The following is a 69,553-nucleotide window of genomic DNA, read 5'->3' as shown; positions in this document are numbered from 1 at the left end:
TGTAGGCATTCTCTGCCTGCATGAAAAGAGGTCTTTAAGATACAAGGCCTTTCATGTGACAGATCTATAAGAAAAAACTTGGCCCATAAAAGTGGAAGCAAGAGCCTTGGGAAAGGAGACCAGCCTAAGGGGTTCAAGACATGTTGGGTATGGTGGTTTTAGTGTCCTAAAGTTATGTAATATGTGGGATAATTCTATAGATCTCTCCTTATGTACTATTTACATTACCCACTTTAGTAAAGGGTATAAAAGTATCTCATAGCACTTTGAAATAGAAAATCCTTATCTGTTTAGCTTCTTAGCAAACAAAGGACTATTTACTTGACATTTCTCTGCCTTGGGTATTAAGTGCCTTTCACGGAAGTTTCTTCTCTAGTTAAAGAAAAACATTTCCCCAACTAAGAGATGGTGAAAACAAAGCAAGGGAGCACAGTTCTCACAACAGCAAGAGGAAGAACCTGTTCACCAAATAAGTCCACCATGTACTCTCATCTGGCAGTCAGTGTGTTTTAAATAAACATTTATTAAGTACCTACTATGTGCCAGATACTGAGCTAAGTGCAGGGGTTACAAAGAAATACAAGAGACAATCCCTGCCCTCAAGTAGCTCACAATCTAATAGGGAAAGACAACACATTAAAAAAAACAAAAACCCTGAAAGTTGGGGAGGAGTGAAGATAGAGGGAGAGAGGGTACTCAGATAAAGCCCTTCAGCTGGGTGAGAAATGATGCGATAGCTGCCTTGGGTGGGCAGCTCCTTTTCTACTCACATAGTTTACTGTTTGTCCTTCGTTCTTGAAAAGGACCAAAAGGACCAAGACATCAGGGAGGTATCACACCCTTACTGCAGATGCTCTGCCCAAATCTCTGAAACTTTTTTTTAACCCCAAATCACTCTTACTCCCATTGATTGGCCAACAATAGGTCCCAGTTCAAGCCCTACTTGGTCACTGTTTGGGCCCTGATTGGTTCAGAATAAATGGAAATAGCAATTGTTTCTGTTTTGGCCAGAAACCCTGAGGGTCTTCCCCTCCCTGAGGAACTAGGTTTCATGTATCTTTAAAGGTAGAAAAAGAAGGAAGAGCAGGTTCTGGGAAGAGAAAAATGGCACAGACTGAAAAACCCAAGAGAAGGGATAAAGGCTGTTGATGCCAACATGTACTCTGTCTTAACCTCTCTGCAACCTTTCACACTATTAATTACTCTCTTCTCTCTGAAAATCTCTGCTTTCTAGATTTTTACGACCCTGCTCTCTCATGGTTCTACTCCTATCCATCTGACTATTCCTTCTCAGTCTCCTTTGCTGCATCTTCGTCAAAGTCATTCCCATGAACCATGCGTGTCCCCCAAAGCTCTGTCCTCCACCCTCTTCTCTTCTCCTATATACCATTGATGATCTCTTCAGCTCCCATGGTTTCAGTTTTCATGATCACGAAAATAAGTCTCAGATTTACCTAGCCCTAACCTTATTCCTGCCTTCCAGTTTCTCTTTTCCAACTGCCAATTGAACATCTTGCCAAATCCAGTCAATTCCTCCTTCCACAACATCCCTCATATATGGCGCCTTTCTTCTCTGAAACTGCTACTGCCCTAGTGTAGGCCCTCGTCCCCTCATGTCTGGACAATTGCAATAATCTGCTGATTTGATCTCCCTGACTCAAGTCTCTATTCCAGTCAAATGGATCTTCCTAAATTAAAAGTCTGACCATGTTGCCCCCCAATTCAATAAACTCCAGTAATTCCCTAACATCTCCAGGATCAAATATAAAATCCTCTGGCATTCAAAGCATTTCATAACCTGTCACCTTTCCAGTCTTTTTATACTTTACTTACCTCCAGGTACTCTGTAAAGCCAATGACTCTGGCCTCCTCGCTGTTCTCTTCATACAAGACATTCTCTCTCTGGAAACTAGGCATTTTCACTGGTCGTCCCCCATTCCTGGAATTCTCTTCTTCTTCATCTCCTGCCTTCCCTGGCCTCCTTCAGGTCCCAGCTAAATCCTACCGTCTGCAAAGAAGCCTTTCTCAATCCCCTTAGTGTACATCCTTTCCCTCTATTAATTTTCCTTAAATTTATCCTGTCTGTATCTCGTTTGCACGTGTTAGTTGATCTATCAGATTATGAGCTCCTTGAGAACAGAGACTGTTCTGGGCAGGTTTTTTTGTTCATTTGTTTCAGTTTTAGTTTTGCCTTTCTTTGTATCATCAATGCTTAGCACAGCCTGACACATAGTAGGCACTTAATAATTGTGGACTTGACTTGTCTTTAATTCCCTCCCTGCTGCTATAATAAATACATGTAAGTCCAAGTTCCCCTTCTCTTCTAGCCAGAGATTTGTCCCTAGTTTTGCTCCAGTAACCACAGTCTGATGAATTCTCCAAATGCTTTGTCAACTCTCCTGGTGCAGCCTGAATCACTTGCGTTGGACCAAGCAACTATCTCTGGTTTTCTCTTTGTTTTGCTGTTCAACTGTGCTGAATTAGTTCAGCTTCCCTTTTCACTCTCCAATTTCGTTCTCCAATCTTCCTCTGATCTGCAAAAGGCTGATAGGTGAGGATCTATCATCCTCAAAAAAGGAAAAAGAGGCATAGAGATTTTTTTTTCTCAGCACTGGACAGGATTTCTCTTTTTTTTTTTAGGGGGGAAGGCAGGGCATTTGGGGTTAAGTGACTTGCCCAAGGTCACACAGCTAGGAAATGTGTCAAGTGTCTGAGGCTGGGAACTCAGGTCCTCCTGATTCCAGGGCCAGTGTTCTATTCACTGCGCCACCTAGTTGCCCCACAAAACAGGATTTCAATAGACTTCTGGCTACTACAGCTGTGAAGGTGAACGCAAAGACCTTGGAGAAAAGGTAAAAACTTCAGGAAAGTTAAAGGACCAGGAACTGGAGAAGAGAAAGCTAGAGGACTCTACAAAAGTTCTCGTATAGACTATGGTAAGCAGTTGCTCTCCATCTTCACTGAACACAAACATCAGGAGAAGACCAATGGTAACAAACCGTATTTGAAAAACATTAGCTACTATATTGGGCATTGTGAACTTAATAAATGCTCGCTGATAAATACATGAGAAATCATTTCCTTGCCTTAAGTAGTGTAAGACACTAGAAAGCAAGCCCAAGTAGAGATGTGGAATGCCCTTCCCTGAAGATATCTCGAGACAAAATGATGTCTTTAGCCTAGAGACAGGCCCATCTTACTCAGAGGAACAGGGATAGATGAGAAATCATTTAGGGACCCAGGAGCCTTATTCCTAGTGGGATGGTCTCATTTCCTACTTTCCACAAGAGCTCAGTTCTCTTCAATTGGCAGAGCTCTGGAGCAACTAGGAATTTTCCTGATGCAGCCAAGTCTGCAAATGAGCTAAGGAGAGAAAGAATCATCCCTCTCTGGAATCATAATGAGTACCCTCACATGCAAAGGAAACTTGGAGCTCATCTACTCCAACACCTCCTTGAAACATGAATTTCCTCTAAAATATCCCTGATAAGTATTCACCCAGGCTGCTCTTTAACACCTCCAGTGGCAGGAAATTCGCTACCTTAGGAGACAGCTCATTCCATTTTCAAACAAGTAGTGCGGTGGATAGAGAACCGGGCCTGGAATCAAGCAGAACTGAGTTCAAATCTAGACTAACACTTACTAGCAGTGTGACCCTAGGGAAGTCACTTAATCAACTCGGTTTCCTCATCTGTGAAACAGGACTAATATTACCACCTAACCTCCCAGAGGTGTTGTGAGAAACAAATAAGGTAAAATTTACAAAGTGCTGAGCAGTGCCTGTTACAAAGTAGGTGCTTAATAAATGTTAGGTATTATTATTATATACTCCCTCCCAGTAACTTCCACCCACTGTTTCTAGTTCTTCTCTCCATAGATAAGCAGATAATCTAATCTTTCTTTCCTTCACTGCAGTGAGCTGGTAAATGTTTAACAACTGGCTCTCCGGCCCACTATACTTTTCAGTTTAATCTACATTATTAACATTTGCTTCATTACTTTCTTAAGTCTAGACAGCCAACAAAACAACGAATCAAGTCTTGATCGATAGCATTTGATAAGGTGTAAATGCCTGTACACGTAATGAAGCCCCATGTGTATGTAGAGAGAGGCCCTATATGTTGCAAGGGTTCGCCTTCCACCTGTAGCGTGGGAAGTGGCGTTGTGTGGCTCAAAGGGAGCCAGAATAGACATCGGTAGCCTCTTCTCTATCTACTCTTTAAGGCAGACTTTCAGTCCTGCCAGAAGGAGAAGCAGAAAGTTGGGGCTGGAGGCCACTCTGCTCTCTTCACAGAGAGGAGTTATCATGCAAAAATGACATCTATCTGATCCTTTTAATATTGTTAGTTTCTAGGGGATATGATTGAGTTCAATTTGAATTCCAATTACTGTGTCATTATTGGAAGGGGAGGAATAGGACCCAAAGTTCTATGTCTAGGACTTAAAACCCTGTTCCCACTAAATAAACACATACAGCAAATAGCAGTTATCAAACAAAACCCACTTATCCAAATCGGTAGAAAAAAAAAGAATCATGGAAGTTATACTTAGAACAATACTTAGAACCAGAAAATACAGAATGAGAGAGTATTCCTCATGGTCCCATTGGGGACTCAACCAAAAGAGAAACCTAAATCTCATCCAATGGAAAACTCACTGAAATCTCTGGTGTAACAAGCTGAGGATAGAGACATGATGGAAACTGCCAGCTCCTCTCATGTCTTCCCAGAGTCTTTTCTTCCCCAGCTTGAAGTGGGGTTAGCTCCCTCCATTACCTCCTTTCTCAAAACTAGAGTCCAGAAGTGTCCAAAGCAACTGACTGAAACCGAAACTCTCTTGTTCTCACCCAGTTCTCCTCACTCCTCACACAGGGCCAGGCATTCATCTGCACTAATAAGGGGAGAGCGCCATACCAACGGGTTTTGAGACAGGAGTTACACCCAGAAAATTTAGCAATCTCTCATGAGCCTTCAGTTCCAGCATGCCCATGTCTTTCCCTCGAGGTGCAAACAGCATGTCCAATCTTTCTTTCATACTATAAGCCCTTCAAATATTTCAACACAGTAATCGTGTCCCAACTTGGTCTTTTCTTCAGACTAAAAATCCCCACTTCTTTCAAGTAATCTTCACATGATATGGTCCCAAGGTCTCTCAAAAGTTGTGTTTTTTCAGCTCCCATCTACCCATCTGCCACTAACACCAACACCAGGCAACCCCAGAAACTCCTGACAGGGTGCTGTAGGAAAGAGAAAGTGCTATTGGTAACCCTCTAAGAAGTCTCCTTCCTTTGCTCCACCCCCTGCCATGACCATGAGCTTCCCTACCCCAACCCCCCATCTTTCTCCTGATAGGAGAGGCAGTCTTGCATAGCAAAAAGGGCACTAGACCTGGAGTGAAGCAATCAACCAATCAGTTAAAAAGCATTAAGGGATTATCATGTACAAACCACTCCTCAGTACTGAGGAGACATAGAAAAACATAATCATTGCTCTCAAGGAGCTCACATTCTAATATCAGAGAGACAGTATATCCAGGACATTTCAACTGCAAGTCTGTTGGAAAGGCTCAATGGTCTTTAGGGTACAGTGGAAAAGCAGATGGAAATGCATCCCTGTTAACATTATTTTTACTGACAAAATTACATCTATTTCTGATGTCATACCATCTGAAAGTACCAAAGATGTGACAGCAAAAATGTTCTTTTATAGGTTTTCAGTAGCTGTGGCTATTGAAGAGTCAAGGGCTACCAGCCCCTACTTGCAGAAACAATTGACAGCTCAAATCTCCACAAGAGTTCATCCCCTGAATGAGACCTGTGGGGAGTTGGCTGCAAGCAGTACTAGTGGCTGGGGGTGGGAGTACAAGTGGTAGTGGAAGCTGCAATTTCTTGGGTTCAGTGGTTCAGTCTTGGGCTGTTTCCATTCAAGTCTAAGGGGAGGCAGTGGTCAAGGTGGTGGCAGTGGTTTGGTTTTCCCATCACCTCCCATCCCTCCCTCAGGGTGCCTTATTACTTCAGCCAGGCTAGCTGGCCTATCCTAAGAGAGGCAGTCAGTGAAGATGGTTGATCCCATCTCCATAGCTGTTGCTCCTCAGGACAACAGGTCCAGGCGCTTGTTGCAAGCAGGACTCTGGTCTGTAGCACATAGAAGTTCCCAAGGCTTTTGGGCTTACCTGCCTAAAAATGGTAATTAGTCAGTGATTGGTGATGGTACTGGCAAGGATTGCCCACCCATTCTCCACAGGGACCCTGGGAGCCAAGCTGAAAGCAGGGCCATTGATCCAGGAATCACTACCAATTCCAGAGCTCTTGGACTCAGGGGTCCTGGACTGTCGTCATATGAGTATGAGAGGAGGTAATGGTTGCAGTGATGGTAGTTTGCTCACCTGACACATACTACCTTTTGTCTCTCCCTCATGGTTCTTTGCTGCCTCAGCTAGGCTGGCTTGCCTGCCCTATATTCAAATCTTGCTATAAGTCAACTAGCATTTATAAACACATACTATATGCCAGGGACTCTGTTAAGTACTGAGAATAAAAACAAAGAATGAAACATTCCTTATTCTCCTTATATTCCATTCAGGGAGATAACATGTACATTCTATTTAGAAGTCTCCATATCCTCTCCAAGTTCTAAGGCTCCAAAGCAACTTTCATCCCCAACCCCACCTATGATTCCCCATTGTTGCTCCAGTAGAGTTCAGGTAGTTTGGTGGATAAAGTGGCAGATTTGGAGTTAGGAAGACCTGAGTTCAAATCCTGCCTTAGACACTTACAAGCTATGTGACCCTAGGCAAATCACTTAAGCTCTCTGCCTAGGTTTCCTCTTCTGTAAAATGAGAGAGCTGGACTCACTGGCCTCTAAGATGTCTTAAGCTTGAAATCTAAATTCCTTATGAAGAATTTGTATGTGACAAGGGACAATTCTAAAAGGTTAGGGCAGAATAGAATCAGAGGCTTACTTCTGAGACTGGCAGAACCTCCAGAGGTCTTTGGATTTTAGGCAGAGCAATTCTGTCTCAAAGGAAGAAGATATGTCCTCTTCAAGAATTCCCTTACAAATTTGTTCCAATTCAACTACTGAAAAATTATTTATGTCTAACAACAATGTTCAACATTTCTTCTCACATTTTCAGCAAAGAATAGTTCCTCTGAACACTATACACAGTTGGTCAGTGACTATTCATTGTAAAATGGCCTTTGATTCACCTAATCATACATACACACACACACACACACACACACACACGCACGCACGCACGCACACGCACACTCCTTTGTCAAAAACTTGTTTTTTCTCTTCTCTGGATATTCTCCAGTTTCTTCACATTCCTCTTAAATCATGGATCCTTAGAATATTATAGTATAGAATATGAGTGCGTGAATATAGAATTACTAGAGCATGAATTGTTTCTGCAGAGAAGATGTTACGAGGGCTTGGCTGTCCCTTCCAGGGGAGTGTGGATCTGATCAGTCCCTACCTGGACTTTTCCATGCATAGAGAAATAGAGGCCATCCCCTGAGACTTGGAGTCCTCATTTTATCACCATCATCAACAAATATTTATTGAATATTTACTATGTACTATGTACTGTGTACAGTGCTTAGTGTTAAAGACTCTCTTGGTATGTCTTTGATCCATGACCAAGTAAGAAGGGTATTTTTCCCAGAGCAGTGAAATAGACAGTGTCCTAGGCTGGGAGCCAGGAGAACACGGATTTAGGTCTAAAATTTCCCATGGAGATATTGCATTATTCTAGATAAAGTCTCTTCTCCCTTTGTTGCTCAGTTGTTTCAGTCCTGTCCGACTCTTCGTGACCCCATTTGAAGTTTTCTTGGCAAAGAGACTGGAATGGTTTGCCATTTCCTTCTCCAGCTCATTTTATAGATGAGGAAACTGAGGCAAACAGGGTGAAGTGACTTGCCTACAGTCACACAGCTAGTAAGGGTCTGAGGATGGATTTGAATTCAGACCTTCCTGACTCCAGGCCCAGCACTCTATTCACCGCACCCCCTAGCTGCCCATCTTATCTCTCTACCCACTCTCAACGCTTTTTCTTTGCTTCAATTGCCCCAGTTATGATGTTGGTGGAGAAAAGATACCATATCCCTCTTCTTAGTCAGGGTGAGAAGTAGGGTGGCAGCTTTTTCTCAATCTTCATCCTTCTTTAGTCCTCTGCAACTTTTGACACTGTCCACTCCCTTTTTCTCCTTTATACTCTTTGCTCGCTAATTTTGCTTGACACTGCTAATTTGGCGACCTCATGGTTCTCCTACTTATCTGACCACTTTTCAGTCTCCTTTGCTGGATGTTCATTCGATGTCATATACACTAACCGGGAGTATCCCCTAAGGCTCTATCCTGGGCTCTCTTCTGTTCTCCCTCTATACATATACACTTTCGTTTGGTGATCTCTTCAGCTTCCAAGCATTCAATGATCACCTCTGCATTGATGATTCCCAGATCTAATTATCCAGCCCTAATCTCTCTCCTGATCTCCAATCTTGCACCTCCAAGGATAATACCATCCTTCCAGTCATTCACGTTCACAATCCTAGAGGTCATCCTTGACTCCTCACTCTCTCTCACCACCACCCCCATACTTAATCTGTTTGCCAAATAATTGTCAACCCTACCTTCATAACACCTCTCATATATGCCCCTTTGTGTCCTCCAACAGGCATTTAACACTTCTACTGATACAGCCTACTGAATGATCTCCCTGCTTAAAACTCTCCCCACTCCAGTCCATTCTCCACTCAGCTGTCAAACTGATCTTCCTAAAACAGGTATGACCATGCCATTTTCTCTCTCTCTCTCTCTCTCTCTCTCTCTCTCTCTCTCTCTCTCTCTGCCTCTCTCCCTCTCTCTCTCCCTCAATAAACTGACTCACTATCGCCTGCCAGATCAAATATAACATCATCAACTTGGTTTTCAAAACCCTTAATAAAGTCCAGAGTCCTCTAGTGAACTTTTCATTGCAAGAAAGTAGGTTAGTACCTTTCATTAAAATCAATAGTTACAATGGTGATGCTTTGGTTCAGTGCACTCCTCTATCACTCTATCACTCCCTCAATCACACGCCATTTTTTTTCTAACCCTCCCCTGCACTGCATTGTCCCTCCTTCACAATTTGAAAAATGAGGAAGGCAAGGATCTGAAATCACTGCATGCTTATTAACTATGAAGCAATACACCTGCCTCAGAGAGGAAAGACTTGAGCAAGTTACTTAACTTCACCTATACTACAGACTCCTCATTTTCAAAATAAGTATGACTCACTCTATCTCACAACTCCTGTAACACTTAAAGGTGATAAGTGCATATGACAAGACTTTACAAATCCCATTATTTATTATTACTCTTTTTTTCCAATTAACAACTAGAGGATGATTTCATAACCTCTCCTCTAAGAAACAGCTGTAGCTACACGGAGGGCCTCACAAAGCCCATTTTGTTGTCACCTTGAATGCTTCTAAGTAAATACACTTTTTAAATTAGTATTGTTCTTTTCATAGGTGGCCTTGAAAATTGTATATTTTCTTTTTGAGGGGAAACGTCTTTGCTTTTGCACATCCACTTGGAATCAGATAAATGGTCAGTTTTCATCTTTTCATATAGTTAGCCAATAAAAAGCATGATGATCTATACACTCTGCATAATCACAAGAGGGTAATAAAAGTTGTATAGAAACAATTTTTGTCCCAACTGGAAAACAAAAGTTACCAGTTAATAAACTCAAATTTTACATGGTACAGTATTCTAACCAATTACAACATTGGCCAAGTGGAAAATATAGAAATAAATTTGCAGCATGGAATTATTTGAGTGAAATATACTAAAATTCCATCCTTGAAAGACCAATAAAAGGGTATATTCTAATCTTTATGTGGGGATTATACATTTATAACTTTATTACTATGTAACTGAAATTACATTTATAATTCTCATGTTTCAAAAGAGCTAAGAATGTGCCCCAAAAATATGAATTGAAAAATAAGACTAACACATTTATCTTTGGCAGATGTACTGAAAGCTAAGTAGAGTTAAGTAGTGTATGAAGAGCTGGGAGTGAACAGTCTTTGGGAAACATGAGATTTCTACATGGGACCATTTATAATTATGCAGATCCAGATTTCCAGATTTTGTCAGTTCTAAACAAAATTATATGCAGTCTTATTTAAATAAAAATGTTTTTCCTATCAGGGTTTATATTTCAATTGTGATATTTGACCATCCACAAATAAAGCTTGATGAAAAATGTGCTCAAAATTTAGCCTTAAAAGTAAAATGTTTATAAGACCACTTAATTTTACCAAATTATTTTTTTCCCTTCCAAAACCAAAGCTAACTGTATTAATTAAAACTAACCATTTGTTTACTTGCTTACCAGTTGGGGGTGGGGGTGCTAATTTGGCAATAATTTATGGTTTTTAGCATTATGACTCAAGTGCTACTGTCTTAAAACAGCGTTCCTGTTACTTTACACGTATTTGTGATGAAGTACTGTCTTGTTATACAATTTTGACTTTCGGATTCGTTTATGTAAAATTACAAAAGAAATCTGAATTACATTATCCTGAATGATACTAATAAACTAATAGTGTAATTGCAGAGGTTTTTAAAATAACAAAAAATAAAACAACAGCCATACAGACAACCACACACCCCGCCAAGCTGCAACACACGCAACAACTGCCTCCTAGTGTCTCGCCGAGAAACAGCCGCACCTACGAGACTGAGAACACTGTGCATTCTTTCCATTGGTTAAATCTGACACGTGTCCATCACCAGGGAAAACATTCTTACGTCACTGTACGATTTACATAGAGGCCGCCGATTGGCGTCTAGAAATCATCTTCCTCTCTCGATTGGTTGATGACGTGTCCTTCTTCTTGAGGATGAGCTTGCGGTGGAAGAGCTAGCGGCTCCGGAGGGTCACGGACGTTTCGATTTCCGCTTCCGGTTCGGCCCAGAAGTCATGGCAGCCACCAGGAGATCCAGGCCGCTGTTGTGGCTGAGAAGATGGAGCCGCCAGCCGGCAGGAACCCCGTTGTCCCGGGTGAGAACTTTTGTGCTCCCCGCGCGTTTCCCTGTTTCTGGAAACAACCCTGCCTGGTCATATCGGGAAAGCCTTAGAGGGGGAGCCCACCCGCCCCAACCCAGCAAATCACGTGTGTATTTGATCACATGAAAAACTGTCATCCCACAAGACAAAGAACGGGATTGTAGACAGTCCTAGAGGGACAGGCATACGAAGAGCGTTGCAGAGTAAAAAGCGCGAGACAGGATGTGTGTCAGAAAAGAAAAAAAGTCACTTAACCCCAATTGCCCTGCCTTCCCCCCTCCAAAAATAAAAAGAAAAAAGATGAGAGAGAGGAAAGGGAAAAGAAAAAAAAAAAGAGAATGAGAGGCAGGGAATCAAATAGGCAAATACGTGTAGACATAAAGGAAGTCAGGAATGGATGGGAGTGGAGGAGGCTTCCAAACCAAATGTAGAGCGGGGTGAGTAATCCCAGGATCTGTGCCTATGCCCAAGTCAGATGCTGGATTGATTTACTTGCAAGGTTGTTATGGCTTCCTGGCTAGGATCAGCCTCTAAACCTACCTATACCTTACATAACACGAAACCCTGTGGAGGAGAAGTAGTCCCCAAATCGGAATTCATCAGCTCTGCTCATTAAATCCACTTTCGCTGACAGTTATGCCTTTGACCCAGGGTAGTTACTTGTTGAGTATGTAGTAGTAGACTGAATTCTTGTTCAACTGTGCATCAGATTTGAAGTACCTTCCAGCTGGTGAAAGCCTTTAGTCTTTGAACCCAACCTTTGGGGAGAGAACCCCACTCCCCAGGGCAAGAGAAACCTCTGTCCGTGGGGGAGATTCCTATCCTAAAATAGTTTTAGAAGTAGAAGTGATCTTAGAGGATATCTAGTTCAAACCACTGGCCTTACAAATGAAGAAACCTCATGAAGCTGAGTTTACAGGACTGTATCTGTCACAGATGTGGGATTCAAACTCTGATGCTGCTGATCATAAACCAGCAAACCTTCTACTGCACTGTGCTGCTATCCCTGTTCTGCTGTCATCCACAACAGTCTCTCTTGACTAGCAGCTTAATAAATTACATGTTAATTGAATTCATTCTCAATCTATGCCACCCCAAGTTACCATTGTCAAATGAGATAATTTACATAAAGCATTCTGCGAAACCTTAAAATATTATAGAAAGATGAGCTATTATTACCCAGCTTTCTTCATACACTAAATTAACTCATTCAGTTTTCCTCTTCTTGGAACTCAGGCATTTGCTGACCTTATTCCCAGAGTGTCCCAGGAGAATGATATATTAGATTTCCTGGGGAAGAGACCACATCGTAAGCACCCAGGGGTCTTACATTTGTCCCAAGTGCAGCTGCCACAAGCCTTGGTCACCGCAGCCCAACAACTCGTGCAGGGTGAGTAACTCTCTTGATGGAGGAAATAAATAGAGAAAAGAAGGGAATCTTAATTTAACTGATTAACCCCTTTTCATCTCTGGCCCACAGAAAGCTCCATACCCAACATAGAGAAGCAGGTTCAGACACTCACCAACTATCTCTGGAGTCGAAAGCTTCCTACAGAACCTGAGGAGCTACGCAAAAAAGCAATACAGCTGGAAAATAAACTCCAGGATACAGGTAAAGGCTAAGATGGGCCAAAGAAAGAAGCTAAGTTAGACTAATTAAGAGGAGAGCAAAGATTAATTTTTAAATCAATTTTGCATACCAACTTGTCAATTTTCTAATATGTGTTTGGTCAAATCAGTCATAAGTGGCACTTGACCACTAGCAGCTGAATGTCTCTGTGAAATGGGAGTAATAATACTATATTACTTATCACAAGTATTAGGTCTGAGACCTAATGAGAAAATGTATGTACAAAACGCTTTGGAAATGATAAACATATGTAAGTGTCAGCTGTTATTATTTGTCTTTGATTCTGTTGTCTGTCACATACCAGGGTATTCCTGGATACCCAGTGCATATCCAGATCTTTCTTGTTTCCTCTAGAATCATCTGGGTCAGGAATGAGCAGGAAATGTGTTGGACCTTCTCAGGTTATACTGTGGAATGAAATCCCACCCACACACATTTCCTTGATCACACCCATGATCTAACCTAGATTTGAACTAGCTTCCTGTAGTGTTTTCACACAGTAATGACATTGTTGATTTCCCGGCACACTTTTCTTCAGGACAGATGCAGAAAGGCATATCAGTGACTTCAGACTTGAATTATGTTCTACCATACATTGTTACTTTCTTCGATGTTGGATGAGCAGCTGTTTCTTTTAATTAATTAATTTTGTGAGCATGAGCTCTCCCGTTCCTCATACTCCATTTTTGAACATTTTTTTTAAATCCTCACGATGACTGTGCTGAGCCCAACAAAACAAATCCCCACATTGGCCAAAGCCAAAAATGGATATGTCATTTACGTTTTAAACCCATCAACTCTGGCAAGAGGTGGGTGATATGTTTCATCTTTTCTCCTGTACACTCACAGTTTATCACTGCATTAGAGTTCTAAAGTCTTTAAAGTTATTTTTCTGTACGGTGTTCTTGTCGTATAAATTGTTCTAGTTTTGCCCATATTATTCGGCACCAATTCATAAAGCTTTTCCCAGTTTCCTCTAAAACTGTCCATTTTGTTATTTCTTGTGGCCCAGTAATACTCCATTACATTCATACTTTGTTTTTTGTTGTTGTTCAATCGTGTCTGACTGTTTGTGACCCCACTTGGGATTTTCTTGGCAAAGATACTAGATCGGTTTATCATTTCTTTCTCCAGCTTATTTTACAGATGAAGAACTGAGGCAAACAGGGTTAAGTGACTTGCCCAGGGGTCACACAATTAGTGAAGTATCTGAAGCCAGATTTGAACTCAGGAAGATGAGTCTTCCTGATTTCAGGCCTGGCACTCTATCCACTGCACCACCTAGCAGCCCATTATTTTGTTTAGCTGTTCTCTAATAGGTGGTCACCCCTTTAGTTTGTTTGAGACTATGAGTAGCTATTTCTGAGGCTACTTGTAAGTAACATTGCAGATTGCACTGGACTCCACAGACCCAAGGCTGGAAAGAAGTGCTGCAGAAGAGTGAAGAAGTTCTGATCAAAGCAGTTTCCATCATGCTGTCATCCAGGCTTCCAGTACTTAACCACACTTACACAGAAGCAAAACTGAATTACTGATAGATGTCATAAGGGGCAGCTAGGGAAAATGAACTATCAGAGAAAAAATAATGCTTTGGTTGAACCATTGTTCTGATGACACAGAACATGTCTTTCATTACTATGTAATATTTTTCTATAGAGGTTTATACTAGAAGCCTCCTGGGTTTTAAGTCCCTGCTGGGAAAAACAAGGGATAAGGGTATTCCTGTACTAGGTACTGGGTTTCATCTTGCTTGGTCTTCAGCTCTAGCCTTTGCTTTGCTTTCTCCTCTCAGGGTCATTACAGTCAGAGAAACAGCTTCGTGGAGCTGTGTTGAATGCCCTACGCAAAACTATTTACCATTGGCAAAAACTGAGGTAAAGAAATTGCCCTAAGGCAATAGGAGTTGGGGGGGAAGGAGTTTGTCATAAAAATCGGAAAGGAAGGAAGCTTTACCCCAGGAAAAGAGATGCGTGTATTAGGGCTCAGGGACATCCCCTGATAAACTGAAAAAAGAAAGGATGGATATCATATTGCTTGCCTTCTCAGAGAGTAAGGGAGGGAGAGAATTTGGAACTCAAAAAATTTTTTTAGTATTTAAAAAAATTTTTAAATGAATAAATAATTTTTAAATGTTAAAAAAATGATGAAATTGATCAATTCAGAGGGAACTGAGAAGACGTTTATGTTTTGTTGCAGAGTAATCAGAACCAGCAGAATAATTTATACAATAATAGCAAAAATATGGAGAAAAAACTTTGAAAGATTTTAGCTCTCTTGTCAGTGAAAAGTCAGTTCAAAAGGATGAGAAAACACACCTCTTAACCTCTTGACAGAGGTGACAAACTAAAAATGAAGAGATATATACATATTTGGACATGGTTAGTTTAGGAATCTGTTTTGCTGGACTATGCAGCTGTATATTCAGAGATATGTTATTTTGTTGTATTTTGCTTAGTTGGGGGTAGTGGGAGAGACAAATTAATTTTGAAAGATTGTTAATTGAAAAACTAAAAAATAAACTTAACAGGAAAAAAAGGATCCTTCAGGACTTGGAGGGGAGAGAGGAAAGGAAATGAATGAAAAGTCCTCTTAGTAGCTGTATCAAGTTGGTTAAATGTAAATTTTAAATTATCCTTGTTTAATACTGTTTAGAACTAAAAATTATTTTCTCAGAAATATTTCATATTTCACTCTAATTTTGAAAAGACAGAGGTATGAAGGGCCTTTTTCTGTGGCCTGCCCCATTTCCCATCTTAACAGAAGTGGTTTTAGGTTGTGGAGGCCCATTCCTTCACTCATGCAATAAGCAGTTATTAAAACCATTATATGCAGTGCACTGTGCTAAGTGGGGAGGTTCAAAGGTAAATTAAATTCAACTACTAGAGATATTTATAGGAATTATGATATTTGTGCATAAGTAGCTATAATAAAAATGTGAACATGCGGAAAACACAAGAAAAGTACAAATAGACTATGAATTCAGACAAAGTGGACAGATCAACAAAAGCTTGGTAGAACAGTTAGCATTTGAGCTGGGCCTTGAAGGGGCAGGATTTCAACATTCAGCAATGAGAGGGAAACTCTTCTAAGTGTAAGAAATAGAAGAGCCGTGGCATAGAGATAAGAAATCAAGGAAGTCCTATCCAACTAGAGTACCTGAGGGGTAAAATGTGATGTTATCTTGGATACAGAGGTTGGAAGGAGATTCTAGAAGGCTTTAAATGACAACCTAAAGAGAGTAATAACAGTAACAATGAGATTGATATTTCTTAAAGATTTGCAGATCAATCCATCTGTGCGGTCTCATTCATTCTGCACAAGAACCTTGTGAAGTAGGTGTTGTTATTATCCCCATTTTGTGGCCAAGGAGAATAAAAGAGCTTAAGTGAGTGTCTGAGAGAGAATTTGAATTAAGGTCTTCTTTACACCAAATCTAGTGCACTCTCGCACTATACCTGGGTGCTTCCCATAGATATCAATGTGTAATTGTTGAAGGTTTTTGAGCATAAGGTGCCATAATGTAAGTTCTACTTTAGAAAGATGAATCTAGAAGCACTAAGATGAACTGAAATAGAATGGGGGTTAAAAGGTAAGTTGGGGGCTTTGGCAGTAATCCAGGTGAGACATAGTAAAGTTATGACCTAGGAATAGAGGCTATAAGGAATTATAATCAGATAGATGCAAGAGATATTGTGAGGCTAGAAATCTGTAGGATTTAACAGATGATTATATGTGCCTGGTTTCTTTGGCAGCTATGATGAAAGGTTGAGCCTAGTATACATGGCAGCACGACTAGATGGTGGCTTTGCAGCTGTTTCCAGAGCTTTCCACGAGGTAAAGCCCCTTAGTTTCTATTACAAAAGGATTCCTGAGGTATCCACAAACTTTCAAAGACCTCACATCTAATCTCTCTCCTAGTCCTATATTCTGAGTAATCTCTAGCAAGCCTCAAGTCATTCCTGGCATCCCACCTTGGGTGTTGCCTTCTGTTTCTTCAGATCCGAGCTCGTGTTCCAGACTTTAAGCCACAAACTTTGATGGATTTTGGCTCAGGCACTGGTTCTGTTACTTGGTGAGTGACTCGAGCTGGCATGAGCCCCACTGTTTCCAGCCTAAGAAAACTCTGTCTGTACGATTCCAAAGCCAAGAAACTAGTAGATTCTAAAGAATAGTGAAGTTAAGGATTAGGCACTGGTGTCATCCATATTTTGTTTTAATTAATCTCCAGATAGGAGTTTAGGGAAAGAAATATGGATAGGAGCGTGGAAAGGAGTCTTAGAAGCATGGGGAATGGGTCAGAGTTTGGGAAGTAAATAAGGGCTACACTTAGAAAAGGGAGGGTAGGCTGTAACATCAAGGGTAGGGTCCTGTATGTCAGTTCTAGTGTACAAACATTTTTCTGAGTCCATTGCCCTCCATCTTCCATCCAGAAGATTGAGCGAAATTAATAGAAATGACACTAAAAACTAATGTTTTTAACCTTTATCTGACATAGCTCACTAGTATACTTAGGAGACTATCTATTAGCAGTGCTCTGTTTAAGAACTCTGTCTCTTAGATCTTTTAGGTTGTCCTATCTTCACAGGGCTGCTTATGATACCTGGGGCCAGAGCCTTCATGAATATTTGTGCGTGGATAGCTCAACTTCCATGTTGGCCTTGGCAGAAAGGCTTCTGAAAGGTGAGAGTAAGGCAATGGTTGTTGAAATGATCTACAAATGAAAAAAGCAAAGGATTAGGTAGAGGAGGTTGTAATAGAGTGGAGAATGAGAATTAGATTTCACATTCCTTAAAAAAAAAAAGTTCTCCCAAAAGATCAGACAGGTCCAGTTCCCCTTTTGTATTTTCCTTAGATGTAGGCAAAGGGTAGAATCCTTTGCTGAGCAGAGAATGGGCTGGTTGGAGTCAAAACAAGAGAAGGAACCCTTTTCTGTTTCTACTCTTCCAATGCCTTTCCTTCTTCATCCCATCTCATATTTAGTAGCTTTTTTTCTCTATTCTTGGGGCTTTTACTTTCTGTTTAGATGTCCCTTCCCTCCTCTGCCCCCCAGTGCATAGACACACTTTAACCAATTCTCTTCTTTGTTCCCCAGGTGGCTTAGATTCTGGGAAACCCCATATTCCAGGAGTCTTTTTTAGACAGTTTCTCCCAGTCTCACCAAAGGCAAGTGCCAGATTTCCTCACTGTGCTGGAAGAGGGATAGGCACATGGAGAATTTCAGCATTGACTTTATAGCACAGCCTGAGTATTTGACAGTGGGTGGAAACAAAGCCCAAAGGAAGAAGTTGGGGGTGTTTGGGGATGGAGAAAATTCTGTCTAAAATGTCCCTTGCCTTGATTCCCAGATACAATTTGATGTGGTGGTGTCTGCTTTCTCTCTAAGTGAATTACCCAGCACGGCTGATCGAACCGAAGTCATCCAAACTTTATGGCGTAAGACAGGCCAGTTCTTGGTAAGCTGAGATATCCCTTCACCTCTCAGTAAACCCCGTAGGGATCCAACTCTCTTGTGTAAAATATCCCCCATTCTTAAAAGACCTTCATCAGGCACTACCATACCCACAAGCTTCTACCTCTCTTTCTTTTCTCGGCCAAACTCCTTGAAAACTGTCTATATTCGTTGCCTTCATTTTCTGTCCTTCCATTCTCTTCTAAATCCTCTGCAGTCTGACTTCCAACCTCATCACTCATTGCTTTTTTGTTTGTGTTTTCTTTCACAATTTAGCTAATATAGAAATGTGTTTTGCATGACTGCATATAGATAATCTATATCAAATTGCTTGCCTTCTCAAGGAGAGGAAAGGGTAATGAGGGAAGAAAAGAATTTAGAATGCAAACTTTTAAAAAACAAATGTTAAAATTGTTATGTAATTGGAATAAAATATAAGTAAATTAAAAAGCCATAGGCCCACTGTTCATAAACATGTAAGTGGGCTTATAGTATCATAGTTTAGGAATGTCCCATTACTTTCAATTTGAATCATTTTCAATGTGAATAATTTTAACTTTTGTTTTCAGTTCCAATAGCCAGTTAGTTACTGGGCCAGAATTTTAAAAAGCAGTTGTGAGAAGGCCCGGATTTTCTGCACTTACTATAATCAGTATTTTTTAATTAGTGGAGTATTTTAAAAAGTGACATGTATGCATGCCATTTTTTATTTGTTAAAAAACACACACATACATACACATATCCCAGAAACCAAGAACCCATGCAAATAAAGAATGAAACATGATAAAGTTAGATTTCATCTTGTGCAGAAGAAAATAATCATTGAAAACCAAGAGCTGCCTAGTAGTCTAAAAAATAAACAAAATGGTTAACACAGATCAAACCCTTTCTTGTTTATTTTAAGATCCTTTTACCCATTGTACACATGAACTCACAGAAGTCTGATTACCCATACTGTCATGCCAAATAAGTTGAGTTAGAGCTCACAGATGATAACCGTGATACTTATGAACAATACGTGGAAATGGATAATAAATTTATTGAGTCACAAGATGATTCTAGTACCAGTCCTTTTTTTTTTAATCTAATTCAGTTTCCTATAATGCTCAGTAGACATCAGTCACAGAGAAACATCTGGCCCAAGCTATCAAGCCCAGCGTCCACTTGAGGCAAAACTTGTCCTGAACGAGAAGCTCCCAAAATCTTGTCCATTCTGCAGCATCTCTCATCTCTCCTGTTTCCTCCACTCTCACAGCCACCACCACTGGTTGCCACACGCCTGAAATGACCACCTTTACCTATTTCATCATCCCTAGTTGTTGCTGTTGTATCAGAGATCACTTCAGGAATCATTTCCTGTGTGAGGTGCCACCTTTCCTCATCTCTCACCTGCTGGTGCCTTCTTCCCAGTATCAACTTATGTCTCTTTTATATATTTTGTATATACTTAAATGGCTACACATTGCTTTTCCCTGCTAAGCTACTTGAGAGCAAGGACTTTTTTCATTTTTGTCTTTGTATCCCCATATCTGATTCACAGTTGACTCTTCATAAAGGCTTGTTGATTAATGCTCCCTTTTTCTTCTTCACAGTTCTTAATGCTTTTAAGGGTCCTGAACACCCTGCCCTCTCTTTTTGTGGTCTCCATTCTCCTCCTTTCCTTTCAGAAGCGGGATAACTGTAGTGTGGTTCTTTGCCTCTTCCTACAGAACTTCTTTCATGGATACCTCCAATACTTTGGGCCTTCTACTCATCTTCCAGTTTCTTCCACAGGTTTTGGTGGAGAATGGAACAAAAACTGGACATCATATCCTCATGGATGCCAGGGACCTAGTCCTTAGGGTGAGGTTCTTCTCTACCCTACCATGCTTCTACAGAGCTGACATTCTCTTGAAAACTGGGAATGCTCAACATGTTGAAGATGACTCCCAGTTGACTAAGCATATTGTTCTGGGTCAGAATGACTTTCCATCTGAGAAGCGAGTGAATCAAGGACTGTAGGTTTCCGAAGCATTGGGGATGTAGGAGATAGTATATCTCTGTTGTAAAATTAAGGGGTACTGAGTAACTAACCCAAAGTCACCACTGTAGTCTGAGCCTCTCTGGGCTGCACACCAGCAGAGTTTGAAAAGGTAGAATTTGCCAGTAAGTGTATGAGGGTGATTTGATCATGCCGTCCTGCACACTGAGTTATACTGTCTTCCCCATGCATCAGGTGTGCCTTAAGGTACTGGTAGTGGTCACCTAGATTGACATAGATTGCATGTTTAATGACTGAGGGAGGACTGGTAAAGAATGCTTTAGATGGGGAAACACAGTAACAACTGTGGGAGATGGGAAGGGTGAGAGGGTCTCTCAACCACTGACATATATATATTTTGGGGCTTCAGGGACCAGAGAAATCTCCCATAGACCATCGACCTGGACATGTCTTCGCGCCAGTGAGTATTCTTCCTTGATCGAACCAATAGAAATCGTTCTAGGCTCAGCTATGGCCAAGAAAGGTGAAAGAAGAGAGATTAACCTGTTCTTTTATCCTGCCTTCCATATGTTTACCTTATCTACTCTCATAGTTCCACTGTCTTTACCGCTTTCTCCAGCTCTGTCTTACTTCACTATCTTTTGGTTTCTCTCACCTTTATCACTTCTTTTTTTCCACAGTGTCCCCATGAACTTCCCTGCCCCAAGCTAGCTGCTTCCCCACCCCAGGCCTGCAGCTTCTCCCAAGCATACAGCACCATCCCTTTTGGTTGGGTAAGCATGCTGATAGAGGGTGGGGTAAGGGAGTACATGAAGGAGAGTTAAAATGAGGAGCCAAATGATCTGGTCTGTAGAAGGAGAAAGAACTTCAGGGGTCAGGCCTGAAACTAAATAAAGTTTTCTTTATTTTTAACTTTTCGCCCCAGTCTCCTTCCTTTCTGTCCTTACTTTAGAACCATAGTCATAAGGAGGAGAAGTTCTCTCTGGTTATCCTAAGCCGGGACCTTCAAGGGGAGGATCATCGATGGGCCCGTCTCACCCAGCCTGTCCTTAAACGGACACGCCACGTACATTGTCACTTGTGCTGCCCTGATGGGCATCTCCAACATGTTGTGGTTACTGCCCGACAACATGGCAGGTACAGGGGACAGGAACTGGGAGGAGGAAGGGGCATACAACTTACATAGGTGTTTAAGGGGACAGGGAGGCTATACTGAAGCATCTCTCCTTTCTTCTTCATAGACACTTATATCGCTGTGCTCGTGCTAGTACCTGGGGAGATTGCTTGCCTTTGACCACTTCACCTGAATTTCCTCCATCCCCTGTTCAAGATCCTTCTGATGACTGACAAGAGATCTTAGGAATGGTTGGCTGACACCTCCCGGGTTTTGCCTTCCTTGCCAAAAACAATGCATCCCAAGGATTCATGATAGGGGTGCCAAGTACCCTCTGACTTTTTAATTGAATTGTTTTATTTTTTTTAAAATAGAAAAAAAGAATTAGTGTTATGCTTAGCAGGAAAGGATTCAGGTTTCCTTCCTTCCTACCATTGTAATAAAATTTAATTCCAGGGTTCTTTGTATTCCCACCTAGTCCTTAGTCCATCCTAATATTGCTCCTTATGTAAGAATCACTGCTCACCAAGGGAATCTTGTTTGGGAGTAGTGGGAAAACTACATGACAAGGGCCACCCCCAGGTCTTCTGAAAACTGGCTCAACAGGTCTTAACATGGCTATGCAGGTAGCCTGCCTAGGGAAACCAAGCAACCACCTCTCCTGACCTTTCTCCCATTGCCCCGCTTAAGGTTCTTCAACCAGATCAGTGCTTTCCTTAGCTGTCTCACTTAGACTTGAAGCCAGGCTATGAGTCAGGACTCAGTCCTTTCCCAAGCTCCACTCCAGCATACTCCAAGCTAGTACATTTTACTCTAGTTGGTTAATATCTCCATTATCCTCTGGCTTCATTAAATCTCAGGATCAACTATTCCCTTTATCTTGAGGTTTATAGGCACTAAGGTTACCCTAGGTCATCCCCCCCGCCCCGGCCAAAGCGCTAGTCAGGTACAGGAAGAGGCAGGGACAGTGTTAATAGAGTGGCCCCATAAATCTTAATGTTGCTCCCCCCCTAAAAAAAAAAAAGTTCATTATCTGGAGTTGCAGGTAAGGGGACTGGACCTCTCAGTTCCCACAACATGGCAAAATGGATAGCCCTAGCCCTACCTTCTTTTGCCCCAGCTGGCCCCAAATCCCCTCTGAAAGGGTGCAGTTCAGGTGTCAGAAACGGCAGCCTACAAAGCAGGGGGATTGAGTAAAGAAACATGGTTGGTTTGGATTGAGTGTCCTGAGCAAGGAAAAGCTAGGCTTTTGTCTTCAGTGAGAAGGGGGTAGGGGCTACTCCGCCATCATAGAGCATACCATCTCCCATCAGGCTAACCCTAGAGGTGAGCTCATACTGTTCTTTGTCAACCTAAGGATTAGTCAGCCACGAGGAGGAGGAGAGAGACAGCTCTGGGCAGTGTCTGGCAGGGAGTCTGGAGTTTCTGGTTACTGAGCTGAAGAGGGTGTGAGGCTGGGGAGGGGCCCTGATTGGGGGGGTAGGGGAAAACCAGAGGCAGAGCCCCAGTCAAAGTCAGATGTCTACATAAGCAGAGGCAGCACACATCAGCCACTACCACTGCCCACTGGGGCCAGGTGAACCAACACAACAGCTTTTACCTGCTCTGAAGACCTACTCTATATCACCCTGGGGCCTCCACTCAACCTCCACCCCAGTGATGGAGCCACTTGTGGGTGTAAAAATTGGCTGCCTGCTAGCCTTGCTGGCTCTCACTCTGTTCTGTGGCATTATTCCTATCTGCTTCAAATGGTTCCGGATCCATGCAGCCACAGGTACAGTTCTGACCCTATCTTTGTCCATATATCATGATCTGTTCTCACCTCAACCCCTCCTGTCACCTTGGCCCCTGACTTGCCTCTACTATTAATCCTGAACCTGGGTTCAGATTCTCTGTTCTCAGGCCCATATTCTATAGCCATCTCTGTCTGCCTTCCTTGAATTGCCAACTAAGAAATGACCTATTGTCATGTGCCCCTTTGCCTTGGCAGGGAAGCACCGCCGGGTCCTCAGCCTCCTAGGTTGTGTATCAGCAGGAGTGTTTTTGGGAGCAGGGCTCATGCACATGACAGCTGAGGCCCTGGAGGGCATTGATTCAGAGATCCAGAACTACATCCTACAGGTGAGGGGCTGGGATGCTGAGTTTAAGGATTTGTGGGGACCTGAGGGAGGAACAAAAGTATGTTACAGGAAGAAGCCAGAAAGGGCCTAGGGTATAGAATAAAGTTGTATGAAGGGCAGCTCCTGTGAGCAGGTAGAGTAGGGGGAGCTGGGCCGGGGATTACATTTTTGAATGAAGGTGGGACTATAGCAACATAGCAGAAGCCTGACCCCTTTCCTTTCTAATTCATACTCTCTCCTTCCCAGAACAGGACAGGGAAGGAGGCAAATTCTTCTGACATCACTGATTCAACTGATGTGAGTTTCCCCCAGCCAGGCCCCTACCTGAGAAGTCAGGAGAGCTGGAGATACCTTCCCTATTCAGGCCCCTCTTGGGGGTATGCAAGGAATGCTAAACATTTCTTCTCCCTCCCCCCCCCCACCCCCCCAGCTTTCCCAGCCTCAGACTTGGAAACTAAAAAGAATTAATTCCATACATGGGGCTTAGGGGACCTCTGTTCTTTCCCTCTTTGTAACCCTGTTCTCTGGATCTTATTCTTCTATATATGATCTTTCCCCACATCCCCATCCCTGTTCTCATGATTGATTGGCATTCTTCCCTTCAGGCCCTCTATCTCTCTCATTATCCCCCATCTCTAACACCATTCCCAGGCCCACTGCTTCTCGTCCTACCACACTTTCTTCATCTTGTTCCCTTTTCTTTTTGCCCTCTTTTTTTCTCTTCTTGCCTCATTATTTCTTCTCTCTGTCTCTAGGTGGATTACCCGTTTGGGGAGCTCATCATCTCCCTAGGCTTCTTCTTGGTCTTCCTTTTGGAGTCACTGGCACTGCAGTGGTGCCCTAGTGGTACCAGGGGGTCAAAAACACATGAGGAGGAATGGGGTGGGGCCCATGATGCCCATTCCTTGAGTCTCCACAGTCATGGACACCTGCCATCACCCTCTCAGGGGTCCTTTAGGGCTCTGGTTCTCTTGCTTTCACTCTCCTTTCACTCGGTGTTTGAGGGGCTGGCTGTGGGGCTTCAGTCTTCAGTACCAGCTGTGCTGCAGCTTTGCCTGGCTGTCCTGGCACACAAGGGATTAGTGGTATTTGGAGTGGGACTTCGACTGGTGCAGACAGGCACGGGGCCACGATGGGCTCTGATCTCTATCCTGGCATTGGCCCTCATGTCCCCCCTTGGCCTAGCTGTAGGGATGGCTGTGGTTGGGGGAGATCCTGAGGGGGGAAGGGCCTTAGCCCAGGCTGTATTAGAAGGTGTGGCAGCTGGCACTTTCCTCTATGTAACCTTCTTAGAAATTCTTCCCCGGGAACTGGCTGCCCCTGAATCCCCTCTAGCCAAATGGGCTTGTGTGGCAGCTGGTTTTACCTTCATGGCCATAATTGCCATCTGGGCATGAATTATCCCCTACTCTAAGAGATCATCCTTATCCAGGTAACTAGCCCAAGTGAATATCCCCCTTTCTGAACTGGCCCTAATCCTGGGACATTTTTATTGAGCCTAAGTGGCATGCATCCAGCACCATCCTCATAACTGGATTCTAAACTTCCTTTGCAGGGTCTTTGCTTGGGTCCCCCAGCTCTTGAAATAAGAGCTTGGGGTGGGGTGGGGGTTAGAGAGTGGGGAGCAACAGAGAAAGGGAGGACAGGAGAATGAAGATGAACCTTTCTGCCTATTGCCCTAGACTCAGATACCAGCACTGCCTGTGGTACGATGTGTAAATAAATGTCAGTGGTCCTTCCACTTTGTTTTAGCCATTGTGTTTCTGACTTCCCTGCCCCGAATTAGGGCAGGCTGATGTAGCAGGTAAGGGGCGGGGGTGAAGGGAAGGAGAACAGCAGGGCCAGAACTGCATGACAGCCTCCTCCCAGGTTGGGCCCTAGGCTTTTCACCACACTTTGGCAGATGAAGCTGGTTGAGGAGGGATCAATTGCTGAGATTCCAGAGATCCCCTTTATCCTCTCTTCGCTCCGAATTGGTTCTGGCAACAAGCAACCAGATGGCCAAGCAGAAAGAGGCTGAACAGAACCCAAGGGCCCCCTCCCCACCCACAACTGCCAGTCTTCCTTGCACATCAGGACACATTAATCCTGTTTCTCACACTGAGCGCAGTGTTCTCTAAACCCAGGCCCTTTTACTGCTCCCTAGTGCTGAAGAATTAAGATATAGTGTGTTTAGGAAGGAAGGAAGGCGCCAGATAAGTGCCTGGATCAACCACAGCTCAGCCCTAGCCTCCACACCGATGCTGTCACATCACCCTTCCCCAGACTGTTTGCTTTTCATCTTGAATCTCCCTTGCTGTTCCCATCTCCTCCTGAAATGCCAGCAAACTAACTTCTCTAAGATTAGGAAGGGGAAAGGTTGCAATGCTCTTTGGCAGGGGTGCTATGGAGATGTTCTGGGAGTTTAGGTGAAAAATCTAGGGAAATGAGTATGTGCAGTCCCCCCACCCCAGATTTGCATTACTGGAGAATAAGGGAGGGGAGGAGGGAGTTGGAGACTGCTAGATCACACTCTCAGATCTGCTCTTATCTGGTTTCTCTAACTCCTGCTCATCCTGTTTCCCTTAATACCACATAAATCATCCAGACCTGTGAATAAACCTAATCCTAATACCAGAGGTCAGGCTTTAGAAAAGTATCTTAAAGGAAATTAACTGCTACAGTCTTAATTCTAACTTCTTCCTGTGCCCCCCTCCCTTTAACCTCAATGACCTTATTCTTTATGCCTGGGGAAATGGGAGTAGGCTAGGGAGCTGGTTTGTTCTAGAGGCATGAGAAGAAGGTGTCTCCAGATGTTGGAGCAATGAGATGACTTTCCAGCAGAAGTAGAACACCATATTTCTGGGTCACTGATGAATATGACGCAGTGGGAAGTGGAGGCAGGGTTCTTCAGGCATGATTGAATAGAGTACCTTTCTCTTTTCCAGAATCTTTGCTAACCCAGCATACCACCATTCGCTTCCTCATTATTATCTCTTCATCCTTAGGATTCTCCCCACTCTGAGGAATTTAGGAGTCACCTTGATACTGAAATTTGCTTTCTCTAGAGCCAGAATAACACTAGAGAACAAACTTTCTGGAAATGAACAAAACACTAGGGGTAGGGTAATGGGGATGGGATTGTAGGGAGGCAACCTACTTTTCATCATCCCCAGCAATAATGGGAAAAGAGACCTGGAGTACTGGCAAAGATATTAAAGATGTAGAGAAGAAACTTATTTTCTTTTTTTTGTGAGGGGAGGGGGGGGAGGCAGGGCAATTGGGGTTAAGTGACTTGCCCAAGATCATATTTTCTTATTTTTTAATGAGTTGGAAATGTCGAATACAAGCTAACCTGAGGAGAACATAGGCCTAAGGAATAACCCAGTAATGGAGGTTGAAATAGAAGACTCTAAACTCACTGATAGGCCTTATCCTAGAAAGAAGAAAGAATGCAAGGTCCAGATCCCATCTAAAATGGGTATGGGAAAGGAAAGATCAATTTTCATCCAAAGCTACTGAAGATTAATAGCCAAGGATTGAGTTGCAAAGTGATTCACTAAGTGGGGAAAAGGAAAGTCTTAAGTTGCTCAAGGAGGGTTTTTAAAGGCACCAAATAGTCAACTAGGGTGACAGTGAACAGATCCAAAAGAGGAAATTAAAATGGGGAGGGAGGGCAACAATATGCACACTTTAGGGCTATGTAAAGCCAATTTCTTACACTTCCCATTCCCCTTTTTTAGAAAAGCCAACATTTTGTCCTAAAGATATAACCACTGTCTGAATTCTAATTATAACTTTAGTGCTGGTACAGACTTCAGTTGTAATCTAATACAGTTTGCTCATTACCAAGACCCTCTACAACACACCCAATAAGTGGTCATCTAACTTCCACTTAACGTCTTCCAGTTGGTAAAGGGGTGGAGGGAGGGGCGGTGGGAACCATTACCTCCTAAGTCAGCCTCTTCCTTTTTCAGCATTAGGAAGTTTTTCTTTATCCCAGTCCTAAATATCTCATTCTGCAATTTTCTAAAACTACAATTCCAAGCTCCTTATTATCCCTATGAAGATTGAAGGTATTTTAAAACAACATCCAGGAGATGGAATCTAAGTTCACCTTTTTACTATTACCCAAAGTTCACCACTCCTAACAATTTACGTAATTGTTAGGAACTCTGAAGCCTGTCACCGTAGGAACCCCTCGCCTGTCAGGAGCAAAGGGTTTGAGTTGGGATATAACAAGAAATGTAGGCAGCTAAGAATAGAAGGGTAATTAGTGAAGGAGTAATAAAAGACCACTCTTGGAGGATAAAGCAATGGGAAGAGGAACATTTTTGGGCAGACATGGTCAAAAAGCATAAGCAAGAGTTGAGAAAACACACAAGGGAAAAGTCAGGAAGTGGAATTTAGATGCTATGTAGTTATTCATACCCCTACCCTACTTTATAGGGCAAAATTTTGAATCCCTGTTGCTGATACAAGAAACTATTGACTAGAAATAGTCACACTGCATCTCTGCTTGATTTTGGTATGTCTGTATGTGATAGAATAGGAATACTGACACTGAACATCCAGGACAGCTATTGGTAGACACCTAGGATGGAACACCCCCGCCACAACTGAAATCTTGTGCCAAGAAGACGGGGCAGAAGGAATTCCAGGCCCCTGGGGGCTAAGGCCCTCTTGGGGTCATGACATCTATTCCATGGTCTCACACAGCTCCTAGCCAGCTAGAGATTCCATGACTTCCTGTCTTGAGAATTGCCATTCCTGGCCAGCATTTCCACACTGCTAACCCTTGGGGGCGGGGAGGGGTTTCTAGTGTCTGATCTCTCTTTTACTGCAAATCTATTCTTTTTCTCTCTGGGAAAATGTTCTCCAGAGAATCACCTTCAGAAGCTTCCAACTTTATGAGCTCTGGGCCTCATCCAGTCTTTCTTCTGGCTGAGTCTAATTTTTCATTCCCTTTCCCCCTCCCCATTCATCCTTTAAAAGACTTTCTCTTTTCCCATTTCTCCCATTCTTGATCTATCTGCTCTCTTGGAACTTCTCTCTGCAGTTTGAGGAGCCTGAAGATTCTCTGAGGGAGTGAAGAAAGGGATCAATCAGTACCTAAGTGTGGACTCAATTGCATTGCAATAGATGAGGGACAAGGGAACTAGAACTGTTAACTACCTTACGGTGCCTGCCATGGCTTTTTGAATCTACAGTAACCCTTGCTGTCCACCATGAGCCACTCTACGTCCATCCTCCTCTCAAGCTTTGAACTTGAGAGTAAACAGTTTACTTGCAGATCACAGCAAAAAAAAAGTTAGGACAGGAGGGAAAAGGATGTGATGAGCTGGGAGGGGGGGGAGAGCTGGGAACCAAAGTTAAATCGTCACGTTGACCACGAGAGGGCAATGTGATTCCATAGCCTGAAACTAGCAGAGCAGAAATCAGTCCCGGAGGACCGTCCCCATAGACAAATGGCCTAACTAGCCTATGCTGAGGTCATCCTGTTCCTACACCTGGCTCCAGGCCAGACCAGACAGATGTGGATCCTTTGTGCTAAGAGATCGTTAATGGAGGTACACTCCCCTCCATCACATCTCCCTGGGCCACTAACAGGGAAAAAAGGCCCACAGATAGACACTGTCATCCTCATTGATGAAGACTAGAAATAATAATAGATGTCTCTCCCAAATTGCACAGAGGTGAAGGCCCTCCATTGCTTTGCAGAGCTAGCTAACTGCTTCTATAAGCTGATACCGTTTACAACTCTCTGCTTTGCCTCAGGTTCCCACCAAAGCACTTGTAGGGAAAGAGCCACCCTCATGTCTCATTTCTCTATTTGAGGATGCTTTTATTTTTCTCACATAGCTCTACTTAATTATTGGACAAAGCTCTGCTGTGCCTTTTAAGGAATTTTGCCAGCCCTGCTTATAATCTTCCCAGATCGCCCTCCATTTAACAATGGCCCACTGTCCAGGTATCCGTTCTCCCTACCTGCTAGTGTGACCAGCAGCACCATAACTAGGACACCAAAATCGAGGGCACAAATATTTAACATATGCATGCCGGCCTCTGCAGTAACAAATTCCTTCTCCCACTTGTCTAAGTTTGTTATTTCCTGTATTATGTTCACATCATGAAATAATAAAGTTGATTTTGAGGAGGCCCTCCTTGCTGCTTGCCCAAGTGCCAAACTTGCTAGTTGAAACTCTAGAAGAAAACAAATATTGATTTAATGGCATGCTTCTTTCTGTTGTTCATTGTACAGTATATTATTCTTTGTTTTATGCTGTGAGAAATGATAGCACACTCAAAGTCTAAGTTGGCAACACTAAAGGAGAGTCAAGAGACTCCCCCTTGCAGCTGAAATCTTAACAATTCTGATTTACACATGCAGAGTTACATATGAGTTGTGTAGCACTTGTGGCACACCTAGGAAACTAGGCATGCTGATGACATGCCTTTTGAGAACCACTGATTTAGTGTTGATATTGGCCCACTGTTACTACCGTCTTTCCATTGACGTTAAGCATGCCTTGTAAAGTTTTGGTGAAACTGCTCAAGAATCAAGGCCAATATGGTCTTTCAGAGTCTGGGTTGCATTCAACTTTCCCCTCTCATGAGTGAGTGCATCACTTGACAGCATACCTTTCAGAGAACCAAATTCAATAAACACTTCTCATTTCAGTATTGCTGGAGAAAATGCCTGCCTGCCCCTGGTTTCCCTGATGCAGGCATGACCCTGGTCCTTTTTGGTCAGGATTACTCTGCCAGTATAAAGTATATATAGTGGGTAAAGTATAAAGTGGGTAATATTCTTACCCATCTTGTCCTTCAAGAACGCAGTGGCCTTGCATATAGCAGATTCTTTATGATTCTTTAAAGAAATTTTCTCAAAGAATCAGTTAACTCCAGTGGCCCTCTCAATTCTAAATTTTCAAAAGCCCACTTAAAATAGTCTAACACTAGTGTCTAAATTAAATAATTGGGCTCAGCTTCCGTGGGTCAGGATGCTATATGTTCTTTAACTTGCTGTAACCATCATGAGGCAAATCTTGGTCTTTGAGAACTCAAGTCTCCAAACCTGCTCAGAGGCCACTATAGGCTAGGCCCAGAGATAACTTCGAATCCCCAATGGGTGGGGGACTCCAAAGTAGAGAGATCAGTGACTGATAGTTCAAGCGTACCTTTCTTCTTAGAGATGGCAATGATAGCATCCCTGGATTCCTATGGCATTTTCTCAAGTGGCTTCTCCCTTTCCCTGCCTGAAAATCTGGATGAGTGGTCGATAGAGGGCTTTTACCATTCACCATGATTTGTTGTGAAGCTCATCATCTCTTAAGTGGTGAAGGCCATGCCATACTTTGACAAGTTATCTGTTTTATGTGTTTTACCCATGTGTAAGGAGTTTTTAAAAAAAATCTCAATCTCCCCAGTGCTTTCTTTTATACACACACAGTTAACACTGGTCCTCAGTCTTGTCTACACAATTTATTGTTACAAGGGGAATTGTGGGGGACAGGAGGCTCACAAGGGAGTAACTTCCCCTTTACTATAATGTGGTCAGAGCCCCCAAGACACTTATCCTGCTCCCTGGGCAATCCTGCCCATCCCTCATGCCAAGTCTCAAACAGTAGAGCCCTGATCTGGCCCCCCAACTCACTTCATAAAAACTGACAACTATAGAGTTAGTTCAGCCAAGCAGCCCCGGCCCCCTCCCTACTCCTGCTCCCGGCTCCAGCCTACACATTCACTCACACTCACCACCTCCCACATCTATTTCTTCTCTATCCTCTGGACCTCTCCATTGCAATCATAGGGCCTTCAACTGACCCTGAATACCTAATTAGCTTCCTAAACACTCATACTGTCACTCACACACCCAACCCCATTAAGGGAATAAGGATTAACCAGAATCAGCATTAGCAACTCCATCCCCAGTGTGTTCCCCAGATGCCCTCATTACAGTGCATCCTGGGATAGAAAAAAAGAGTCTGAGCTGGGATGCAGCAACCCCTCTTCCCTCATTTGAAGGTTCCTGGCTCAAGGAATAGCATGTCCCCTTCAAGTCTTCCTCCAAAATAAGGAGACAATCCAGGAATGAAAAGTCAAGGGTCTGGGTCCCTAAGAGACATTGGGATCTCTCTCCCAGGGTTTTGGGGGGGCAAGTTAGAGGTCAAGGTTAGGGTAGAAATCAAAAAGTCAAAGTCATCTCCCTGCAGAATCTGTCCCACCTCTCTTGTTCTCTCTCCAGCCTATCACCCTTATATACCCTCCCCCGCCCCGGGTTAGAGCTGGGGGGCTGGGGAGTGGTGAGGGCCAGGTCCTTCAAAAGGGGAGGGAGGGATGCTCAAGAAGAGACCTCCATAGTATGTCCTGGAGACCCTGAAGGAACAATCCCAGACTCGCTGCTCTGAGAGGCGGTTCGAGAACGGCCGCTATCAATCGAAGCTCTACTGGTCAGGGAGGCAGTTCGGGATCGGGATAAACGGGTCATACAGGAAGATGCCACTGTGGAGACGGGAGGCAGATGGTATAAACAATTGGTTAAATGATAAAGGAAAAATATAAGCCAAAAGTAGGACTATCAGGAGAAAGGAGTTAGCATTGATAAGGAAGGCAAAGGCAAGAACTGGGGAATACTAGGAAGAAGGATGAAGGGCTAATGACAGTAAAATAGGTCAAGGAGACTTGGGGCAGGAAACAGGACAAGGAAAAGAGACATATGGTCAAACTTACTCCAGCTCCAGGCCCAACCCTCCCCTCTCCCCCCATTCTTCTCTTCTTAAGAGGACCCTCAACCAGAGTTCTTAACACAAGAGAAAGAAACCTTGATCTCCCTTTCCTACCCCTATGACCCTTCATACTCACTGTAGCCCATGCCTTGAATAAAATATTTGAAGGCTTCCGTCAGCTTGCCTGGCTGTAAAGGTATGGTACAAAGAGGCAGTCAAGGTTTTGGGGACTGAGGAAGGGTGGACTGGGGCTCTAGGAGCCATACAAGGGTTCACAGTAGAATTAGCATTTCACACCATCGCACAGGCAGCAGGGAACTCACCTGGGTCAGTTGGGGCTGACCTCCAGAATCTGCCATCTATTTAGAAGAAAAATTCACAAAAGCAAAATGATTCAAACTAAGTCATGGGATGGGACCAAGAACCTATTTTTAAACCCGCACTCTTAAAGAGAACCCCTCCTTTTGCTTTTAGTCAATCTTTCTGACTTTACCTCCCCCCTTCCCAGTCCCTCCCCCTCACCCCCTCAGTTAGGCAAGGCCCAGGAGACCAAGAAAGCTAAGGCAAGAGAAGCTAAGGACTAAGAAACAGCAGGGCTATGAGTCATGGATAGGAGAAGGGCAGTCAAAGCTGGGCGGTGACCGACCTTGAGGAAAGAGGTCTTGGTTGGGTCCAGCTTCGAATTACATTCCACCTGATGAGGAGGAGACAAGATAAGGGAAGATCCCTAGCTTCTGAGAATCCTAACTGCATAACTCCTGAAACAGAGCCCACCAAGCCCCGCTCCAGGAGCCCAGAATCCCATCCTCTTCCTATTGATTCTCATATCCCTTTTCTCCTCCCTTCCCCCGGTCTCCCCTCTCCAGGATTGAACTCTTCAAGTTCCATAAGATCACAGATTAAGAACTGGAATCCAACCCCATTATTTTATAGACCCAGAAAGGAACAGTCATTTGCCTGGGGTCACATAAATGACAGAGCTGAGGTTTGAGCCCCAATCCGCCTACTCCCAAATCCAGCATTCCTTCCTCTTCTACATTCTACCATTTTGATCCTGCCTCTTTCCCTTTCAAAACAAAGCTGTGATATGCTCCTGAGACTAGAGATTAGGTAACCCCTTCAAGTCCACTGCCCTAAGACCCAATTCTAGAACATCCCACTGACCACAGCATCTTCATAGGGTGCCTGGTCTCCCACCACAAGCATCACAGGGCACCTAGAAGCACAATGATAAACAGGAGTGGGTTTGGCTGCCTCCTTACAGAAAGCAGCTAAACAGTTGTTTAATATGAAGGTGACTTTAACTGGGGACAATCCTCCATATAACCCTGATCCCCACTTCCCAACCCCTTACACTTCCCAGTTTCAGGAAGGGAAAAGCCTAGGAGTAAAAAAAAGTGGTTTTTGAAGCCAAGTTGGGAGATGTGTGAAAATTGAGGAAATCCAGACCACTCCTTCACCACCTCTTTGGTATAAGGTTTCCTATTTTCTAAGAGGTAGGGGTACTTGAGGAAAAATACAAGAACATCAGACAGCATGGATCCCAGAAGGTCTTACTTGAGAGTTGCATCACCCCTACGCTCAAAGTTCAGGTCTCGGCGGCTAGAGGAGAAAGCAGAAAAGGAGGTAGGGATTAGAGGCATGATCCCCAACCCACTCAGAGAAAGACTACCATCCCCCAAGGGACCAAACATAGGTCATTTCTGTGACTGAATTATGGGGAATGGAGTAGGTGGTAAAATGAAATGGGGTGGGATTAGTCACTTGTGTCTCAGATCCCTGAAATAAGAGGCTTTGTGTGCATGGGTGTGTATTCTCTGTGTGTTGTATATGTGTGGTATTGGCGGGGAGGGGACGATATGACAGAGTGGGGGGAGGGTGTGTATGTGTGTGGCATGTGTATGTGGTACGCACGTACATGTGTGTGTGTGTGTGTGTGTATGATAATGCTAGAAAAACAGAAACCTACTGATCTGAGGAAGATCAACAGGAGACTACAGGGTGGGTACTACCTCCAAGACAAGGAATTCCTTCCATTTTCCCATGCCTATCCCAAGTGTATCTACTGTCACAAGAAGAGACCACAGAATCCTGGCTACCTCCTCCCATCACATACCTATTTCAGTTTACCTTATGTCCATCTCCCATGTGTGTGCCCCACCCCACCCCCTTGACTTTGCTTCCTTCTCATTTGCTGTAATGACAGCAATATTTACTCCATCTCCCCACTTCTGTTCCTTCTATTACTTCATCCTGCCCCACAAACACACACACACGCACACATTCTGCTCAGTTACTTGTTGTAGCTGTTCCAGAAGAGCTCGATGTTCTCTACGTTGGGAGCATGCATGATGATATCTCGATACCGTTGCACCAGCTCTGAGTGACCAGACAACTCCTCCTGGAAAAGAGGTGGGGGGGTGGGTGAAAAAGAAGAAAAGATTCTGGCTAGGAGGGGAAGCCTGAGTCCACCAGATGCCCCAGGAGCCCTCACTCAACCCTGCCCTTCTTCCTTTGGTCTTGTCTCATCTAGGGAGAGAGATGCCCTAAGCACCCCAGAACCCTTTGTTACTCCCTTCACTCCCCTAAGCTGCCGTGACTCCCCAGTACCTGACTGAAGAGGTGTCCAAGGATCATGTCAGGGATTGAGGAGGTGAGGCCAGTCAGCTGTAGGAAGAAGACTAGGTAAGAGATGGCACAGAAGGAAGGGGGAATTCCCACTAGAACCCCCTTTCCCATCCTTGTAGGGTCAGTGTTTCCCATTTCTCTCCCCCACTCCCCTTTCCTTTTTCACTTTGGACATACTCCTGATACAGAGCCTGGGGCTGGAGCCTAATAAGGGAGCTCCCCAGCTTGGGGGAACATTCAGCTGTATGTGATATATCCTACATTCCTCTTCTGCTCCTCTCCCTTCTCCTCTGCCCTAGCCATACAGCCATTACTCTCAAGCATCTCCCAGTTACCCCTCCAAACCTTGTGGGCAGCCCAGTCCATCCAGCCCTTAGCATTGCAATCAATGTTGATGAGAACAAGGCCTTCCACTGCGTCTGGGTTTAAAAGCTTAGGAACAGTAAGGAGAAAAAGAGTCAGAATCTCCCCTACTCCCCAATTCAGACCCCCTCCCCTAAATCCCCTGAACTGTCTTTCCCTCATCTTGGCACCTCCCCTTTTCCTTACAGCAAATCGAGACAGGATATAGGCTCCAGCTCCGACCCCAACTCCAATTATGGTAGAGAAGCTGTGAGGGGAAAGAAAAATGGCAGGGGGAAGGTGAGGGAGAAGGAACTGCGGTGTTCCAAACCTCCCTTTCCAACAAAGGCAAAAATTCAAGAGAGGGCAAAGAGAGCCAGAGGGCTAGGAAGCCAGGCACTTTGTTCTCAGTACAAATTTTCCCTCTGTCCTCTCCCCACCTTAGTTATCTTGGAAAACTGAAGCTTCTAGTAATCTCAGAAGCCTCCTTAACCAGAGAAGAAAGAGGTAAATTCAGACATATGGAGAAAAGGAAACTGGGCGTAGATTGGAAAGCAAATAACAGGGAGGGCAAGAAAGACTATTTAAGAGCGAAGAGAAGATTATTATAAATCATCGCTATCTCTCATCTAAATTTTAATCCAATCCAACAATATGGGGTTCCTTTCAGGGTGACAGAACTCAGTACTGATATAGTATTCTCTATATGCCAAGCACTGTACTAAAGTGCTTTACAAATATTACCTCATTCAATCCTCATAACAACCTGGGAAGGAGGTACTATTATTACCCCCCATTTTACAGATGAGGAAACTGAGGCAGACAGAGAGGTTAAGTGACTTGCCCAGGATCACACAGCCAGTACGTGTCTCAGGTTTGATTTGAACAAAGGTTTTCCTGACTCCAGGCCCAGAACCACCTACCTACCACTTGTCTTTCTTCATGCTGCCTCCAACCTCAGGTCCTTGGCTGCCCTTCCTTACCGTGTCAAGTATCTTTTGGATACTTCTCACTCAAACTCTGACCATCTAATCCGAGTAGAGGGTGACACGGATCACAACATGGGTCTATGCGATAATGACCAGTCTTTCGCCTTCTCACTTGTTAACAGTTCAACTGCTCAGACCTCCCTCCCTCTTTCCCCCAAGACCACAGGGACAATCACTCTAGGAGATGTCCTCCCCTTGGGGGCAGATGAAAACAAGAGTAGGCACCAAGTAGAGGAAAACCTGGACATGACTGACCAGAGGGTCCAAGCCTGCAAAAATAAAAGGGGGTGACCACAATAAGAAGGTCCCTAATTTACTATGCCCCACTATATACCAACCTTATCCCCATTCTTCTCCTAGGAGCTTTTCCAGCTTGATTCTATTTTTGTTTCTGATCCTACTCTGCATACTAAGAGTGTAGAAGGAAGAAGCACAGACTTGAGATGAAAAGGTGATACGAATACTATGACTGGTCAAGGGAAAGGGGGAAATGAGAAAACCAAAGCTGGCCAATTCTGTGACAAAACACAAAGAGGGCTAAGAACAGGATCCAGAACACGCAACTTTGCATACCAAGAACAAGTCTCCCTGTTCCTGAGGGAGGAGGAAGAGAGAGAGAAGGGAAAAGGACAGGTTGGTCTGGTTCCTCAGGGTTTATGTCACCCCTTCCCCTTTCCTCTCCAGCTTCCTGATCCTCCCCAGCCTGCGAGTCAACGGTACTAAGAAAATTCCCAGAAACTCAAGACAAACATTAAACCCTCCCTTTCTCCTTTCTCCCCTCCTCACCAACCTAGGCAATCCAACCAGACCCATGTATCTGTTTCACCCTCTGTGACCCAGTCTAAATCCCCAACCATCTCCATCCAACCCCCACAACAACCACCTGTAAGGTGTGAATGTGGGTGGGAGGGACACAATGCCCAAGACTAGAAATCATAATTTGGGGATAGAAGGGAGAGAATACTTGTTTTAGTAGGGGAAGAGAAGAATCTCCAGGCCTCTCACTTTAAATATTGCAGGATAGTAGGGATCATGTCTGCAAGCTGGTCCAAAGATGGATACTGGTACCTGAGGGAGATGGAAATATTAAGGGTTCTGAAACCCCTAGTATCCCACCACCTCTTGTCCCCAGTGACCATCTCTTCTTCCCCTTTCTCTTCTCCCAGCTATTGGCTCCTCCTGCCCTTCTCTATTCATTCATGAGAAGATATTTAGTTGTCATAACCGGAAAGGGTTCTTACCCCAAAGGGAACACAGGTGCCCCCTCCTCCATGCCAGGGGCCTCCACGTGAACCCGAACAAAGTTCTTGATAATTTCCTGCATGTCTCCGAAATCAAACAGGGGCTTGAAGCAAGTCTTATCTGAGGAGATTCCCCCAAAACCACCCAGACAGAGGGGTTAATCTGGGAGACAAAATCCCCTGAGCCAGACCCCTTCCATGTTCCCTGGAAAGAGTGAGACTTGGGGAGATCTCCTTAATAGTCCCAACGTCTCCATGTTTGTTCATTCCCACCCCTTCATCCTGGGCTACCTGTTCCCCTCACCTCTCCCCTACATGGAAGAAGGGGTTCCAAAGGAAGTGTGTTGGGAGTGGAGAGAAAGGCTTAGACTGAAAATGTTAGCATCGGACACAGTCCTATTAAAACGGAGAAAGTAGGGTTGAGGGTGGGGATAAATGAATAATTCTAGAGTAACTGCTTACAGTTGAGTCCTACATCATGGTAGGTGAAGATCGCTGGACGCTTGGGTTTGGGGGTGCCATAGACAGTGAAAGTGACGGAACCATAGGGGGTCTCTACAGAATGAGTCTGTGAGGAAAAGAGATCAGAGTCAAGTCTGGGGTTAGATTAAGAGGGCAGAGGGCAAGGGGAAAGGGTCAGATCAGGGTTGGGGTACAAGGAAGAAGAGCAAGAGTGAAAGAAGTGGGATCAGAACACAGTAAGATAATAAGATCACAGAAAGCTAAGGTGGAGGATTTAGTAATGTGGAAGATATGTATGAGGATGAATCAGATTGAGGGAAGGATGAAGAGAGCCAGTGAGCTCCAAGAAACTAAGTGATGACAAAAGTATAGGGAGAAAATGGTATCTAGTGTGATAGAAAGAAAAATAGAAAAGGGGAGGGAAAGGAAGGAAAGAAATCAGGACTGACCAGCCAATGGAAGCTTCTCTCTAATTAGGAAGTGGGGGGGAATGGATCCCTACCCTTCCCACCCTGGGTCTACCCCAGGTTGTTACCTGTCCTTGGTCCAAGAGAATTCGGGCAGCTAACTCAGCCTCCTGGAGAGATACACAGAGACACAGACAGAGATATGCATGGCAAGAGACACAGACAGAAAGACAGACATGGATGAGGATGGACAAAGACCGACTCAAAAAACAAAAAGAGATAAAAAAAGAATTGACAGAGACAGACAGAGAGAATGAAGGTTAGTGTGGGGGGATGGCGTTAAGGGCACGGGCAGATGGCTTCCAGCACAGGGATGGGGACTAGACTCCAAGTGGTGATGTATGGGAGGAGAGAAACAGGGATGGAGAACAGGAGAACATAGGGGCAGGAGTTAGTTTTAAGGTCAGGGAGTCTGGGAAAGTAGTATATAAATCAAGGGAGGGTCTTGATGCCTGGAATTTAGGGATCAGAGGGTATCCAGCAACCTTAGCAGCTTCAGGAGTCTGTCCTGGTAACAGTGGCTTCTCCTCAGTAATATGCACCTCCTGTAACTCCGCCATGGTGGCCTGAGAAGGTTATGGGGTGGGGGAGGGGAGAAAATGAGAGGCAGTGAGTAGAGAACTTAACTCTTCCCTTCAGACACTGCTTTTTCCCCCTATCTTAGTCTGTCCCAAAATATCTGGCCATGACATCCCCTTCAAAACCATCCTCTCAGAAAATGGGACAATGCAAAGGGACTTGGAACATGTGAAGATGAAATCCATTAATATGACAGGCACACAATCCTGGCCACATTTGACATTTTCTCACAGGCATACAAGGTAGGAAATCTGGGTGGATGGGTAAGGACTCCGGATATGCTACACTACTACCACCAAGCCTTCTTTTTTCCTCCCCTCTGTCCAGGACAGAAATACCCAGGGAGGGGCAGTGGGACAGCTCATGTTTCCTGGGCCTATATTTAGGGTCCACCCCCTCCCTCCTCCACCCTGGATCAGAGGCTGCCCCCGGCTGCAGGGGAGTGGGACTGATGGGCCCAAGGAGCTAAGTAGTCCAAAGGTCTAGATCCAAGACACAAGGAAGGAGAGTCCATAACTGATTGTGACCTTCAGCTCCCAGCCCCCCAAGGTCAGTGGCAGGGGAAAAGGGACCTAAGTGGCCAGAACAAAAGCAGCCAGAAAGGGGGAGGAGGTTGAATTTTGGGGAGACATATAGAACTCTACTTATCACCTTCCCTCTCTCCCCTTTACCAATGGGCCCTGAATAATAAATTTGTTTGAATTCAGCTTCTAAGTGGATTGTAGACAGCTAAAAAAAAAAGAGAGAGAGAGAAAGACAAATACAGAGTAGGGGACAGCTACAGACAGGTCAGTGGGTGGGGTCACTTACTGGATTCTTATTGGTTGGATGCAGTGAGGTTAAAGGTGACCAGTTCTCACTCTTCTCAGTCCAGGGGTCTGAAGAGACACAAAGAGGTGAGTGACCCCAGGGGCAAGACCTTGGCATTTCTGGGGGGAAAGCCTCAACTAATCCCAGCCTTCTCCAATACCCCCTAGGGTGCCAATAAGGTTATGTATCCCCACGCAATTAATGTAATCTCAAAACCAAAGACAGTCTTTCTTCTCAGGAGTTCTGACTGCAATGGTTTTTTTTGGTTGGTTTGGGTTTTTCTGCATTTCTTTTTAAAGAACTGGATAAGAGAATGGAGGTGTGAGCAGAGGGTATCATACCAATCCAAGGTCTTGAGGGCAGGAGGCACAAGGGCATCTTGCAAGAGCACTTATTAAACACCTACTAGGTGCCAGGCACGAAATATTGGACCGGATTCATAAGGGCTACTTATTAGCTACGAGACCCTGGGTAAATCATTCCCCACTGTCCTGCCTAAGAGGACTGGTCTCGAATAGATGGTTGCTCCATTCCAAGTCTAAAATCCTACGAGTGGGAATAGGATCGAGTACACATAGCTCAAAAAATACACTCCCGAAGCCCATCCTGGAAACCTTAAATTTATGTTAGCCCTGGGAGGAAGAGATTTGAATAGAGTGGGGGTGCCGGGGATTCCTCCCACACTGGCCCTCTTAGGACCCGCACTCCGTCCTGGGGTCTGTGAAGTGGCTCCTCCTGCTTCCCATCACCCTCCGGGGCCAGCCTCAGCTTAGCACCTGAGACCCGTTCCCGCGTGCCTGGACACGCTGCCCATCCGCGTGGGCGAAGACACCTACTCGTGGCTCCCCAGCAGCCAGGCTCACACACGCCCCACTGCACGGCACGGACAGGGCCGGCTTTGTACTCCACACCAGCTACACCCCAGCTCAGCACCCACTCCCTCCCGGCTCGCAGGCCCCGCTCCCCCGAACTGTCACCTTCGCTTGGAACCCGCTGGGTCCGAGCGCTCACTCCCTCTCTCTCTCTCCGGCCACACGGATGTCACCAACTCCCGAGACGGATCCGCCCGCCCCTCCCCCTACCTGCTGCCGTGGTCGCCGCGGCCGCTTCCACCTTCACTCGTCTTTGACTCTCGGGCCCGCCCCAACTCCCCGCCCCCATAGACCCGCCCAACAAACGCTCGGGGCTGGACTGCTCCCCCAGCCTCTCCGGGATCCGCCCGCTCCCCAGCCCCCCAATAAACACGCCCTTCCCTCTTGACCCTGCCCCAGGTCCGGCGCCCCCCTCACCGGGGAGGGGCCAGAGTGAGGGTCTGGGGCTGCGGGAAGGGGACAGTACTGCCGGGTCGGCGGGAGCTCCCTTTCAATCTCCCTCCACCACCCGACAAAAATCTAGAAAGAACAGGGAAGGGAGGCGTCGTTCTCTAAGTCCCAGGAGGTGATGCCCCCCACGGAAGTCTTTGGGGGGAAGATGCCCCCACCCTGTCTCCTGACACCTGCTCTTCGTCCCCACCCTCCCAGGTTCTCCGGATCCAACTCCTGACTCCTAAGTCCTCTCCCCGGCCGCCCCCTCCCGCGGTCATCCCGTGTCTCTCCCGGGAGGGGCCTTCGCAGGACCCTGCCCCCAGCCCCAATACTCCAGGGTTTTCCCCCAAAGCCGCCAGGGTCCGCAGGGAGGCTAGCAAGGGAGGATGGGGAGGGGGATCCAGAGCTGAAGAGGAGGGGATCGGCATTAGACGAAGGGAAGGGAGGCCCGGGGTCAGGGGCCTCGGGTAGCCTCGGGAGGTCCGGCCCCGGGGCGCCTGGGGGTCCTGGTACCTCTGTTCTCTGTGTCCCGCGGTTGCCTACTCTGCTCCGGAGCTAGGAGTTGGAAAACAAACCCGGGAGGGGGGGGCGGGGAGCACCGACAGCCGCTATAAATAGAGCAGGGGCCGGGGGGGGGGAACAGAGAGAACGAAGAAGGGGTGGGGGGGGGGACGGGGACTGGCCAACGCGGACTCCAGGGTCACGGCCCCGAGGGGGGCGGGGGAAAGGGAAAGCTGGGGACCCCCAGGGGCTCTGACTCCTGGGTAAACAGGCTGGGGGGCGGGGTTAACCCCGTGGGTGGGGACTGGGGGGAGTACACAGTGTCCCGGGCTGGGGCCCAAGAGACCCCGCTGCGGACTGAGCTAACCCCTCCTTGCCCGGCCCAGAAAATGAGAGACCCACGCGGCCCAACACTGCCCCAGAAAGGGCAAACCCTTCCCGACCCTGAGTCTGTATCTCTTGCATTGCCCGCCTGCCTGTCTTTCTGGGCATCCCTGAAGAACCTGCGTTACCTCATGCCCGCCCCTCTCTCAGTGTAGGTCACTTATGGTTGGGGCAGGGTGGGGGTTGCCCAGGGCATGAGGCAGTCCGGGCTTGACTGCGCCTACCCATCTCCTGCCAACCCACAGGCTCCCCTTAGGACTCTCCAACCCAGCCTAGCCCACCCCCCACCTCCATGCAGCCTGGTTTCCGAGACACCATTTAGGGGGCCCCGGCTCTGGGCCAGTTGGAAACAATGGCCAATAGAACTAAAGCTGCCAACTGTAACGCCTGCACAGACCAACCCCCTTCCCTTCCCCAGACCCCCAAACTCACCCTCCCCAAGCCTGGGAACTACCGCCTCCCCCTCTTCCAACTCCCCCAAGAAACATCAATGCCCCTTTCATCCCCACTTGGCAGGGGCTTCAGGACGGAAGGAGGGGCTGAGCAGGAGAAGGCTCTGAGAGAGGGATCAGGCCAGAATCACTTCAAAGCCCCCACTTCCCGTCCCCCCCCATCCCTAGAGGCATCAGACACACACACCCAGTTCTCCTAACACCCCACAACTTCTTTTCTAACACCCTTCCCCCAACTCTGTTCATCATTATCCCTCAGGAGCTGGGCACAGAACTCAGGCAGCCTGGCCCCCAGCCCAGTCCCCTCTCCCCTCCAAACCCAGGGTTTAACCCGATTTTAGTCCTAGAGCGAAGGCAGCTGGGTCTACAACTATAGCTGTGGACATGAAGGTGGGTGGCAAAGAATTTTGTTGTAGACCTCCTCCATGCTGATTTGGAGGGAATTAAAAGAGAGGGGTCTTCTTTAGGAATAGCAGGAAGTTGCTTGAAATCAGTACTTATTATGTAGAAGGGGAAGGGAATATAAACCTTTCCTCAGAATTAGGGAAAGTACCTATCAATAGGTACTTGGACCTGCTCTCCAGGTCCAAAGATTTAAAGTAGTAGTGCATAACCAGTAAGCTTAAAGTTTTAATAGCAGAGAGTGCCTGCATCCATAAATGAGCAAATGTACCTTCCCTTGACTGAAGATTCTGTTGTAATTAATAAAATACAAATTCATTTCTAAGGTATTACTGAAACCATAAAAGTTTTAAAAATCATTATGTATTTTCCCAACCCATTTACTAATCTAACTGCTATCATGTTGGGGGGCCTCAATCTTGAATTAGGCTGGAAAGTACTCACTGGTCTACAATAGTCATAGTTGGGGAGGGGGGAAGGGGAACCAGGGAGGGAGAGGTGACCTGGGAGTTCCAACATCTAAATTCGTCTCTGGGTCAGAATGACTCAGGGAGAACCTGATAAGGGGCCTAGGCAAGAGGGAAGGGATGAGCAGGAAATTTCCACTAGAGATTTGAGATGGTTCCCAGAAACTGGGGTCCTCACCTTGAAGGAAAAGACAACTGTTCCCTTGAGACAGGATCCCATGTCTGGGGCAAGCTGTTGTTCGGAAGGGAGCAGCTGAATCAAGGACACCCCTCATTTAGGTCCTCCCCTTTAGCCATAAACTCAACAATCCAAGTTTATCTCAATTTAATATACATTTACTAAGATCCTACTATATATAGGGAACTGAATTGAAAGCATTTGAGGAAGACAATTCAAATCAACAGACATTAGGAACTAATTTTGTGCAACTAGCTGGTTGTTGCTGTTCACGCATTTTCAGTCATGTCTGATTCTTCATGACCCCATTTGGGGTTTTCTTGGCAAAGATACTGGAGTGGTTTGCCACTTCCTTCTCCAGCTTATTTTACAGATAAGGAAACTGAAGCAAACAGGGTTAAGTGACTTGCCCAGGGTCACACACCTACTAAGTGTCTGATGCCAGAATTGAAGTGTTAAGGACAGGACTCAGGAAGATAAGTCTTCCTGACTCCAGGCCTGGCATTTTATCCACTATACCACCTAGCTGCCCCTAAGTAATTGATTAGTACTGGGCAAAAAAAATATGAAACCCAGGGCTCTAGTCTATTTACATCAGATTTTTCTCATTGGTGGATCACTTACTCCATACACCCCAAAAGTTTGGAAGAGATTTTGGTTTTCCTGGCTATGATAACTCTTCACCCTTCCCTGGCAGTCATGGACCATTGAGAAATCAAGTTCCACCAGTTAAGAGGGTCTTATACAAATGGTCCGAAGCCCATTGAGGTATTTAGGTGGCACAATAGATTGAGCTCTGGGCCCGGAGTCAGGAAGACCTGAGTTCAAAACTGTGACCCTGGGCATGTCACTTAACCTCTGCCTTAGTTTCCTTATCTGTAAAATAAGGATAACAGTAATCCCTATGTCACAGGGTTGTTGTGAGGATTAAAATAATAGTAATAATAGCTACCGTTTATATAGTGCTTACTATGTGTTAGGCCCTATGCTAAGACCTTTACCAGTATTATCTCATCTGATCCTTACAATTCATTTTACAGAAGAGTGACTTGCCCAGAGTCACACACCTAGTAAGTATGTGAGGCCAGATTTGAACTCAAGTCTTCCTGACTACAGGCCTGGCACTCTTATCTATGGTGTGGCACATCTAGCTTCCATAAAAGATAATTGTAAAAAGTTCTTAGTGCCATGACTGTCACACTGTAGGCACTATACAAACCTTAGCTATTATTATTATTTTTGAGCCTCTGGTTACCAAGACAAAATGAAACCCGCCCTGTCCTCAGCAGAAAAGTCACATCAAGAGGGAGAGGTCACTAACAAAAGGGCATGGGGAAGGGCTTCGTGTGAGAGGTGGTACCTGAGTTGAACTTTGAAGGGGGCCGGGAATTCTGTATTGAAGATGGACACAGGAGATGTCATATCATGTGTGTAGATAGCCAGTATGACCAGAACAGAGACTGGAAAACTAAGTGGAAGCCAGTTTGTGAAGGGCCCTAAATGCCAGGCTGAGGATTTTGTATTTTATTCTAGAGGTGATTGGAAGCCACTGAAGGTCAGTTAGTAGGGGAATGATATGGATGCCATGGTCAGTTCCGTGTTTTAGGAATGTCAGTTTAGCCCCTGAATGGACAATAGATTAGGAAATAATAGACCAGAAGTAAAGAGACCAATTAGGATGTTTTTACAACAGTCTAGGTGGAATGGGGACCAAGGCCTGAGCTACAGGATAGACAACGGATGGTGAGAAGGAAATAGATATGAGCGATGAATAAAAAATCCACAATGCTTGTCAATTGACAGGAAATGGAGAGTGAGGGGGAGTGGCAGATGACTCCCAAGTCTCAAAACTGCATATTCAGGACCTCACTTCTGACTCTTAGCTGTCCAGCATCTCTAGGAACTGAGAGACACCAGTAATCAAAGAAAAAGGTGGTGTGAAGGTTTAGATCCCTTAGAATTCCTAGTCTTCAGCCATCCTGTATCTTCATCTCAAAATGGTAGGGTATGAGGAATATTCAGAAGATACCCTGTATGTAGCACAAGGACTTAGATCCAGAGTCCCTGGAAGCAAAACTTCTTTCCCTCCCTTTCTCTCGTTAGTTTCTTGGGTATGCTGAGCCATGGGGATCTGCAAAGTCCCCTTCAGAGTAAACATTCTGCTTCTCTGGGCCCATAAAGGTGGAGGCCCAAGTTGGATATGAGACTTTTACAAAGCTGGCCTCAAATTCAGAGAAGACAGCCTTGTCGTGGAGTTTATGGGCATCTAACTGACAAGGAATAGAGTGCCAGACCTGGAGTCAGTAATGCCTGAGTTCAAATCCAGCCAAAGACACCAGCTGTGTGACCCTGGGCAAGGCATTTCACCTTGTTTGCCTCAGTTTCCTCATCTGTGAAATGAGCTGGAGAAGGAAATGGCAAACCACTCCAGTATCTTTGGCAAGAAAACCCCAAATGGGGTCATGAATAGACAAAACAACAAATGGGTTGATAGTAGAAATAGACTCCACTTTGTATATGTTCAATCAACAGATACTTAATATGCTGGCCAAAGGGTGCAATATAGGGAGATGGCACAAGAGAGTAATTAATCCCTGCTTTTTGATCAGACATCTACATAAGAATTACTACCAGACAGGCAGTGATAAGAGTCAAAGTTGTGATGTTGTCTATAAGTGCTAAGGGAATTCTAGGAAGGCAGAAATAATCCTGGGTTGAGAGGAGATCAGGAACTGAACCTTAAAGGAAAAGTCAAGTTTCAATGGGTTGGGAAACAGAAACCAAATCTTAGAACTTAATGGACACAAGGCATTTGATAGGGAAGAGTGAGTAAGCTGACATTCTTAGAACTATGAGGGTTCATGTTGAGAAGTAATAGGAGGTTTGTCTTTAGTTTGGGTTCTCATTTTTCATTCAAATCAGTAATTTCATCCATTTGTTGTTGTTTGTTCATGTTTGACTGTTCATGACCTCATGGACTTGTCCATGAGGTTTTCTTGGCAAGGATACTAAAGTGGTTTGCATTTCATTCTCCAGTGTGTCCCCATGTTACAGATGAAAAACGGAAGCAAATAGGGGTTAAGTGACTTGCTCAGGGCCACATAGCTATTAAATGTCTGAGGCTGGATTTGAACTCAAATTTTCTAGATTCCAAGCCCAGTGCAGGAAGTTTCCCTAAGCATGCTCCATCCATTGTACCACCTAGCTGCCCCAATTTCATGCTCCAATGATGCAGGTCCAGCTCTTTGTCTGAAAGAGCTGCCTAGAATATTGAGATGTTAAGTGACTTGCTCCATTCATGCAACCAATTTTGCCTCCAAGGCCAACCTTCTATGTACTAGTCTTCTTAAAATACTTGGGTCCTCTTTTTAAAGGGCCTTTAATGTCAGGATAAGGAAACTGAAGTTTATCTCTTGGGTGAGGGGAGAACCATTGAAGGATTTTAAAGAGGTGACTGACAAGATCTTAAGGATAGGGACTAGATATGTGACTTCACTGATACAGAGAACTCCCTAGATGAAAAAACTTTGCAGATTTTTAATCACAGAGAGCTGCCTAGCAGTGGTGTCAAACTCAAACAAATAGGGGCCACCTAACTGTACATAAGGATCCCTGCAGGCTGCATATTGACTTAGAAAATGGCATATTGGCATGATATATTCTATTATATTTTAATTTATTTTTTTAAATATTTCCCTATTACATTTTAATCTGGTTTGTGGCTGGTATTTGATACCTCTGACCTAGAGGACTGAGGGGGCGACTTACCCAGGGTGGTGCAGCCATGTGTCAAAGGCAGGACCCCCCGGTCTTACTGGCCTGAAGTTCCAAACTCCCCATTAGCTTTGTCTCTTGTGCTTTAGGAGATGAATCTGGTTGTATGCTGGCTGAATTAAAGGGAGATGAGGTTAGTTGGAAGTTGGAAGACTAGGTAGGAAACTATAGCCATAATCTAGGTATGGTTAAGTTATAAGGTTCCACCCCAGATCGGTGGCAGGAAGAATGGAGAGGAAAGGAACAATTTAAAACACACTAAGGAGTCTGAACAGAAGTTGATGACTAAATTTATGGGGGTGACAGGGACAGAATATATTATCTCAATCCTTCTATTCTAGGCTTATTGAAATCACTACCATCTATAAAATTTTTGCTCAGAAACAAGACTAGAAAGAAATCCATGAGGAAGTCCACTGGCTCATGTGAACTATTCCAAGAGATTGGAATTTACCCCAACCTCAACTCCAGTTCTGACTCAACTTTAGAAGTCAGTTAATCCAACTCTAAACCCCTGCCCCCAATCAAGTTTTCCCCAAGCTCTAGAGTCCTCTTTGTTTGGCTGTACAATTTAGAAAAAAGGGAGAAGTTGTCCTGGTGTAGACCTGTCCTTATCTGTCCTTTGCCTAGTCTCTTGTCAGTTGTGGACAGTTAGACCAGGGTCCAGAGGGTTAGCAGCCTGGCTTGGCAGGATGAGGACAGTTTGGTTACTGCGAAGGTCAGTGGAGAGGCAGGCCAGGTCAGGAGGGACAAGGGTGGGGGAACAACAAGAAAGTGATGTATGGCCACCCCAAAGACTGAATTCTGGGGTGTTAGCATATTGGTGTCATGGAAACAATGATGAGATCATAGAAAACCACCTCCTCTCCAAAGGCACCCATAGTCTATGCGATCTACAAGACACATACCTCCACCAAAGAGCTAAAGGCCAGGCAGTAACAGGCACCATTTGGTCCCTCTTAGGTGGGAAGTCAAAAAAGGGAAGAGGGTGGGTTAGTGTCTGATTCGAAGGGGGTAAGTAGTGGGTGGGATACAGTGAAGAGAGGCTTTTGGTCTCTCCACTGCCGCTGCTTTGATCCTTATCCCACTTCCATCTTTCTCTAGGCCTCCCCCTCCCCCTTCCTCTCCCCCTTCCCCTCTCATTCTCCCTCCCCTCCATTTGCCCTGTCTCTCCCCTCCATAACCTCCAGCGGACCAATGGCATCAGAAGCGGAGAAAACCTTTCACCTTTTTGCCGCCTATGGGGATTCTTCCTCCAGTGGCAATGACCTCAACAACAAGAACTTTGCCAAGTTGTGTAAGGATTGTGGCATCATAGATGGCAAGGCAATTAACTCCACTGATGTGGATATTGTGTTCAGCAAAGTAAAGTGAGGAGGCCATTGGAATCTAAATTATGGGGTGGGGGGGAGGGATGGGAAATGGAAAAGAGGGGTGAAAGACATAGCTTCTTGTAATAAGAGTGACAAATTTAGGGAGACACTGGGGTATCATTGGATGAGGAGATAGAGAAGTGAGACCTCAGGCTTTGAATTCAGATTTCTACCTCCCTTACACCTGGACTATTAGATTATCCCCATAAAGCCTGAGCTACATATTTACTTGCAGATGTTAGGCACCTAGGCGAGGGCTCTGGGGTATTAGAGCTAGGGGAGAAGCTCTAGCTTGGGTTGCTAGATCTAAGAAAGCTGATTCTGAGGCAGGGATAATGGAGCCTGGAGGTGGGGAGGGGGCAGGGACTGGGAGTTGGGGGTTTGAACAGCTGAAGTGCCGATGTCACAACACGACTGAGTCAAGGTGTCTATCTTTCTTACCAGGGAAAAGAATGCCCGAACCATCAATTGGAATCAGTTCCAGGTGGCATTAAAGGAGCTAGGCCAAAAGAAATTCAAGGGAAAAACACCGGACGAGACATTGGAGAGTATGTTTGCCCTCATGAAGGACAAGGGTCCAGCTGCTTCAGGAGTGACTGTGAGTGACCTTGATCATGACCTCAATCCTGCCTCAATCCCCTTAACCCCTAGCCTAGAATCATAGAAACTTAGAGTGGGAAGGAACCCCAGGAACCTATTCACAACCCACCACCTCACCTTCCCACCCCCAGCTCTACCTGAGAAATCCATTCCAGTTCCGATAGCTCTGTTTATTAAGAAGGGCCACTTGACTCAGATCTGCTTCCACGTTTGTTACTCCTACCCATAGCTCCTAGTTTGGCGCTCCTACTTCCACACCAGGCTAAACTTCAGCAGCTCCTTCAACCAACCCTTTTGGGGCACAGTTTCTAGTCCTTTAACTTTACCTTCTGGTGCCCACAATTGGATAGAATGCTCCAGTTAGGCTCAATCCAAGGCAAAGGGCAGAAGTGCCCACTTCCCTCAATCCAAACACTGTTCTTCAAGTTATCACACACTTCTTTTGGCCGCTTTATCACAGTGCTGTAGTCCACTTGAGTTTGCAGACTACAAGCATCTCTGGATCTTTTTTTAATTCACTTCTGTTTTCATCTCCAAATCCTCTTCTTCCCACCCTCCACTGAGAAAACATGAAAAACAGAAACAAAACCCATTACAACATGTGTAGTCTAGCAAAAAAAACCAAATTCATCCATTAGCCATGTCATAGTATGTTTGTGTACATATACATAGATATATGTACACACACACACACACACACACACCTCAATCTGCACTCTGGCATCCATTACCTCCGTATCTACAGGTGAGTAGCATTTGTCATTGAGTCCTCTGGAATTGTGGTTGGTCCTTGAGTTGACCAGAGTTCCTCAGTCTTTTAAAGTTATTTTTCTTTACAATATCATTTTATTGTACAAATTGTTCTCCTGTCTCTGTTCACTTCACTCTACATCAGTTCATACGAGTCTTCTCAGATTTTTCTGAAACCATTGCCTTTATCTTTTCTTATAGTGTAATAGTATTCCATCACATTCATATACCCTAACTTGTTCAGCCATCCCTAGGTCTTGTTCATATAAAATTCTTTCTAGCCACATGCCCATCATTCTGTACTTATTTATGCAGCTGAGTTTTGGCTCCCAAGTGAAGGACCTATTAGTAAGGACTTACTAGTAAGTTTTCTCCTCTTCTCACTTTGCAAATCTAACCCTTTACGTTCCTCAGACCCCTAACATTTGTCAGACCTAGCCACTACTACCCATGACCCCTGTAACAGCCACTGCAAATCCTGTAAAGAATCAAGGAATTAATCCGGGTATATGCCTGAATTAATGAAGACTATTAGAACTGAAAAGTCCTTAGAAATCATCAGATGAAAACCTCTCACTTAATCGATTAGGCATTGAGGTCAGTCCAATAGAATATAAATTCCTCAAGGACAGACTTTTTGTTTTTGTTTTTGCAACTTTCAGTAGCTAACAATGTCTCTTGAAAATTGGGATAGAAACTGGATGGACCTGATAACTTTGCTAGAGAGAACTCCCAGGTGAGGTCATTCCCTCTTTCTTCCACCAAAACAGTTTGGCACTTTCTCTATAGCTTAAAAGGCTGCCAAGCCCACTGAGAGGTTAAGTGAGTTGCCCAGTCACACAGCCAGTATGTGTCAGAGTTGGGGCTTGAACCCAAGTCTTCACAACTCTGGGATCCACTCTATCCACTATGCTTCTACTGCCTTATAGGTTTGCAAATGGTAGGAACTTGTTTGTTGAACCGAATTCAGGTGACTCGTCCAAAGTCAAGCAGCTAGATGGTGCCGGAGTCTGATATTAAATCCCAGGTATCCTAAGTGTTTTCTCCTCACCAAGCTGTTGTTCCCCCAAAAGATCACAGGAATAAGGTTGTTAAGAGGGTGGCTACCTTCCTCTCCAAGAGATTAAGTCAACAACAAGATGACATTATCGATCTGCTCTCAGGACAAACAAAAAATTCACTTCAGCCCTTGGCATTATATCAACTCTCTTCTCAAACAAGGGCCTTCTCCTGAGTACCAGACTCATCATGGCAATCTGAATCTGAGAGTGGGACGGACCCCCAGAGGTCAATATAGTCAGACCCATTCCAGAACATTCCTCTACAAAAATCTCCACCAGTCATTATTTACACCTCTATGTGGAGATCCCCAATGACAGAGAACTGCAGCTCAGTTTTTGTAATGTGTATCCAGGGAATTATGCATCTTTTAAAGACCAACATTTATTGAACACTCATTTATATGAAGGACATTGATTTAATCCATCAAGCTATAGAACTGAAACCTCTTTTTTTTTAAATGAATAACTAAACATTACCCAAATGCATAAGCTTTAAAAATGAGACCCAAAATCCCAGGGTTTCTTCTGAGACATTAAGGTATGCCTTGTTACATCTGGCACATATTGTGCTCATGCGTACGATACGCTTTCACAGAAGCAAATGAAGACAAATTCTGCCTCAGCAACTTTGAGTCTCAATTCATTTCTTCTAAAGTAATCATTGTAATCATAATCTCTCTTCCACAAGATCATCTCTCAACTACTTGAAGATGGCTATTCTTATTTCCCTAGTCCTGCCTCACCCCAGCCTTTTCTTCAGGCTTAACATCCCCAGTTTCTTCATCTGGTTCTTTTATAGCATTTTATGTCATCTCCAATCCCCTCACCATCCCAAAACTACCTGGTACAGTTTCACACTCTACCCTCCCCGTGTTTATTCTTGTCTTGGCTTCCCTTTCTTCTCCTTTCTATTCCGTGTAACCTTAGCTCTTCTCACTCTCTGTTTCAGCGATCCCTCCTCAGGAAGTGTCTTCTTGCACATTTCCAAGGGTAACTTGGAAAAGGGGTGGGAGTGGGTCCTGACTGGAAGGGCTCCTTGGGTGGGAGCCACTACAGAAGATTCTTCAGACTATAAAAGAAAGTTCTCTCAACCTCCTTCACCCCATGCCTGGGGTAGAGGTCTTCTCATCTATCCTTCTATAACTTCTGCTAAGGGACTCCATCCCAGTGGTGATCCCCTTATACAATGATACAGAAAATGGTGATGGCTTTGGGGAGGAAGCGGGGAGAAAGAGAGAGAGAGAGAGAGAGCGAGACAGAGAGAGAGAGAGAGAGAAAATGATGATGGGTGGATGGGTGATGGGTCTGAGACTCCGTGTGTGTGTGTGTGTGTGTGTGTGTGTGTGTGTGTGTGTGTGTGTGTATTTTGGGGAGAGGAAGGGTAGGGGATGGAATTGAGCAGAAAGAGGTCTTCCAGTTCTAACTCTGCCCTTGGGTGGGCTTCTCTGATTTTACAGAAAGCAGTGGCAGTGGGCGGTGTGAACCGTTTGACAGACACCAGCAAGTATACAGGTTCCCACAAGGAGCGTTTTGATGAAAGTGGTAAAGGGAAGGGCAAAGCAGGGCGGGATGACACAAAAGAAAACACTGGCTATGTGAGTGGTTACAAAGATGCTGGCACCTATGACCAGAAGAAAAAATAGAGGCCTGGCTTGCCCTTTATAGGGAATGGGGAATAGGGAGAGAATAAGCCTCCCTACTTCCTCTTCTCCATCTTCATCTTCATCTCCTTAGCTCTTATTCTTATCACCACCAGGGAGACAATAAACATCTGTATGTGCAGCAGCCAATACGCACTGCCTTCTGCTGGCAGTGCCAGGAGGCAGGCTGCTTCATCCATGTTGGGGGTGGGGGCGGAGGGTGGAGTGAGGGAAGGTTCTCTATAAAGATAGTCTAGACTCGGGGTGGGGAACCTTCAGCCTCAGGGCCGCATATGGCCCTCTAGGTCCTTAAGCACAGCCCTTTGACTGAATCCAAACTGCACAGAACAAACTCTCTTAATAAAAGGATTTTTTCTGTAAAACCTGGACTCAGTGAAAAGACCGCAGCCGAGGACCACATGTGGCCTCACAGCCATAGGTTCCCCACCCCTGGGCTAGACTACACAGGGTAATAAGGGAGCAGCTTCCATTAAATTTCTCCCCTGTTCCTTCCCAGCCTAATCTCTGGCCCTAAACCAGAAATCTCTCATTTATATAGTCTTTGATACTTAGGTACAGGGATTATGGAAGAAAAGCCAGCTGTGAATGCAATTATTTTTATCCATTTTTATCATGATACACCTACCCCCTCATCCCCACCAAGGGGCTAGGAATCTCCGACCTTCCCTGCAGCATATCTTTTCCCCTTGGAAAGAATAAGTCCAGGATGGAGAATAGTCAAATAGTGCCTTGCACATAGTAGGTCTTCATAGATGTTTGTTAAATTGAATTGGTAGAGGGGGGTTGCCATCCCAAGAGCTCTAGGATGAAGACCTCTTAGATATTAAAGAAACCTGCTTTACCCAATTCCCTTATTTCCTTCAAAGCCACTACTATTTTCTGTGCCACTCGTGCTCTAAACATATATTTGTTCTCTTTGACTCCTTCCTCTCTCCCTCACCTCTCCCATTAGTTCTGGCTCATACATCTCTTATATGCTCTGAACTTCCACTGCCACCACCACTGGTAAGGCTCTCTACCAGTCTCCCTACTTCCAGCCTCTTTAATCTGTCCTTCCCACTTAGGCCTAATAAATGCTTATTCACTCATTCGTCCATTCATACATTCAACATTCAAATAAATCCTGGGAAACACACTTAGAACTGGAGGGTATAAGATTTTCTTTCTCTTTTTTTCCCCCTTACCTAGCCTTAATCAATGAATGGATGTTGCTTCAGTCAAACTGAGACCTGGGAAAGACCTTAGCTTAAAAAGGCTGTGGTCTCCCACTTCATCCAGGGCTCTCTTCCATCATCCTAATCTATAGCTTGCCACTGGATCCAGATGGCTCCAGAGGAGGCTGGTGACTTTGCACAGCCTTCCCTCACTTAAGTCCAATTCACTTGCATGTCATGGCATCACCTCCCTGATGTCATGGTCCTCTTTGAGAACAAAGGACAAACAACAACCCACTCAGGCCAGCTTAATCTTCACTATGAATAGATTTATCACTTCACTCCTCCACTCAAAACAGGACAGGATAAAAAGAAAGGAGAGGGGTAAAGGGTGGGGAATGTCTTCTGTGTTGAGCCTTTGGCTAAGGAAGAAACCAGGTAAAGTTTGACCTAGTCAGCCTGGCTCTGCCTTTGAGCCAGTTCTGAGATTGGCCGTGTGTGAAAAAAGGCGATGACCCTGTCAAAGACCTCTTCATTCCCAGGATTTGAGTCTCTCCTTAGTCAACCTCAGTGGGAAAACATCCATCCCAGAGATGAGTTACCTCATTACTGAACTCTTTGGAGACTGAAACTCTGTTCAACTCTGGTCACTCACTTTATACCCCAAGTTTTAACTACTGCCCTTAGATATTTAACAGCTCAGAGCTTGACCTCCTCTTTTTATATTATTACTCATCCTACTTCCTACCTACCCTCTCCAGGTCTTAGAGTATTTTCCGGGATTTATTTGAATGGATGAATGAGTGAATGAGCATTTATTAGGTACTTATTTGCCTGGCTCTTTGCTAAGCACTGAAGATACAAGTACAAAAAGTCAGGCCCTGTTCCCAAGGAGCTTATATTCTAATAAGTGAAGATAACACATATTGTGGTCTTAGAGAATCACAAGGATAATGAGTTGATGTATGGAACAGTCAATTCGCACATCCTTTCCAGAAGCAATAGCACTATTATTTGAGCAAAAAGTAGAAACTGGAAATGGAGAAAAGTAAGGTAACAGGCAAACGGCAAGATAGTCTGGATATATGGCTTGATGATTGGATAAGATGTGAAGGTGAAGCATGGCACATTCTGGAGTCTGAGAACCCAGTATCAGATAGATTGGGCAGTGTGAGCTAACTCACACTTAGTCACTGATCAAGATGGTTGGGCCCTAGGACAGCCAACTATCAAGCTATCCATCCAGGTTACCTTGCCATCTGACTGCTACCTCACTTCTCCTCATTTCCAATTTCTACTTTTCACTCAACTTTAATTAGGTTAAAATCCTGGGAAGATTTTAGGGAAAAAGGGAAGAAATTAGATATAGGAGACAGAGATTCTGGAAGTCTAAGGTTCAGAGCTTCTTGTTAAAGTGGGGAAAAGTGAAGCAGCAGCAAGCAAATGTCAAGTTGGCTTGGGCAAATGGATGGGATGTGAAATGTTTTCTATACCTGTTTATGACTAGTTCTAAATTAGGTAGTCCTCTCAAAATCCCATAGAGGGTTAGGCCTGTCTCAGGCCTCATAGCTGTTTGCCATGAATTAATCAGAAATCCACTTCAGTTTGACCCAGATGTGTGTTCTTCCTGGTCTTTCCCCAACCAGAATAGCTATTTCTGTTTCCCAGACCAAAGCACCTGTTTCTCCACCACCCTCAACCCCCCAACAGGTTTTTTAAAATCCGTGCTATACTTACTCTCAGCTAACCAGGAAGACTTCGATCTGTAGTGAACTTTGAAACCTCACCCACACATTCCCAATGATCATTAATTGCCTCATGGGTTCTTCACCTATGCTGGTGGTTGGGAGATGGAGCGCCACTACCTTCAATAAGTATATCACACTAAGATTAAATATAAGGCAACACAGCTGGTAAGCAATGGAGTTGAGATTTGGACCTATCTCTCCTGACACCAATGCAGATTCTACTATACTGTTGTTCCATGCACTAAGATATTAATGCATCTGAACACCAATTCTTCACCCCCAAATTCACGCAAAGGTCAGATTTTTTTTCACAGAGGGATTACATTGTCATGATGCCCTACTCCCAATTAGGGAGCACTGTGCATTTAAGGCAGAGAATCCCACCATTACTGAAAGATCAATGAACTTATCTAACAAGATACCACAGTTGTTTGCAAGGGACTGAGGTGCTACACCTACTCCCTTTTCCCTAAGGGACCCTTTTCATGCATGTGGCCTCTATACCAAGTTCAGTCCTGGGGCCACCTGGCTTCTAATGAGAGGGTGCTATGCTCCCTTTTCTTATTTTCTCCAGCCAGTTAAATACTCACCCTAATACACTGGGGACAAATTATTTCAAGCTTAGATTTTAGCTTTTGTCTAGGTATGTCAGGTATGGGACGGGTACTTTCTTCACACACAGAAATTTTGCTAAAAGATGCAAAAATCTCGCAGCTGTCTCCCTCAAAGTCCATGTTTTCTGGCAAAGCAAGCCAAGGACTTGGGTTATCTTCTGTCTAGAAATTTCCTTTGCCCCCAGTCTTCTCCACTCATTGAGCCAAGGACTTCTGGACCTCTAGACCCTTTGTCATAGTATATGCCACATGAGAGAATCAAAGCAAAGGAATGAGCTGGTAGCCTGTCATTGAGTCCTCTGTCTAATCAGTCAACAAGGGAATTGCTTTGTCATGTCAGAGTGCCCATATACTTCAGCTCTCAATCCCATGCATGGTTGAGCCATCAACACACCCAAGGGCTTAGTCAGTATATGTGATAAGCAAGAATAAGGAGAAGCAACTCCATGTGTTTCCATGGGATGCCCTCATTATACTTGGGGCAAAATGACTTGGGTTTTCATCCTAGAAACAGCAGGACTTAACAATTTATTGGATGGGAAGAGGGCAAAATTAAATCTTGGACACTATATAAGGGTATCTTAGCCTGATGACTCAGTTACATCCCATCCCATCTAGGGCTGCCTTTCCAAACTGCACCATGACAGTCATGGCTTTGGACAAGTAGCAACCTTTCTAGGCCTCAATTTCCTTTTAGTCAAATGGTACTAATAAGACTACAACTGTAGAGTAGCAGATAGAAAGCTGACATGGAAGGAGCCACAGAGAACTGATACCAAGTTCTTCCTCCAACACATATTGGCTATGACCCCACTCACAACTTCTCACTGTTCTAGACAATTCTAGGGTCCTTAAGTTAGATAATGTGACAACCTAAATTAGTAGAAAATCCCTCATCTGGAGGCTCCTTATACCAATGAAATTGCAGATCCAGTCCCATGAACCTTCAGTAATTTCATAAGATTGCTATGAAAATCAAATGAAATAATGTCTGTAAAGTGCTTTATACCCATAAAGCACTACATAAATGTGACCTGTTATCGTATCAGTGTGCCTGGCACATATTAGAACCTTCATAAATACTGGTTGAGTGATTTCATTCATTAGATCTCACTTGCCTCTACTGGTTGCAGTTTGGAAAGGAGCCCTAGATTGGATGGGAGGTAGAACCATCAGGCCAAGCACCCATAGTCTCCAAGACTTAAATTTGCCCTCTTCCTTCACATCCAATAAATTGTCAAGTCCTGCTGTTTCGACCTCCAACATATCTCTCAAACCCTGTGTTTCATTCCCACCATCATCATCATAGGATAAGCCCTTAATAGTCCCTCTTGACAGGTCACACACACACACACACACACACACACACACACACACACTCCACCCCAATGTTTCACTACGGTATAGCCTTCATACCACTGCCAGACTAACTGTGTGTTGGATGCTGGAGGACTTACTATCATTTTTCAGATGAGAAAACTGAGCTTCAGAGAAATTAAACCAGTTGCCCACGACAATACCATTAGCATTGCCTTCCTTTGCCTTCTCTGCTCCCTGCCCCACTAACCACAGAGCTACTGGAGTCAATGTAGAAGATTGTTTGAGGGGCCTTCTGAAGGGAAAGGAAGAACCACAAGGTAGAGGCAAGAGGAGAGAGGTTGAAGAGGAGACCAAGTTGAGAGGGAAAAGGAGGGTTTAGGGAGGAAGGAAAAAAAAGCTATTGAATTTATTGAATTTGAAGTTCTCGAGGCTCCAAGATCTGTAGCTACCCCAACACTCCCACCCTCAACTCTCTTGTACCCTTTCCTAGATTTCACTATGTAACCAGACAAAATAAAGCACATGGTTCATGATTTAAAAGACTTTATCTTACTCCATCCTAATCAACCCCATGGGTGCTACATAGAGTCTATTGTGGGATGGAGAGAAAGGAGAGGGCAGATTATATATAAAGGGACCCCCAATGACTGTAAAGAGAGGGAGAGATTGGAAATTTGGGTGTGTATGGCTAAGAGGTGGGAAAAATGATATAGGAAGGGGTTCTTTGACCCCAGGATGGGGGTGAGGGGGTTTAGTGCTTCAGAGACTGGATGACCAGTGTCTAGCAAACAAAGATACCCTTTGGAGGAAGCTGAGCAGAGAAAGAAGTAGTAGGGATAGAAGGTGGGGGTTGGGGGGAAGGGAGGCCGGGCAAGCTGTTGTCATGGTGCTGGCCATGGCTCTGGGCCTCTTGCCAGTTTTCAGAATCCGGCCAAGTGAACAGCCAGCCTCTGCCAACTGGACAGAGTTAGCTTCTTAGGGCAAGGAGTGGGGGAGGGAGGAGAAGACTCTGAACTCTACAAAGGGTGGGGGACTATATCTCTGGGTCAGGAAATTGGCAAGGGGGCATAGGGTTGGACTTGCGCAGGGGCAATTTCCTGATGGTCTATAGGGTAACATCTATTTTTCTTCATGTAGAGACAGTGGGGAGTGGTCTGGGGCCCTTGGAAACTCTGCCAAATGATCTGGTTTCCTGGAAACTGGCTTGGCCTGCTTTGTTGTCATAGGAGGGGTGCAGAGGGCAGGGGGAAGACTTACATTCCCCAAGCAGGGAACAACAGCCTGACCCTTATTTTGTCAGGGGTTGGAGACTAGGTTTCCCCTTACACTTGGGTTCCTCCCAGTTCTCCCTCTAGAGGACACCAATGATATACATGGGTTCACCATTGTATTTTCTGGAGCAAAGTAGGTAAACACGTCGAGTAGAAGTGGTTTCATTGTATTGGCAGGTGCTGGGTGGCTCCAGGGGTAGACGTTCACAGGTGGTAAGAAAAAAGGCATCTTGGCTGAGAGAGCAGTACTCATTGAAGTCTTCACAGAAGCTGTCAGTATACTTGCAGTTTCTACTAACTTTTGTCCAGGGAGCATGCAGCACATAGTGGATCCATGGGCAATGCCATTCCTTTTTCCATCCTCGAACAAAGGACATCAGGCCATTGCAGTACCCTTGGAAACCCTCATGGAATGTAACCTTAGGATAGTCAATGTGCAGAATACGGAAGTTTCTGACCTCAGAGGATATGAAGGAGAGGAAGGTCAGAGCTGGCACCAGGAGCAGCTGTAGGACTAGAATCCTGGACAGAACCATCTTTCCTGTGAGGGGAGAGAAGGACAAGGAGGAGTTGGAGGGAGAGGGCAGAGGATAGGTATCATTCCATTTCCCCAAAATATCCACGGCCTCATCCCCAAATCTCAGCACTCTATGTCTTCTCTTTCCTGTCTTCCCCCTCATTCATGCCATTCTCCTTTACCAGATTGGCTCAGCCTAGGGGCTCTCTCCTTACCTATTTCTTATGTTGAGACTTTGGCAGAGAAAAGAATCAGCTGGTCCTTAGTCGAGGAGTTTCCTTTGGTCTTTTTGGCCCACTGGCCCAAACTTCTGAGAGAAGAGCAAGTAGACCCTATCTTCCTCTAGGCTCCTTCCTTCTGGGAAAGGAAGAGCTGGCCGAGGTCATTTGTAATTCAGGTCAGCTGGGAAGAGTAGGGAGGTGGGATGGAGCAATAAGAAGGCCAAGAGTCTGGAGGTGGACAATAGAATGGGAGGGTTAATATTTGGAAATCTGATTAAGGAAATTATTCAAAGTGGTGGTTGGTTGATTGAAGGAGGTTGAATACAGAGTATCCTGAACTCATCCATCTTAATAAGATGTGGGGCTAGGAGTCAGAACACTCTGGACTCTCTTTCATGTTTCCTCTGATTCCGCCCTATGGGTGCTCTTCCCCAGGAAAGGTGGGTAGAAAAGGACTGTTTAGTTTATGGAGAACAAAATGCTCCTTGGATCTAATTTGGTAGGAACAGAGAGTGACTCAGATGCCCCTTTCTCTCCTACTCTCTGGGGCCTGCCTGGCATAGTATTATATGAGTTTCCTATTTAGGACTCAGAAATATGTCTATAAGGACTCCATATGTCATCTGAGATCCTGGCCCCCAATCTCTTCCCACTGGACCAACATCATTCACCTGAATTCAGATTCTGGGTCAGAACCTCTAAGAAAGACATTCATGGATACTTGACCTGCCTTTCCACCTTCCCTGTCTACTACCTTAAAGTGTATGTGGGTGGGAGGGGAGCCACAGGGTATAGTTTTTCTGGTCTGGATGGGTGTCACCCATCTGCAAAGTTAATATACTTGGCCTGTTCTTCCTATCAACACTAAGGTCTTAGCCATCAGAACTATTCTCTCCCCACCCCCACCCTCACAACCTCCAGGAAATAATCTGGCAGCTTCACTCCCTTATCTCATGGTCTATGCACACACTAGGTATTGCCTTGGGACTGGAGCTGAGGTCACCCCCATGCTGAGGAGAGTGGCTAGCCAGGAGTTAGATGAGGAGGCCAACTCCTGAGGTTCTACAATTCTTATTTATCATGGGTACCACTGAGTGTTATTCTGCCCCCTTCATACCAATGTGCTTTGGAGAAAAGACCATGTGGAGGGCTTCCTGCTTACTTAGCTCTCTGAACCTACACCTTGCAATGGACTTCACAGAAAGGAATTCTGAGCTTCTGGTCCCCGAGGCACTGCTCTTATTCTGGCTCCTACCTCCCTAGCAGCCACAGTCTTAGGGAATTCAGCTCACAGGCTTATTCACCTAGCCAAATAAAGATGAAACCCCAGAGAGTAAGCTGATGTCAGCATTGGATTTCAGCTTGAAGTGAACAACTGAGTCAAACTGAAACCTGAGAAAGACCTTAGCTTGGAAAAGCCAAAGGCTCCCACTGCATCCAGGGCTATCTCCAGTCATCCTGTTCTGTCTCTTGCCACTGGACCTAACTGGCTCCAGAGGAGAAAGCGAGGCTGGTGACTTTGCATTGCTCTCCCTCACTTACAACCAGTTCACTCGCATGTCATGGCATCACCTCCCTGATGTCATGATCCTCTTCCAGAACAAAGGGCAAATAACAGCCTCTGTGAGTAATAGTAGGAGCTGCCCCACTGGGCACCCAGCTGGAACTGGCCAGTTGGGTAACACAGCTCCTTCTCCTCTCCCCTTCCCTTCCTTTCCCTCTATCCACAGAGGGTATCATACCCTTAACCTATGGGCACTCTATCCAAAGGAATATAAATTTTGATGGTTGAAACCTCCTAAGATATCTTGGGGTTTAAGGGTTAATTTTTTTCTTAAGGTCCTTGACTTAAACCCAAATCACTCTGGCTCTCACTGATTGGCCAACAATAGGTCCAAGCCCTACTTGGTCATAGTTTTGGCCCCATTGGCTCAGAGTGAATGTAAATAGCAAATATTTCTGTTTTGGCCAGAAATCCTGAGGATCTTCCCCTCCCAGATTCTCTGCCTCATTGCTTACCTAGCCTTAATCACTAAATGGGCATTGCCTCAGTTCAAACTGAGACCTGAGAAAGACCTTAGTTTAAAAAGGCCTTGATCTCTCACTGCATCCAGGGCCCTCTCCAGTCATCCTTATCTCTATCCTGCTACTGGATCCAGATGGCTCCAAAGGACAAAGTGAGGCTCTCCCTCACTTAAATCCAATTCAAATGCATGTCTTGACTTCACCTCCCTGATGTCATGGTCCTCTTCCAGGAGGAAGGACAAACCACAACAACAACTAACAACTGAGAAAAATGCAGATGGTGGGGATAGTTTGGGCCAGAGATCTATTACATTTCCTCTTAGGGGAAAAGTAGCTGATAATTGGATTAAAGTTAGCCATAGTACAAGGCTTCCACCTAACTACCTTGTCTCTTCCAATGATGTCTTAATTGCCAAATCCGATGGTCTTTTCTCAGTCCTCATACTTCTTGACCTCTCTGAAGCCTTTGACCCTATCAATCACCCTCTTTCTCTTTGATTCACTTTTCTCTGTAGGTTCCTAGTACTCTTACTTTCTTTTTTTTTTCTTTTTTAAATTTAATTTATTTAATATATTTGGTTTTCAGCATTGATTTTCACAAGAGTTTGAATTACAAATTTTCTCCCCATTTCTACCCTCCCGCCCACTCCAAGATGGCTTATATTCTGGTTGTCCTGTTCCCCAGTCAGCCCTCCTATCTGTCACCCCACTCCCCTCCCATCCCCCGTTCCCTTCTTCTCTTGTAGGGCAAGATAAATTTCTACGTCCCATTGCCTGTGTACTTTATTTCCTAGTTGCATGCAAAAACTTTTTTGTTGTTGTTGTTTTTGAACATCTGTTTTCAAAACTTTGAGTTCCAAATTCTCTCCCCTCTTCCCTCCTTGCCCACCCTCCCTAAGAAGGCAAGCAATTCAACATAGGCCACATGTGTATCATTATGTAAAACCCTTCCACAATACTCATGTTGTGAAAGATTAACTATGTTTTGCTCCTTCCTAACCTATCCCCCTTTATTGAATTTTCTCCCTTGACCCTGTCCCTTTTCAAAAGTGTTTGTTTTTGATTACCTCCTCCCCCATCTGCCCTCCCTTCTATCATCCCCCCTTTTTTATCTTCTTCCTCCTTCTTTCCTGTGGGGTAAGATACCCAGTTGAGTATGTATGGTATTCCCTCCTCAGGTCAAATCCGATGAGAGCAAGATTTACTCATTCCTCCTCACCTACCCCCTCTTCCCTTCCTAGAGAACTGCTTTTCCTTGCCACTTTTATGAGATAATTTACCCCATTCTATCTCTCCCTTTCTCCCTCTCTCAATATATTCCTCTCTTATCCCTTAATTTGATTTTATTTTTTTAGATATCATCCCTTCATATTCAATTCACCCTGTGCCCTCTGTCTATATATATATATATATATATATATATATACACATATACATACACATACATAGCTTCATATATACATACATAGACATGCACATATGTATATATATGCATACACATATATATATATGCATATTCCTTTCAGCTACTATGATATTGAGGTCTCATGAATCATACACATCATCTTTCCATGTGGGCATGTAAACAAAACAGTTCAACTTTAGTAAGTCCCTTGTGATTTCTCTTTCTTGTTTACCTTTTCATACTTCTCTTGATTCTTGTGTTTGAAAGTCAAATTTTCTATTCAGCTCTGGTCTTTTCACTGAGAAAGCTTGAAAGTCCTCTATTTTATTGAAAATCCACATTTTGCCTTGGAGCATGATACTCAGTTTTGCTGGGTAGGTGATTCTTGGTTTTAATCCTAGCTCCATTGACCTCCAGAATATCGTACTCCAAGCCCTTCGGTCCCTTAATGTGGAAGCTGCTAGATCCTGTGTTATCCTGATTATTTTTCCACAATACTCAAATTGTTTCTTTCTGGCTGCTTGCAGTATTTTCTCCTTGACCTGGGAGCTCTGGAATTTGGTGACAATATTCCTAGCAGTTTTCTTTTGGGGATCTTTTTGAGGAGGCGATCTGTGGATTCTTTCAATTTCTATTTTACCCTCTGGCTCTAGAATATCAGGGCAGTTCTCCTTGATAATTTCTTGAAAGATGATATCTAGGCTCTTTTTTTGATCATGGCTTTCAGGTAGTCTAATAATTTTAAAATTATCTCTCCTGGATCTATTTTCCAGGTCAGTGGTTTTTCCAATGCGATATTTCACATTGTCTTCCACTTTTTCATTCCTTTGGTTCTGTTTTATAACATCTCGATTTCTCATAAAGTCACTAGCTTCCACTTGCTCCAATCTAATTTTTAAGCTAGTATTTTCTTCAGTGGTCTTTTGGACCTCCTTTTCCATTTGGGTAATTCTGCCTTTCAAGGCAATCTTCTCCTCATTGGCTTTTTGGAGCTCTTTTGCCATTTGAGTTAGTGTATTTTTTAAAGTGTTGTTTTCTTCAATATTTTTTTCAGTATTTTTTTGGGTCTCCTTTAGCAAGTCATTGACTTGTTTTTCATGGTTTTCTTGCATCATTCTCATTTCTCTTCCCAATTTTTCCTCTACTTCTCTAACTTGCTTTTCCAACTCCTTTTTGAGCTCTTCCATGGCCTGAGACCAGTTCATGTTTTTCTTGGAGGCTTTTGACGTAGGCTCTTTGATTTTGTTGACTTCTTCTGGCTGTATGTTTTGGTCTTCTTTGTCACCAAAGAAAGATTCCAAAGTCTGAGACTGAATCTGAGTGCATTTTCGCTGCCTGGCCATATTCCCAGCCAACTTACTTGACCCTTGAGTTTTTCAGCAGGGTGTGACGGCTTGTGGAGCAAAGAGTACTTTGTTCCAAGCCTGAGGGGATGTGCTGTTGATTTCAGGGCTATTTCTATACAGCCAGCTGTGCCACACCAGCACTCCTCTTTGCTCAAGAACCACCAACCCAGACCTGACACAAATCTTCAGCAGGCTCTGCACTCCTGCTCTGATCTGCCACTTAATTCCTACCACCAGGTGGGCCTGGGGCCAGAAGTAACTTGCAGCTGTAGTTCTGTAGCTATACCACCCCCACCACCCCTGGGGCGGTGGCCGAACCTCGAACTCTGTCCCCCACAGCTTTTCCCACTAACCTTCTCTGTTGTCTTTGGTATTTGTGGGTTGAGAAGTTTGGCAACTGCCACAGCTGACTGATTCAGGGCACTAGGGCTCCTCGCCCGGCTCCCGCTCAGGTTGGTCCTGCCACTGCCCACACTGGGCTCTGCTCCACTCCCCTCCTGCTCCCAGCTCCATGCTTGCTAGACCTTACCCAGTGACCTTCCAGGCTGTCCTGGGCTGGAGCCCTGCTTCCCTCTGCTATTTTGTGGGTTCTGCAGTTCTAGAATTTGTTCTAGAATTTGTAGAATTTGTTCATTTTTTATAGGTTTTTGGAGGGACTTGGCGGGGAGCTCACGCAAGTCCCTGCTTTCCAGCTGCCATGTTGGCTCCGCCCCCATACTCTTTCTTTCTCCTGGTTCTCTTACTGCCTATGTGCTCCTTTTGGATCTCTTGCTGGATCTTCATCCACTTGGACTTCCCCTATACTACTTCATCTCATCAGCTTACATGGATTCAATTATCTCTATGCTGCTAACTCTCAAATCTACTTTATCCAGCTATAAGCTCTTGATTGATCTTCAGTTTCACGTCTCCCACTGCCTATTAAACATGTTGAACTGGATATCCCGTATTCATCTTAAACTCAACATGACTTAACAAAACTGAACTCAATTGTTTCCCCCCACCCCAAACCCTCCTCCCTTTCAGACTCGTCACTGTTAAAGGCAGCACTATCCTCCCAGTCCCCTAGTCTCATAATCTAGCGTTATCCTTGGCTTTTCACCCCCAGTATCCTGTCTATTGCCGTGGCCTGTAGTATCTCTAAATATTCCCTCTACTCTGGTACAGACCTCTCTCCTCACTCTTGGACTGTCGCAATAACCTGCTGGTGGTCTGCCTGTCGTAAGCCTTTTCCCACTCCAGTCCATCCTTTATTCAGCCACCCAAGTGATTTTCCTAAAGAGCAGGTCTGACCATATTACCCTCCTACTCAATAAATTCCAGTCAGTGGCTTCCTATCACCACCAGGATCGAATACAAAATCCTCTGTTCAGTGTTCAAAGGCTTTCATAACCTTGCCCTCCACTCCCTACCTTTCCCGGCTTCTTGAACTTTATACTCTCCCAATGTACTCTGATCTGGCCATACTGGTCCCCTTGCCTTTTCTCAAACAGGCTATTTAGTCTCTCAGCTCTGGGCATTTTCTCTGGCTCTGGAATGCTCTGTTTCCTCATCTCCACCACTGGTTTCCCTGGCTTCAAGCCTCAACTAAAATCCCATCTTCTATAGGAAGCCTTTCCCAGTCTCCCTTATTTGTTGATGTTCACTGCTGTTCAGTCCTGTCTGACCCCTCATGACCCCATTTGGGATTTTCTTGGCAAAGATGCTAGAGTAGATTGCCATTTCCTTCTCCAGCTCATTTTACAGATGAAGAAATTGAGGCAGACAGGGTTAAGTGACTCACCCAGGGTCACACAGCTAGTGAGTGACTGAGCTGCACTCTACCAATGCACCACAGAGTTGACCTCTCATAGCTGTTTGCACATTGTCTCCCCCATTAGACTGTGAGGTCCTCAAGGGCAGGACTGTCTTTCCCCTTTTTCCTTTGTATCTTATTCAGTGCAATGCCTTGCATATAGTAGGTGCTTAATAAATGTTTATTCACTATCTACTCCTTCCAGGTTCCAGATCTCTACTCTCCCAATCCTCAGTGATAGTTGGTAGTCAGGGTGTTCTTTCTCCTTTTCTCTCCCTCCTCCAAAAATAAATAGACAACTAGAAGAAATCCTAAGCCTGGCCTCCTAAACCATCACTCGAATACCCCCTCCTTCCCCGTAGAGGCTTGTTAGTTGTCTATGCCTTTCTATAGCTCCCCTTCTTTTATTCTAACCCTCTAAAACTAGTCTTTTACCCTTCTAAAAGGATCTAGCCTCAGTCTCTTTTTTTCCCCAACTCTCTGTCTCCTTCAGTATATTAACCACTCTTTATTCTTCAGCTATCACGACCCAAATTTATGGCTCTTTCCGCAACTCTAGAGCAACATTTCCCACTGCTTAAGGGATAGCTGAATGTCCCACCCAAACCTTAACCAAACCAATGTTAACAAATTCATTATCTTTTCCGCTAACTCCCCCCTCCTAACTCCTTAATTTCTTTCCACACCTTGCTATTTTCTCTGTCATCCATGCTCTAAACTGGGGGTGGGTTAAGGCCACATGTGGCCTTCTAAATCCTTAAATGCAGACTTTTGACTGCCACAGGTTCCCCAATCCTGCTCTAAACCTGTACTCTCTCTCTGACTGTTCCCTTCACCTCTTATATGCAATCAGTTGCCCAAATCCTTTGGATTCTGGCTCTGAAATATCTCTTGTATCCATTCCCTCCTCTCATTGCCAGTATCCTAGTTCAGATTCCTCGCAGGATATCTAGTTGGTACAGTGGCTGGAGTGCTGACCCTGCAATCAGGATGACCTGAGTTCAAATCTAGCTTCAGATACTTACTAGCTATGTGACCTTAGGCCAATTATTTCATCATTGTCTGCCTCAGTTTTCTCCTTTGTAAAGTGGGGATAATAATAGCACCTGCCTTCCAAGAGTTATTGTAAAAATAAAATGAGATATAATATGTAAATACAATAAACATGTATTAAGTGCCTACTGTGTGTCAGGCACTGTGCTAATTTCTGGGGATACAAAAAGAAGCAAAAGACAGCCCCTCCCCTCAAGGAGCTTACAATCAAATTGGGGCAACAACATTCAGGTAAACATATACAAAGCAAACTATATACAAGCATAGGTTCCCAAAGTGGGCAATACCACCACCGGGGGATGCTGGAACAATCCAGGGGGGCAGTAGTAGCCTGTGGGAACTAAAAATAAGGGTTAACCTAACCCAGACCTGCACAACACACCACAGGCAGGGTGCTTGCTGCCTGCCAATGGCTTTCTGGCAGCCCAGGAAAAATGTAGAGGATGTAAAAAAAAGTAAAGATGTAATGAGCACTTTGTGTTCCCCTTAACCTGCCTTCCACTAGCCACTATTGTGCCCATCATGTACCTTGGCAGGTGGATTGCCACTGCACACTCTCTCCTGTCTGTCACATGACCTATGGCAACCAACCACCATTCTACGTTTAGTTGGAAAATGACCCGCTAAAAACCTATCTTCGGGCTGAAGAAGTTTAGCCTGTTTTAATTTGGGCCGCTAGTACTGCCAAGTTGTGCAGGTCTGTCCTAACCCAACCCCAGAGGGGCACTGAGTAATTTTTTTTTTTTGAAAAGGGTCAGTAAGCCAAATAAGTCTGGGAACCATTCTCAGGATAAATAGGAAGTAATTAACAGAGGAAGGGGCAAGGCCTTCTGTAGGAGGTGGAATTTTAGTTGGGATTTAAAGGAAGCTGATGAGGTCAATAGTAGGAGTCAGGGAGGGAGAGCATTCTGGGCATGGGAGACAGCCAGAGAAAATGACCAGAGCTGAAAGATGGAGTGTCTTGTCCAAAGAACAGCCAGGAGGCCAGTGTCACTGAATGGAAAAGTGCATCGGGGAGTAAAGCATAAGATTGGACAGGCAGGTGAGCGCTAGGTTATAAAGGACTCTGAATACCAAAGTACCTTTTGTATTTGACCTGAGGTTATTGGGAGTCTATTGAGTAGGACATTGAAATGATCAGACTTGTATGTAAAGCACTTTGTAAACCATAAGAGCTGTATAAATGCTAATTATTACTATTATTCTGATCTCTTCCACAGTAACCTCCTAACTGGTCTCCCTAATTCTTCTCCCTTCCTTTCTAATCTGTCCTTCACATGTCTTTCAGTCTAATCTTCCTATATCAGCTGGAAAGTCCTGAGTTCAAGTTTCACTTCTGACACACTGTGTGACTGTGTAAGTCCCTTAACCACTCTGTGCTCTAGGCATGCCCTAAGAGAATAAATAGGTGCAGAAAAGATGCCAATATGCACTGGTAGATGGAGTGTCTTCACCTGTGGGTTCCCAATGCTAATGAAATCAAAGGTCTTATCCTTATCTTTATCCTATGAACAGATTTGATAACATTGTTCCTCTACTTAAAACCCTGCAGTGGTTCCTTGTTGAATGCCACATAAAGGGAAGCAAGCACTGACTCAGATAAAATAGACTCCACTTAGAGCCTGTAATGGCTTTGTCTTTGTTTTGAAGTGTTTCTCAGCACTAAGGCAATCAAGTGCCTTTGAGTCTTGCCTTTGTTTGAATCAAGAATTATTAATTGGAAACAATGTATGATGTGGTGCTAGTGATTAGAGATCCTTCCCACACCCTTTTTGCTAAACAGGCACTAAGCCCCAGGGCCCTAAACAGGGTATGTATGCTTTGAGGTTAGCATTTTGTTTGGGGGCTCACTCACTGGAAGAGTATTATGTGATTTGACCAAATGAGACGCTGGGTAGCTTGTAAGGAGCCCTCTGGCTTTGAAAAAACCCAGATGTTGGTGCTTCTCTCTCTGATAACTATGTATGTAATGCCTTAGTCAGATAGCTAGAAACCTATCTGTTGCTTCGTGTTTATTTGCTCTGTTTATGTAATTTCTGCTTGTAATTTCTGTTTGTGTTTTCTCTGAAGTTCAGGGTGCTGACTTTTTCCCCTGAACTGAGTGAATGATGTATGTATGTTTAATTAAAGTGAGATTGTTAACCCCTTAAAGTTTCTTTCCTTAGAAAAACAGATCAAAGAACCTGTGCTAACAGCTCTGCTGTGTGCTGGTGTTATTGGCCTTACACAGCCACAGTAGCTACAAGTAGCATTGTTGTTACAGAGCCAGAGATCCTGGGTTCAAATCCTTCCTCTGAGTCTTGCCTGTATGACCCTGGGCAAGTCACTTACTTTCCTTGGCCGGTATTTCTTGAATTATAAAATGAAGCAATTGGCCCAGACAGTTTCTGAGGTCCCTTCAAACTCTAAATCAATGATTCTATGATCTCTGATTCTAAAGTTAAAATTATTTAACCGGGTTTTCAAGGCTCTCCAGAGCCTGAGTCTAACCTTCCTTTTCAGCCTCATGTGTCAGTATGTTCTACTCCAGACAAACCTGTGTACACATTCTTGCTTTCCCAACAATTTATCTTTGTTCCCTTAACCTGGA

At 44.6% G+C, this 69,553-nt stretch overlaps 5 protein-coding genes across 12 annotated transcripts; 3 read left to right on the top strand and 2 right to left on the bottom strand.

Annotated features, from left to right (window-relative positions):
* The first annotated feature begins 10,922 nt into the window (after nt 1-10,922).
* On the top strand, nt 10,923-25,102 carry METTL17 (methyltransferase like 17). The gene is made up of 17 exons (XM_036736215.1): nt 10,923-11,061; nt 12,304-12,457; nt 12,548-12,679; nt 14,490-14,571; nt 16,450-16,531; nt 16,696-16,769; nt 17,283-17,377; nt 17,790-17,860; nt 18,043-18,150; nt 19,920-19,988; nt 20,537-20,587; nt 20,808-20,900; nt 21,080-21,264; nt 21,369-23,015; nt 23,232-23,362; nt 23,608-23,658; nt 24,117-25,102. Exons 1-14 carry the CDS (start codon nt 10,981-10,983, stop codon nt 21,472-21,474), a joined length of 1,383 nt encoding a protein of 460 aa, XP_036592110.1. The 5' UTR covers nt 10,923-10,980; the 3' UTR covers nt 21,475-23,015; nt 23,232-23,362; nt 23,608-23,658; nt 24,117-25,102.
* SLC39A2 (solute carrier family 39 member 2) lies at nt 22,883-25,102 on the top strand. Of its 3 annotated transcripts, none has more exons than XM_036736217.1 (4): nt 22,883-23,015; nt 23,232-23,362; nt 23,608-23,658; nt 24,117-25,102. In XM_036736217.1, exons 1-4 carry the CDS (start codon nt 22,901-22,903, stop codon nt 24,756-24,758), a joined length of 939 nt encoding a protein of 312 aa, XP_036592112.1. In that variant the 5' UTR covers nt 22,883-22,900; the 3' UTR covers nt 24,759-25,102. The 3 variants fall into 3 exon arrangements, with proteins under 3 accessions (XP_036592112.1, XP_036592113.1, XP_036592114.1); XM_036736218.1 differs by having other exon boundaries at nt 23,608-23,738; nt 24,117-24,165; XM_036736219.1 differs by having other exon boundaries at nt 23,613-23,658; nt 24,117-24,134.
* A 5,703-nt stretch (nt 25,103-30,805) lies between these two features.
* Nucleotides 30,806-41,661, bottom strand: NDRG2 (NDRG family member 2). 6 transcript variants are annotated; one of them, XM_036734353.1, is made up of 17 exons: nt 41,405-41,661; nt 39,588-39,655; nt 38,684-38,764; nt 38,267-38,308; nt 37,732-37,837; nt 37,270-37,390; nt 37,034-37,096; nt 35,247-35,307; nt 35,043-35,129; nt 34,680-34,736; nt 34,367-34,470; nt 33,627-33,671; nt 33,234-33,285; nt 32,716-32,763; nt 32,393-32,428; nt 32,206-32,257; nt 30,806-31,845 (listed from the first exon to the last, which is right to left on the bottom strand). In XM_036734353.1, the coding sequence occupies exons 3-17, from the start codon at nt 38,756-38,758 to the stop codon at nt 31,685-31,687; spliced, it is 1,110 nt and encodes a 369-aa protein (XP_036590248.1). In that variant the 5' UTR covers nt 38,759-38,764; nt 39,588-39,655; nt 41,405-41,661; the 3' UTR covers nt 30,806-31,684. The 6 variants fall into 6 exon arrangements, with proteins under 6 accessions (XP_036590248.1, XP_036590246.1, XP_036590249.1 ...); XM_036734351.1 differs by lacking the exon at nt 41,405-41,661 and adding an exon at nt 40,670-40,981; XM_036734354.1 differs by lacking the exon at nt 41,405-41,661 and adding an exon at nt 40,565-40,686.
* A 6,585-nt stretch (nt 41,662-48,246) lies between these two features.
* Nucleotides 48,247-52,476, top strand: TPPP2 (tubulin polymerization promoting protein family member 2). Its single transcript, XM_036734350.1, has 3 exons — nt 48,247-48,419; nt 48,867-49,020; nt 52,291-52,476. Exons 1-3 carry the CDS (start codon nt 48,247-48,249, stop codon nt 52,474-52,476), a joined length of 513 nt encoding a protein of 170 aa, XP_036590245.1.
* A 6,205-nt stretch (nt 52,477-58,681) lies between these two features.
* On the bottom strand, nt 58,682-59,137 carry RNASE13 (ribonuclease A family member 13 (inactive)). The gene has a single exon (XM_036736612.1). The coding sequence runs from the start codon at nt 59,135-59,137 to the stop codon at nt 58,682-58,684; it is 456 nt and encodes a 151-aa protein (XP_036592507.1).
* Nucleotides 59,138-69,553: the final 10,416 nt, after the last annotated feature.

The sequence above is a fragment of the Trichosurus vulpecula genome, chromosome 8 (assembly GCF_011100635.1).
Source record: "Trichosurus vulpecula isolate mTriVul1 chromosome 8, mTriVul1.pri, whole genome shotgun sequence".
In the NCBI taxonomy this organism is placed as follows: domain Eukaryota; kingdom Metazoa; phylum Chordata; class Mammalia; order Diprotodontia; family Phalangeridae; genus Trichosurus; species Trichosurus vulpecula.
Note: the sequence above shows the minus strand (reverse complement) of the source record. Positions and strands in the feature narration are given on the sequence as shown.

Coding starts and splice junctions, on each gene's coding strand:
- SLC39A2 (XM_036736217.1), top strand. CDS start 22,901: ATGGAGCCACTTGTGGGTGTAAAAATTGGCTGCCTGCTAGCCTTGCTG. Junction 23,016..23,231: donor CCGGATCCATGCAGCCACAG/GTACAGTTCTGA, acceptor TTGCCTTGGCAG/GGAAGCACCGCCGGGTCCTC. Junction 23,659..24,116: donor ACATCACTGATTCAACTGAT/GTGAGTTTCCCC, acceptor CTCTGTCTCTAG/GTGGATTACCCGTTTGGGGA.
- NDRG2 (XM_036734351.1), bottom strand. CDS start 40,748: ATGGGGGCGGGGAGTTGGGGCGGGCCCGAGAGTCAAAGACGAGTGAAG. Junction 37,838..38,266: donor TTCTCTTGGACCAAGGACAG/GTAACAACCTGG, acceptor TTTTCCTCACAG/ACTCATTCTGTAGAGACCCC. Junction 37,097..37,269: donor GCACCTGTGTTCCCTTTGGG/GTAAGAACCCTT, acceptor CATCTCCCTCAG/GTACCAGTATCCATCTTTGG.
- TPPP2 (XM_036734350.1), top strand. CDS start 48,247: ATGGCATCAGAAGCGGAGAAAACCTTTCACCTTTTTGCCGCCTATGGG. Junction 48,420..48,866: donor ATTGTGTTCAGCAAAGTAAA/GTGAGGAGGCCA, acceptor CTTTCTTACCAG/GGAAAAGAATGCCCGAACCA. Junction 49,021..52,290: donor CAGCTGCTTCAGGAGTGACT/GTGAGTGACCTT, acceptor CTGATTTTACAG/AAAGCAGTGGCAGTGGGCGG.
- RNASE13 (XM_036736612.1), bottom strand. CDS start 59,137: ATGGTTCTGTCCAGGATTCTAGTCCTACAGCTGCTCCTGGTGCCAGCT.
- METTL17 (XM_036736215.1), top strand. CDS start 10,981: ATGGCAGCCACCAGGAGATCCAGGCCGCTGTTGTGGCTGAGAAGATGG. Junction 16,770..17,282: donor GGCACTGGTTCTGTTACTTG/GTGAGTGACTCG, acceptor CTATCTTCACAG/GGCTGCTTATGATACCTGGG. Junction 18,151..19,919: donor GTAAGACAGGCCAGTTCTTG/GTAAGCTGAGAT, acceptor TTTCTTCCACAG/GTTTTGGTGGAGAATGGAAC.